General features: G+C 50.5%; 2 protein-coding genes and 1 non-coding gene across 3 annotated transcripts; all 3 read right to left on the reverse strand.

The window, feature by feature from the left end:
* Positions 1 to 4,759: 4,759 nt before the first annotated feature.
* Positions 4,760 to 19,753, reverse strand: LOC126527843 (uncharacterized). The gene is made up of 4 exons (XM_072284554.1): positions 19,724 to 19,753; positions 18,799 to 19,149; positions 10,738 to 11,119; positions 4,760 to 5,385 (listed from the first exon to the last, which is right to left on the reverse strand). The coding sequence occupies exons 1-4, from the start codon at positions 19,751 to 19,753 to the stop codon at positions 5,006 to 5,008; spliced, it is 1,143 nt and encodes a 380-aa protein (XP_072140655.1). The 3' UTR covers positions 4,760 to 5,005.
* On the reverse strand, positions 6,809 to 6,880 carry TRNAE-CUC (transfer RNA glutamic acid (anticodon CUC)). The gene has a single exon. It is a non-coding gene; the product is annotated as a tRNA-Glu (tRNA).
* Positions 19,754 to 22,061: 2,308 nt separating the features above from the next.
* LOC126528317 (uncharacterized) lies at positions 22,062 to 38,159 on the reverse strand. Its single transcript, XM_055069264.1, has one exon. It carries the CDS (start codon positions 37,951 to 37,953, stop codon positions 22,567 to 22,569), a length of 15,387 nt encoding a protein of 5,128 aa, XP_054925239.1. The 5' UTR covers positions 37,954 to 38,159; the 3' UTR covers positions 22,062 to 22,566.
* Positions 38,160 to 53,127: the final 14,968 nt, after the last annotated feature.

The following is a 53,127-nucleotide window of genomic DNA, read 5'->3' on the forward strand; positions in this document are numbered from 1 at the left end:
TATTTGTGCTACGACCAGGTGCGGCCAAAGAGTGCCAGAACAGTGCTTTCACAAAGTGCAATGTAATGATGTTTTGATATATTATGAATATGAAATTTTCAATTGTGGTATGTAAAGAGGCTGTTAAGGGGTCTAAAATTCTTGGCAGCATATATTTAAAATATAGACATAGTGTAAGAAATTGCTAATTGTTAAAAGTGCATAAATAAGTTAGACCCTACTTAGATGATACACACTTAAAAGAGCCCTGACATGGTTGTTCGAATGTTCAGTTTATCATTTTGTAACAGAGTAGAAGGATAGATATGGTCACACGCAAAAAAAAGCTGGGCTTTCCGTGCACATTTTAACTTGAAATTTTAATTTTTCCTTGAAACCCCTCCCACTGATAGCGACCGTCATTTTAATGTGATAGCGTTACGGAGCCCTTGTCACAGAAAATCTGGCGTCTGCGTCCGGCGTTGGATGTCGTTTTGACACAAAGATTTTCGAACCACCCATACCCAGACCCTCCATGTGAGGCAAGGAATTTACTGAACTTATTCAATTTCTATAGCTGAAATATGTGGAAAAATTGTAAACTATGACTTGCACACAACCTACAGGCAGGATAGCTCTAGGATTGTAATTTGACTATACCAGAAAACATAATTATGTTATGCGGAAACTCAAACAAACCCCTTTTCTAGCGTTTAGACCATTCACATACCAGCCACGGCGTCCGCCATTTGCGCGCCGGTGCGCGGGTGACACCGGCGCGCACTGACAAACACTGACAGAGGCGGCGCCGATAGAATTACCAGTGTGTCAGTTGGAGTAAACTTGATTCACCTGATTTGTGAAGGTGTTCGATGCGTCACTGAACCACCCAAATCACCCAAATCAGGTGAACCCTCATATAGGTTTTGAGCTTCGGAAACAGACGATATCGGCACGTGAATTGCGCGGTAAAGTCGTGTCTGTAAAGCATCAAACGGTAGCACGGCGTAAAAATTGAAATTTCAAACAGAGACCCACGTGCCCATTCTCTGGTAGAAGTCCCGCTTCCAGAGAGTCAGTGTCACACACACAAACAAGAAGCACCGCCTGCGATTGTTTGTGGCATGTGACCTCGCTAACTCGTCCAATGCAGAACGCGCAATACCGCCACTGGGGGTGCGGTGTGTAGCAAAAAGAGAACAGCAAAAAATAAAGTGAAAGGCGGGGCCCGTGACAGCTGAGCCAAGTTCTGGTCTTGCGATAGTGAATAAATGGCCTGTTTCATCTCACGGGCGTTAAACGAAACGAGACTACGTCGTTCCTTAGGCCGCAGGGCTAAAAGAAAGCAGCGAAGTTCAGTTCGCTCGGCAACCCTCGCCGATCTGGTTGACTTCCATTGTTCACGCTGGGCGGCCTTTCGTTTGGAATGGTCTGTGGCACACTCCCAAAATCTGTCCCCTTCAATTCCTTCTTCAGGGTCGTGGCTGAACCATTCGGCTTGGAAAATCGCTGCCCTATGTATGGCAACGTCATCGTCGAACTGCTCACTCCGTATTTCGTCGTGTAATGTCGTGGATTTCTTGACCTGAATTTGGCGCTGAGCCTCTTACATGGCTGCTGCAGAAGATGGCAACGCGAACAGCCATTGGAGCTTGCCATTCAGAATCTTCAATCACAGACACACCTTTGGACCCTAGACCTAGCAGTTCATCTCCGCCGGGTGTTACGGAGGGAAAGCATGAAAGCCGCCCATCCATCCATCCATCCATCCATCCATCCATCCATCCATCCGTCCATCCGTCCGTCCGTCCATCCGTCCGTCCGTCCGTCCGTCCGTCCGTCCGTCCATGAGAAGGGACTCGAGTTTGGTTTGTTGGTTGTTCATTGCTTACAGGGGAACAGAATAGGAATAGGATAAAGTGAGGCTATGTGTGTGTCATTGGATAAATTCAATTTCGTTGGTGTTTAACAAAAAACAAGAAAAAAAAGGTAGGGGATTCGAAGAAGTTGACGCAGAAGGCAAACGGTGACAAGCGCTAGATATGCTCGTAATCTATGACGTATTTATTCGAAGCGCTGAACCCAACTGAAGAATATAGCGCGCAGGCTGCTCCCGCGCTCATCTAGCAGAGCTGGCACCTGGGTGCGCGTCATGGGCTGTGGCATTAATTTTCATATTCAGGCGACGCTACACGTGGCATCGACCGTCGAGCAGCGCCGAGAGCGAGCTGCCGTCGACTGCTTCCGGCGCGCCCAGCGAACGTCGCCTATCATAGGCGTGCTCTCCTCCGTAAATCACCTGTCGAGCAGAGCGAACAGCACCACCGCCACGAGTGCCACAGCCAGCACTCCGGCGAGGATGCTGCACGCGACGAGGCGCTTGTCCAGCGTGCGTATGTGCACCTGGACCGCCTTGTCGAGTTGGCTGCGCGCCGAGCCGGCCACGACCGGCGTCGCCCGCTTGGTGCTGACGACGGCGAGCCTGTACTCGGCGGCGGTGATCTCGTCGTCGTCGTCGGTGGCGATCGACCGCCGCGGCGACGGCGTCTTCCTGCCGGAGCCGAGCGGCCGCCCACGTCGAACGTTCCTCGCCTGCATGTGAGTGCATGTCGCGTCACCGTGAAGCGCCGCAGTCACGTGGAATAAACAGAACGCGTGGCGGTTCTGTTTATGCGCAGCCCGCGGCGAAATCCCGCGGAAGTGGTAGCTACATTGAAGGACTGCATACCGGGACCCGTCGGCAATTTTGGCTATAATAACGCGCAATTCGTAAAGCGTGTTCTAGGGAACATTCTACCACGGGAATTATTAAGAAACGGTTTAGTAATAGCCGAGATACGAGCGGACGAAATGTTGCGAGGCCATGGTGCAAGGAAGGAAGGACACCATCTCCGGCAGCGGAGGCCCCCTCCCACTGCCTCGACGAGCACCTGCTAACGACATTCGCCGCGCACTCTCTCATACATGAAGGACGTGACGTTTATGTCGCGATCGCGCTAGCTTTGTCTCTCCTTGCTAAGCAGCCAAAATCCAAAGGCTGTTTAACGCGCACGCCTCTGACGCGGAGGCGCCGCGCGTGTGACGTCACTTCTGCTGATGGGTATAGAGATTCCTAGAAAGAATGTGGTGCAGGCTTTGAAATTTCAGCTGTTTTTGTGGTGTATATCAGCATACTACACTTTGCAGATAGATGAATGGTCGCTGTTGGGATGAGCACCGCGCTTGTTTTCAGCACCCAAATCAGGTGAACCCTCATTAGGTTTTGAGCTTCGGAAACAGACGATATCGGCACGTGAATTGCGCGGTAAAGTCGTGTCGGTAAAGCATCAAACGGTAGCACGGCGTAAAAACTGACATTTTAAACAGAGACCCGCGTGCCCATTCTCTGGTCCCGCTTCCAGAGAGTCAATAGAGACATTTAGCGTATCCGCTATTCCGGCGAACCGGGGCGGTTTGGGCGGATTACCGGATGGTCGGGGGCGTAAGCGGCCGGAGCGGTGCAGCCGCCTGGTGTTGTTGAGCTCAATCAGACAAACACAAAGCTAAAATTGTAGTAACCTACTTTATTGTGCTTCGCTGCTGGTGCAAATTTTTGGCAGCGGCGTAATTGTGTTCACAGTTACGCCGCTGTCGAAAACTTACACCCCAGCTAAGAATAATATAGTAATTGGCTACTTGTTTAGGTGGTTGAGCTTTGCACCACCAGCTGGCGCCACCAATCTGGCCACTCACGTTTACGCCCACGACCATCCGGTAATCCGCCCAAACCGCCCCGGTTTGCCGGAATAGCGGACACGCTAAATGTCTCTAATGTCACACACACAAACGCCTCAACGTAAGAAGCACCACCTGCGACCGTTTGTGGCATGTGACCTCGCTAACTCGTCCAATGCAGGATGCGCAATACCGCCACTGGGAGTGCGGTGTGTAGCAAAAAGAGAACGGCAAAAAAATAAAGTGAAAGGCGGGGCCCGTTACGTAAGCCTGGTGCGGTCCCTCGGCTCTGGTCACCGATCAGTGGCTCTGGTATGAGATAAAGGGGGAAAAAAAAAACGGCGCTCATGGACTCTAGTCAGGGTAGTAGTGTCTCTGCATTGGCAGTGAAGCTCTCCTCATGGTAGCATCGCAAAGCGAAACTTCAATTTCTTCTATCGTCTGTAATTAGTTATAATAAACCAATTTGAAACATTCTTGCGGAAAAGTGCTCCCTAGACGGAGGTCCCAGCGTCTACGCCACGCCAAGGAATGACGGCAATAATTTCCATTTGTGTGCTTATTAATAAATACCGTAAGACGACGCGTGTACAGCTTTACACGTCAAGGTCACAACCAAAGCAAAAAAAAAGCACTGATGAAAGTGACGAGACAAATCACGAAGGAGTCGTGCCCCTCGGTGCTTTTCTTGACATAGCAAAATTTAGCGATATGGTCAAACTTGCCACATAATTGTCTGCTCCAGTTGGTTGGGTGGGCGATTACGCGCCTTCTGACTTGTTCTAAATGAAAGATTGGCGGAATTCGACACTGCACAGAATAGCACCCGGACAGTTTCGGTGTAAAGTCAAACTGCAACGAAATTTCACTTCAGTCAAGTTTGTTATAAATGAATTAATGTATATACCACTAAAGCAATGTTGGAAAAGCCGCAGGGCTGCCAATCGCATAGTTTTCTTGCTAGCAGCCTTGATGCAGACGACGCGTGCGCCTGGTGGTTGTCGCTATGACGTAAGTCGCGGCACGCCGCCTCCGAGAGTTCTCAGCGCGCCGCGGGCGTCCGCGCACTCTCGCTGATCTCAGAGGTCATGTTGTGGTGCTGCGCGCACTGACTTATGCGTCACTTCGGGCCAACCGTAACGGCGGTCGTCTTTTTTTTCGGTTTCGGTATCAAATACGGCTATTTTTGTCAGCTTTTCGTGACGCTCTCGCTCGTACTTCGCACGTCAAGTTTTCCACGGAGGCTCCTCTATCGTCTACACTGTCTTCTATAGGGTCTTTACGCGGTATAGGATTTCGCGGCAGTCGACCATTAACGTGGACGCTTCGAGTCACTCACTTGCAAGAACGAAGACATTCTCGTCACCTTCGGCGATCGCGAGCGCGACCGACTCGCCGCAGCCTCCTTGCCCTGGGGCAGGCCCGACGGGGTCGGACTACCCCACTCCCGCTTCTCCTCGGAAGGTCTTTCCGGTTCTAAGAGCTTCACGGCGGGCGGCGAGCGAGGTACGCCTTGGCCTGCCGACGTCTGATGATGATGATTGCCTCGCGGCGGCTTTTCGACGGGAGGCATGCGCGGGGGAGGCGGCGTCACCGGTGGCAAGTCACTCGGGGGCGGAGGACTGGGAGCCGCTTCTGGGCCGCAGTCCTCGCTGCAAGCCTTCACCGACGATTGGGTTGTCTGCGGAAGGCCTGGAATCCGGCGCGAGTCAGATGGGGTACCCTTACACCGAGCCGGATCAAGCACATGCGGTGCGCGTAGGTCTGGAAAGGCTACGCACTCACTTAACGCAGCTAGCAGGCTGATGTGCGTTGAAGCGTTATAGGGAGTATGCACTGAAACTCGGCCGCAATGTGGCGCTGCGGTTCCCCGAGCCCGGCGCCATGCTTGTGGTTGTGCCGTAGCAGCCGACGCATACTTGCAGCCGTGTTCCGTAAGTGTTGTGTGGTGTTCCCCAGCCTTTGGTTCCTCGTGTGTTGCATGTGGCGTTGTTAGCTTGCAATACTGCTGCGCTGGAAGCTTCCTCTACGGATACACGCTGTATAAACTTGGAAAAGTGGTCAGTGGTCAACTGCGCGGTCTACGGTTGTTCCAACCGGTCAAAAAAACAAACCCAATGATGAGAACTTTCAACTGCTGGGCTTCTGTGTCGTGCCTAGAGTCAAACTAGGACAGTGTCTTAGGACAGCGGAGCTATAGTCAAGGCGCAGAGTTCTGTGGCTGAGCAGAATTCGTCGCAAATCCTGGACGGATTGGCGACGCATTACCGAGTTTGCGGGGCGCATTTTATCACAGGTAAGCACGGCAGCGGCATTAAAGCTTAGTTTTTTTTTAGTGAAATTCTTTGCGTGCAGCGCTATAACGTGCCAGTGGACTATATTTTTCAGGACGACAAGCTTATTTGATGGATGAGGCAAATCCCGACTGGGCGCCGAGCCTCAATCTCGGCTACAAGTCCACGACGTACGCAGGAAGAAGCGCAAGCGGCAGGTCCGAATTATTTTTGTAGGTCGTCAAACAAGTGATTATGAACTAATCGAACAAATTTTTTACAGGTACATGCGACTCAAGCAACGGAGCGCGCGTTGGGTTTGTTTTTTGACCGGTTGGAACAACCGTAGACCGCGCAGTTGACCACTGCGGTTTTTCTTGACCACTGACCACTTTTCCAAGTTTATACAGTGCGTATCCGTAGAGGAAGCTTCCAGCGCAGCAGTATTGCAAACAAACAACGCCACATGCAACACACGAGGAACCAAAGGCTGGTAAAACCGCACAACACTTACGGAACACAGCTGCAAGTATGCGTCGGCTGCTACGGCACAACCACAAGTATAGTGCCTAGAATATACTGGCAGTACATTCTAGGCACTATACCACAAGCATGGCGCCGGGCACGCGGAACCGCAGCGCCACATTGCGGCCGAGTTTCAGTGCATACTCCCTATAGTGACAGGCACCGTCGATTCCAGGGGGAGGGGCCTCCTCCCAGGACTAACCTAACTAAACTACTAAAGACTAAACCTAACCTAACCTAACTTAACCTGGCACTCCGTCGATGCGTATACTATAGAAAAATAAAACGAAAGTCAGTGCAGAAAAAAAAAAAAATCTTTCCGACACCGGGAATCGAACCCGGGCCTCCTGGGTGAGAGCCAGGTATCCTAACCACTAGACCATGCCGGAGACAAGTAACACTGTTTCGTAGACCCCTCAAATAGAATAAAAGCGCCTTAGAATATAACGCGGCGCATGCGCAGCGAGCTTTGGGGGTTGAGATCAAGTGCAAAAAAAAAACAAAAAAAAATGCCGTTTTTGTCATGCTTCCAGTGAACGACTACATCCTCACTGCAGATCGAAAAACGCAGATAAACAATGTTCCACGGAGTTTTCAGCGTTACCACTTCAATATTAGACACTCTGACTTTCTATCCACTAAAAAAAAAAGAAGGAAAAACCTGGGTACCATCAAAATTGTTTGTTTGTCCCTTTAAAGGAAACATGCGTGCGTGTGCCAGCGAGTAACCTGGCCCAGTCCTCCTTGCCCTTTTTTTTCGACGTCGACCCCTTCCATTTGTTGCGGTGCTTCCTTTTCACGAAACTCCTGACCTTCATGGATGAGCTCTTCTTCCATAAAGCGCGAGTGACACCCAAGTTTCAAATGAGCAACCGGGATAGTTGTCTTCTCGTGGTGCAATAAGAGTCACCTCTTTGAAGATAGCTATTGCACACGAATGTTTGTGAGACGTCCCATTTTAACATTTTCTTTTTTTAACGCTGTAGCGTCAAGGGCCCCATGTCGCAGAAAGTCCGGTGTCGGCGTCCATGTGAACGAAAATTCCCGTATATATTTAGGTATATGTATATGCGGCGCCTTGCTATACGACATGCAGTATATACGGGTTATATTTCCACACCGTTATATCACTAAAGTTGCTCGTATCTTGTTTTACATTTTGGACAAGGTTATTCCTCCGAATATTGAGAATTACAGCGCACACGCACATGTCATGAAACGAAACACCGACAGCGCATGACTTTTATGTTAAACCTTCTCAGACTGAAACATTAAAAGCGCGAAACAATAAGAGAAACCTGAAAATAGCATTTTTTTTTTCTGGCGCGGCCGTGCACTACCTCCGAGATCGGCGCACGCAAGAGGCCGCGTTTCTACCAGTGCACTACCTCCGAGATCGGCGCACGCAAGAGGCCGCGTTTCTACCAGAAAGCTCGCCTTCGTGCATAGCGTTCGCCATCAGCGTTTAACGGCAAACACTACGGTTACATAAGCTGCAGTTGTCGGGAGGCATGAGAAGCAGTCGGGGATCTTTGAATGCTACCGCGTTCCGCTCTTGAAAGCGAAGCTTAAGCGTCCTGAAATTTTTTTTTTGTTGTTTAGAGTAACCTACCCGCCCCTGTCTGTAATCATTTATATTAAACCTAAGGTTGGGTTCGACAAAACGTAATCTTCCGGAAATTAGCGCCCGGAGATGCGTGGGCGAGACCGGCGTTGGCGTAGATGTGTGCTTTTTGACACTCTGCTAATTCCTTTTCAGACGACCTCTTTTTCAATTTCAACTTACTCTGTTTTCCTTTACGTGAAAGCAAGGGACACTCGCTAAGAGCTGCTATAGCAGCTCGACGATGTCAATGCCCTCTAGACAACCATGCTGAACTAAAATAGAATGGCGAAGAAGAAGATGTACAAAAATAACAGTGATTACAGTAACTCACGAATGCGGTGCGAACCGTCTCCATGGCGCCCTCGACAAGACGATTTCGGCTGTTCATGCGTGGGATGCGTGGCCGAGACGGGATAATTGTTGCTAATCAACTGTGTCAACTCATCATTGTGCCGGTAGTATCTGCGAAGGAACTATTCCTTAAAGTACGGGGCGAATTGATCCGTAGTGCAGGCACATCACGCGTCTTTGGTTGAACATTTTTTTACTTAAAGGAAAGTACATATATAGAAAGGAACAAGCGCACGTGAACACTTATCAAGCCGACATCAGTGTGCAAACTCTCCGCGAGTGTATTTTCCAAATGAGCACAAAGTTGTGGGGCGAAAATGTTAAAAGAGACCGAGAACGGCAGTAGCTGTTCGGAGGAGTTGTAGCAGGGGCGGAATCTTATAACGGTTCGGAAAATGAACCGTTCACTTGGCCGCTTACGTCACTAAATGGGCCACTCCCAAGCCGGAGGTGGAAGAAGAGTGGGGCGCGACCAATAGACGAGAGGATAACGAGAGGATACCGCCTCGGAATTGTACGTCGTCATATGACGAGCTAATGGAGTAACTGCGAAATGTTTCTGCTCGCTAATTAAATATAAAATATAAATTGAATATTATACGGCAAGTTCTAAAGTATAAATATGTGGTGCCGGGTGTTTACGCAATTCTTGAAGTAATTTATTAATGTGATTCGTTTTCATTCTCAGCAGCCATGTGGTATCGCAAGCGTTAATGAGTTTGCAGAGCGCAGCGCTATGTCGTCTGCTACGAGGAGCTTGCACGATGCACGCACCAGGAAAGCACTGCCAGCACTTATTAAGCAGTGAGCGCGACAAAACCATGAACTGGTTCTCATGGCCACCTTTACTAGTCGACTATATGCATTTTCCTTCTTTTTTTCGCCCTTCGTCATCGGCTCGGACATGACTCGATCGCCGCCGCGCCGTCTCTATCGCTGCGATCTGCCTCACGGCGCGTCGCGTGATAGAAGCAATGGAACTTGAAATCGAATATTACGATAAACGGGCCCTGCATTGCCTGCGCGAAGTAAAATCGAAAAGCGTATTGCTGACGGTTCGCGCTTTGCTGTGAAATTGAGGAAGAAAGTGTGGCCCTCCCGAACTAGAGCATAAAATCAGCCAATTAAGAGATCTGCACAAAATCTCCCCGTCCTGACTGTATAGTTTTATCAGCGTAACGAAGGTAGCGCTGATCCAGCCTAGGTTGAACCCTTCTTATTGCTGAATGGCTATCTGCGAGCTTATCACGCTGGCGATAGCGCTGAGAATTTGATCTCACCATACAAATATCTCCTTAGCATTGGCTTTGAACCGGAGGTCACTGGAAAGCTTACCCAGGCCTTCTACTGGCCAACACTGTAATTGTGAGAGCAGCTTCGTGAACAGGGTCAGCAGCAGAGATCTAGGGCATTCCTATGCATGCTTCACTTCCGACCGACCTCTGGGAGCTGCAGGCCAGTGGCAATGAACCGCAGTGCGCAATTCCTTCCTCTGCGTGGAATGACCACTGGTATGCTTGCACCCGAGTCTCCTACAGTTCATAGCGTAGCCTGCAAAAAGGCCTATTTATAAAGCCGGTCGGGGTAGTGCAAATAATTATCCGTCGTTTCTTTGTACACGTATCGCACTTCCAGCCGTGGTCGACACCGAAAGAGCAACGCCAAGCAGACGACGAAGGCAAGAGATAGCCTCCGAAGCAACCAACGGGCGCGCGCGCGACGCCCGCGTGTCTCAGGGGTAGCACCACCGGCGCGCGCTGCCAGGGTCGCAAGCCAACAAGCCAAGCCACAGCAACGGAACCCAAGGCAGACTACCCCTTCACCTGTTTCGCTCTTAGCCAATGACGGGTTCGCTTTGAAAACGATTGACAGATGCGTGACGTGATCATTTGCAGTGCCGCCCCGCTGTCTCTGACGGCCTCTGACGCAAGCAAAATTTTGACCAATCAGGTGAGGCCAAGTAAACGGTTTCCCTTCCGAACTGTTGTAAGATTCGGCCCCAGGATGCCACCTCTGCTGAGAGCTGTCAACGTTTCTACCTGACTGTGTAATGCGGTACGTGATGTAGGTAATGAAGTAACTGTTCTTTTGTCCTCGCACAATTGCACAGCACTTTCAATCAATCAATCAATCAATCAATCAATCAATCAATCAATCAATCAATCAATCAATCAATCAATCAATCAATCAATCAATCAGTCAGTCAATCAATCAATCAATCAATCAATCTGTTGTACGCCATGCGAGCTGCGAATATTGCATCGGCTGGGCCGCTGCCCGACAACACACCTGCAGGAGACGACCCGAAGCCGACGCGCGTGGCACTGACGTGCCTGTCTGTATCCGAGTCGGTCCTGGACGGCTGGTAGATGCGCTTCAGGGCGCCGCGGACGATGGACGTCTCGAGGTGGCCCAGGGTGGCCCGCGGGGTCTCGCGGACGTGCACCGAGAGGTCCTCGCTGCGCGGTCGCTGGACGGCCACGTCCTCGACGCCGCTGCCTCGCGAGGCCAGCTGCTCCGACTGGGTCTTGTGGGTCGCCCGGATCGAGGGAAGCTCCACCGACGGGACGCTGCCTGCGTCGCGCCGCTGCCTGTACCGGGACCGCGTGGTGCCGAACACGTCGTCGTCTTCGCCTTCGCCCAGCCAGGAGGCTGCCGAGCTGTCCAGTACCTTGTGGGGAGAGAAGAAAGGACGCAGAGTTGATTTTTGTGTGGTTTCATCTGTGAAGGGTATTCGTTTGATTTTCGTTCTGCCGTGGAGCAAAATTTGAAAAGGTGGAATAGAAAGAGGAAAATCACTCGTCTCGTTCCCATTTCACATCGTCCAACTCTTTATCTCCCATCCAACTCTCGTCCAAATTTGAATAATTATGCACTTCTGGCCGCAATTTTTCCTACACGCATGTCAGCCCAAGCGCAAATGTAAGTGCAAGTGGCGTCGGCATACCTCTCGCGGATTTTCAAATGAAATTAGAGGGATGGTTTGAAGTACGGGTGATACGACTATCGATGTGTAGCATTCACTGATAGGACACTGCCTCCTGTATTGCAACGGGCTGTTCTCGTGGCCCCCGATGTGAGACTAAATTTACTCGCTTTGACATGTACGACATGCGGCTCATTTGTGTTGCGAAGCGATGCACGTGGAATTGGAGGTGCTTACTGTAGCCATTGTTTCGGGACGTCGGTGTATTTGCATGGTGCCAGCGTAACTTTTATTTTCCCGCAATGATTTTTGCACGTTGGAGCAACATGGTGCTGCGAATGCCGGTAAATTGCGCGATGACAGTCGGGAGCTATGACGCTTTGAACTTTCCTATTTACTGTCATGCTGATTTTCATGTGACATGCTTGTAAAGAAATGGACCTCTTCTTACGTTTTTATTTCTCCGGCGTACTGATGCACTTGTCATTTGTGATCTCCTGGGGTTTTGGTTGGGTTTGGCGGTCTGGGAAGCAAACTGCGCCCGAAGTAAGTGCCCGACGTCTACACTCAAATAAATTTATACCCTTTGAGTCGCATCTTGCCACACAAGGAGAATCGTCATCTGTCTTGTCCGCATTTATTTTAACGCTGCGAGCTCGGTACTTCCAAGACACGAACGGCATGCGCGTTATCAGCATGACAGACAAAGTAGCGAGCGCAGCGTTTTCAAGGAGGGAAACGCAGCAAGACAGATGACGATTATCGTTCTGTTGCAAATATACACCTCAGAGGGTGTGAATTTGTTTAAAAGCACACTCTTAAACAAATGTACACCTTTTGGGTCGTACCTTGCTACACAACGATAATCGTCACCTGTCTTGCTTGCGTTTCCTTTCTTGAAAACGCTGCGCTCGCTACTTTCCTGTCGAGAATGCTCTGTCGTGCTGATAACGCGCATGCCGTTCGTGTCTTGGAAGTACCGAGCTCGCAGCGTTAAAGAAAGGAACTGTGGACAAGAGAGATGACGCTTATTGTTGTGTGGCAAGATACGACCCAAAGAGTGTAATTTTGTTTTAGAGTGTTAGAGTGTGCTCGAAAAAAAATTACACCCTTTGATGCTTATCTTGTCCTCAAACAACCATCGTCATCTGTCTTGCACGCGTTTCCTTTCTTGAAAACGCTGCACTCACTACTTTCCTGTCGAGAATGTTCTGTCATGCTCAGAACGGGCATGCCGTTCGTGACTTGCAAGTACACTCTTAAGGAAAATCACACCCTTTTGCCGCACAACGATAATCGTTATCTGTCTTGTCCGCATTTCCTTTCCTTAACGCGGCGAGCCGGGTACTTCCCAGTAACAAACGGCATGTACAGTACGTTATCAGCATGACATAGCATTCCCGACAGGAAAGTAGCGGGCGCGGCGTTTTCAAGAAAGAAAACGCAAGCAAGGCAGATGACGATTATTGTTGTGTGGCAGATATACACCCCAAAGGGTGTAACTTTGCCTAAGGGTGCACCGTGCTCGCCGCGTTAGAGAAAGGAAATGCGGAAATGACAGATGACAATTATTGTTGTGTGGCAGAAGGGTGTAACTTTGCTTAAGAGTGTAGTGCAGTAATCTTGAAAAACATTAACCGATCGCATAGGTAACGCATACTAAAGAATGCTGGCCTAATCTCATTCAAGGCGCTCTTGAATTAAAAAAAGAAATCCTCTAATACTTCTCGGAAATTATCGTCGTCTCAAAAGAACGCGTTTCGCACACATATTCAGAGTAGACGAGTTCTGTCCGAATTTTTCATACGCGTTTCATCGTACATTCCAGTGCAGCCGCTCGTGTTCGTCTATACATTCGAGAATGTACACACTGTTCACGTCGCGCGCGCAATCTGATTGGTCAAGATTATTTCGCTATAGAATCGGCGACGATATTAAAAAAAAGTTCCGATACATAGCGTGTTGCGCCGAGCGATAGCTTTTTGCGACAGTTGTTAGCCGGAGAAAAACAGTGGCCGAAAAATATGCTAAAGCAATGTACGCGTGCCAGCATTGTTCGTCAGACTCATTCTGTAAGGGTCGCATGTGACACTGTATTGTTTACTAGCGAAACCGAGGGGGCTTGTTCTTTAGTGGCAACCGTAAGAAGTCAGCGTACTATGAGAATAAGGAGAAATGAATGGTAACATAAATAAAGAGAATGAAATTTCGGAGTAGATTTTATATTCTACATAAACGAAAGATTATGAAGATCGAATGCACACTTGAAACCCATTTCAAGCGACAATTTCGTTAAACGGTAATCGAATGCTATAAGTATGCCCGCTTCATCCCTGCGTCATTGGCGTAAAAGAAACTGGGTGCTACGAAATGTGACACGCGTGACTATCATCCAAAAGAGCTACAGTCAGCGTCGGCAACGAAAAAAACGAAATCAAATATACGTACGATTGTGACCTAACGCCTAGAGCATCGGGACGCTCTATTGGGAGACCGAGGTTTGATGTCACCATGAAAAATATAAATCAATTGTTTAAAGTATGATCTACATTCGACAACACAGCTGCACTTAGCCACGGTCCGGAAAGTCCGGAAGGGTTTGCGACGAAAGTTTTCTTTGCTTAAAAGAAAAGCGAGACGAAAGAGTGGGCAACCGCGTGCCCCTGGGGAGCCGAACCCGAAACCTCCGATTGACGTGTGCGATGCTCCACCACCCATGACCTACAAATGGCGATGGCTGGACGCGCTCGTAGAGTTGGTCTGGTGCGATTACGCCGCCATGAAACGTTTTTATGTTTTGCTCCTCCGTGTCCTTTCTGAATTCCCGGTGGCGCCAATTTTACGCTGTCCGAGCGCGGTGTTTCCGAGGTGCGTTGTATCGTGATTCAACGAGTTCAGTGAAAAGCTTTGACGCGAATTGCGTAAGGAACGCCAGACATAGTGTCGGCTTCAGCGGTCTTCGTGCTAATGCTGTGACCGATCGGGCCGGCACCTGAGTAGCACCATGAGGTTACCCAGGTTACGCAAAGGCTATACCTACAGGGGACGAGTTTCCCCATAAGCAAGACTTCAGCTCACTTGTGTAAAGTAGGTGATTTTCTCGTACGTCCCGTATTATCGCTCCTCATGATGACACAGTTAATGCGATTGCTCGATTGATAAGTTAAGGCATGTGGCTAGGTTTGCGCGCATGCATCTTTCCTGCGATTCTGAAAAAGAGAAAGGGCCGGATAGAAAGTTGTTCGAAACGAATTACTTCTTTCCGATTGTAACCTGCAAACGGCAAAACTAAGTGTATGAAACGAAATAGACAGAGAATCTGAACATGAGCGAAAATATTTCCCACCTGCCTGCCGTTCAACAACAACAACAAAAAAAAACATACTTAAGGCAGGATCAGCTTTTGAAGCTTGAGCAAATTCTTATTTACATTCTACGGTTGTTACAGCAAGTCACGGTGTGTTGGCATGTTCTTCAGTCACTGAAGTATTGAGCCAATTGTGCACGAACAAGTAGATCGCGCATTATGATCGTTATGCGCAATGTTATCGGGAGCGCAAAGTGCTAATGAGGATGTTTATTTTTGGTTTGTTGTTGTTGCTACAATCGGTGCGGTTCCTATGTGACGCTGTATAACAATTCTTTTATAGTTTTCAGCCAATAAAATTCGTCTATTGTAAGAAATCCGGGCATAAATAAAAGTTACTTTTGTTTCAACGCGATCTCAGTAGCACTGTAGACCATCACTCTGCACTGCCGTAGGTGCCTGATAAACAACGAAATAATCCGAAAGAACATGGTACGTGGCCGGGTGCGCGTAGCCGACACCACCTAGATAGCACAAGGCCTTTTCACTCCGACCTTTAATAATTTTAATTATGGGGTTTTACGTGCCAAAACCACTTTATAAGGCACGCCGTAGGGGACGACTCCGGAAATTTCGACCACCTGGGGTTCTTTTAACGTGCACCTAAATTTATGTACACGGGTGTTTTCGCATTTCGCCCCCATCTAAATGCGGCCGCCGTGGCCGGGATTCGATCCCGCGACCTCGTGCTCAGCAGCCCAACACCATAGCCACTGAGCAACCACGGCGGGTACTCCGACCTTTGACGTCATGCCAGTGGACCGACTGCCATAGGATCTAATGGGGATGCTCCCGAGTAGGCAACAGTGATTTTGACGTCACTGCTTTCGCGACGCAAGCCTTGGCAATGAAGATTCTGAGCCAGTAGCATGACGTAGGGAATACGCCTTCTGCTATCTAGGTGGTGTTGGCGCAGCTGGCGTGGAAGAAATATTATTGAGGGTTAAAGCTAATGCCAAGGTCACGAACACGAAGAGTATTAATTAACTCTTGCAGCGACACCTAGCGCGACGGCTGTATGCATAAATTGCAGTGACTTGCCACTAAACATGAGTCCGCAGTTGATAAGGCTTAGATAAAAAAAAAGTCGGTATCGATTAAAGCACACATGGAGTGTAGTTTGAAATTTCTAATGCCGAGTCCACGGGCGGCTCCTGTCTAGCTATAGTATGTTTAAAAAAAAAGGCGCCCTAACTACAAGCGTACAAGAAAAACACACACGAAAAAAGAACTGCTCGAATGACAAAAATGTCGTCACTTCTTTTAAAACAGATATGACGTCACTGCCATTTTTTTTCCGCACAAAAGGGGCTAAGCCCCATAAACCGCTGACGAACCGCCATTTTCTGAACGCATGGACTTCTATGAAATCTTCGCTACCACGTATGCATTTACTTTGGATATATTTGTGGATATAATATACAAAAGTTATCTGAAAGTACTCGTGAAGTGGTAGAGAAACCCTGTACGCAGACCAAGTATTCACATTTTTGTTTAACGAAAGAATAGGCGCCTACGCAAATAAAACATGAACCTGAACACACAGTGTCGGGTGACAAGCATTTCTAAAGCACACTGATCATATAATGGCCTGAGGAATTATATTTAACGGATATTCTTTCATTTATTTTACTTTCTTAGATTGAACGAATCAGCGTTATCCGCTGAATTTTCGTCCACTTCTCCAGAATGGGCATGCATTGCACTACGTACGATTCCTAGATAAAACGTGAAGGTAAAATGTAGGTTCGCAGATATCTATGAAGCACAGGGCAATAGAATAGTGATTTATATTACATGAATTTATCTAATTACATGAATTTAATATTTTTACTCACTTTCATTGATTTACCCATCCGGTATGTGGGTCTTATGCCCGCTCTCGGCCAATAGTCTAGAATGGGTATGTCCCACTGTGACACAAGAGCTTGCTTGGGTCAAGCTACTTTTTGCGCCCTAAATGTTGCTTGATGCGTGCCGTGCATTTATGTGCATACACCTCTCATCGCCAAATTGTACGCACCTCCGTTAGCCGTAAAGCTTTACTTAAGCTTCGCTCACCTAGATTCCAACACGTGCATCGGATCTGCGTGAGTTTTATTTTTCTGTAGAACTGGGACCCTATAACGTAAGACTATTCCAATGTGTTTTTATTCCAATCTACTGACGTCAAATTTACATGACCGCCGACGCAGGCATCGGGCGATGACCCGCAGCGTTGCCTGAACAGCCCAATCAAACGCTCTCTTCGTTTATAGGAGGTCACTTTTGTTTGCTTTGGAAATGAATAACATTGCATACATTGAGCGGTTTTTCTTATCTAATTCCCTGACAAGAGGCGAGGAGCACGCTCAGGTGGAAAGGGGTTTCGACGGGGCCAAGCCAGCGCATTGAAAATAGACAGCCAAATGAAGAGGGAGGTTCCGGCGTCTGCGATTGGCCCGCTTTCTCTTACTTAGCTTGCGGTGGCTGGTCAAAAATCGCAGCGGCGTGCAACGGGCCGTTAAAAATGCCGTTAAATCAGGTCCCCAGCAAAGAAGAGCTGGCAGAGCGAGGTCGTATACGTGCTGAAAGGGCTCGATAACGTTATAGGGTTACGCAAAAAGTTTTGTTATGCAAGTCGAGAGACCCACGCTCTCCGGCAGCTGCGAGTAGCCAGTGCCTGAGTGATCGGCGGCAACTGTCTCCTATTCCTTTCGCAATGAGGCAGTCTCCGGTTTATTCAGAAAAGAAAATCCAGTTTTTTCGGCATATTATTGCATCTTTAACGCGTACACGTCATCACTTTGACGCAATGAGTTATCGAGTGACAGACGGGTGAAGTGGGTGCAGCCTGAAACCTTTTGACCAATAGCAGAGGGTTCATGGCGAAAAGGCGTCGAATCATAAAATAATTATTTTTGTTTTGTTCGGTCGAATCATGCACAATAAGTGTATAGACGTCATATCAGATGGGGAGCTATCGCGGTTTTCGTGACCTCGCATGACACACAGGAGAAGTGGGGATGGTCCAAACCACTTTTTTACCAGTCCGGAGGGCTGACTGCACAATTGGAATAGAAACGTTTGGAATAGCTTTACGTTTAGCGCCGCTGCTGAACATTGGACCTGGTATTGTCCCCGTTTTTAGCACTGAAGGAAATTTTCTTTGACTAAGTCTTGCTTCTACAAACGTAACTTCATCCTACAAGTACGATAAAGCTTTGAACTTAACTTATCTCACAATAGTTTGTTCTCGTTTTTTAATTACCGCGATGGTCCCAATAAATGCTGTAGTATGTAAAAATAAGTACATAAAATAAATTGTTATGGCAGCATTAAAAATTTCACGCTTACATTGTTTTGCTTTTTCGAAGGTTACAGTTTTTCAGTGGATGTGTAAACGATCGTCACTGATGTCGATTTGTCGCTCGGCTCAAGCAACGCTTACTGCACGTATTAAAAAAATTCTTGAACGTTGTCGCGAATTCTGTAGCGAGAGCGTCTGGCGCAACAAAATTGCGCGCGCGACGCGAATGCTGTCGTACATTCTCGGATGCGAGACAGCACGAGCAAGTAACCTGGAATGTACCGGGATACACGCTTGAGCAGCGGAGGCACTTGACCCCCGTTACTGCCGCAACATCAGGGGGGCGATCTTGTACGCGTTCCAAAATAGAACGGAGGCGGTTCGTTCTTTACGTTACGAAATAGGCGGTATGTTCCGTTCCGTTCGTCCGATAGCAGACGACACGGAATGATTGACAGCAGATATCACGTCACAATTGACGTCATGGCGTTCGGCACGGTTCAAATTGACGAATCGTATTTGGTTCGGTGGAACGAACCGCCTCCGTTCTATTTTGGAAAGCGTACAAGATCGCACCTCAAATTTCCACTCCCGAGCTACTGTACTTACTGGCCGCTATCGTCGCGATTCGAGCAGCATACTTATTCTCCTCCTGGGCTCAAATTCCTTCCATTAACGAGTCAGATTCGGGACTCGTACTCCGATCGGTTGCCGTCACTACGGCAACCTGACAACCAGAAATATTTTTTTTTTTGTTTTCTGCGGTACCTTGTGGTAGCTAATCTGGAAGTCCTCCTCGCTGAACGTGGTAGTCGAAGACGACCTCCGTGCCACGGCGGTCAGGTCCGCTTCGCTCAGCGGCGCCCCCAAGACTGTCCGCCTCCTCCGGGAGAAGGAGTACGTCGTCGGCGAGATCTGCGTCACCGAGTCGCCCAGGTAGTACGGCTCGATGACCACGCCCGCGGGGCTGATGCGGCCGGCGGGCCCAGGCGCCCTGAAGGCGGAGTCCAGCGGTTCTTCGGAGTCCGTGTCTTGGCGCGGGCGACGGTCCTGGCCTATCGCAGCCGAAGCCTTGCCCTCGGGGGCGAACGCAGCCTGGTGCGAGCGTCCTCCCTGGTCCTAGGAAACGTTTGGGCGTCAAAACGGGACCGTAAGCTTCTCTTGCCTGAACTCGGCGGGAGCGGGTCGAGCCGGAAGTCGAGCTGGCCCGGCCCGACTCGACCGCGTTTGCGTGCATCTTGTCCAGCGGGGTTTGGTGGGTGAACGTGCCTGTTGCACGACGGTTGACAGAATTCGCCTCGACGCTTACTCGACCCGACCTGCTAGCGTTTAGGCGAGTCTCCTACTACCGGATGTCGACCCGACGCGCCGACTTGACCTTGCTTCATCGGGTTCATGTAAACGTAGCTTATGTGTGTGGTGCAAGCAAGTTCGACACACTAGACAGAACGCCTGGAGCCGTTGCGCGATTAGATGCTCTCAATGCTTAGAAAGTTGGTAGGGATTCAAGTTACTTGAAATGCAGGCGAAAACGAAAAAACAAAAAACTAGGATAGAACAAGAACAAGAAAGAGATCACAAACGTGCTTCTCGTTGTTTCCGTATCCGCTTTCTGCCCTTTTGTGTAAATTCTCATGATGCCAGCAACAGCAGCGCGGAGTAAAAGAAAAAAAAATATCTGAATTGCACTTACTTGGTACATGCCGAACACGTTATACTTCATCTTCGCTTTCTGTTTTGGTTGCTTCCAAAAAGTTTATCAGCACGATAACTGATCTATGCGTCTTGGGAGATGTTCGGAGCTTTATCTTTTTTTTTCTTTTTTTTTGCTTGTTTGTTGCACCAGCAACAACCCTGTGTGGTTTGCCCACATTTTAGGGACACCAGGGCCGGAAGTGTTCAATCAATATTTTGAGTCATCAAGCTCGGCGTAGCAGTAATGGCTCGTTGGGCTTTGCGGGTAATAATCGTTATGCTTAGCTTATTTACTGTATTCCACCGTAGAAAGCTGCAACTTGTTCTCCCAGCGTTAACCTAGCCGGTGCACCACGCGAAAGCGGCCCCACTGGCTAAACGGAGTTGGTGCCCAGTGCGGTGCGATGTCATATGATGTCATATGATGTCATATGTCATATATAGCTGCACTCGGTTTCATGCACAGAGGGCGGCGCTAAGAAGGGTGGACAGACTTCTCTCATACTCGCATTGGGAATAAAAAAAAATATAGTGCTTCGCAAATAAAATAAATGTATGTGTCATGTAATTCGATACAGTTCTAGGTCTCGTACTTTTATGTCCAACAATGCGACGTAATTATTGCGCAAAGTCTCAGATGTGAACCTATTTTCCACCGAACATGCGGAAAGACACGTTTCTGCGACCAACGGCGAACACGCACCGCTAGCACTCGCGACCAAACATACAATGCGTCACTTACAGGAAGCACAAAGATGCGTAAATATGGGTTTTGGCCGTAGCTTTACGTCCTAGGTTGGTGAGGCCTCTGAAGCGGTCGTTTTTTTTTTTCTTCGTGAGGTCCAGCTTTTTCTGTAAAAACTGAAATAAGCAATTTGTCTGACTGATCGATCGATGGATCGATTGATTGGATTGATTGACAAGTTGTAGTTGTAAGACATGAAATGCAGTAGATGTTTTGTGGAAAGCGACGCAGATCGAAAATGACTGCACTGGGAAACGCGCGAAGTCGGACTTCTATGACCGCACATCCCGAGCAGCGCCACCTTCAAAAGCCTTGCCTGCAATGTATTACACGATGTATACTTACTGCAAAAAAAACAAAAATACTAGAAGAAAGCGGGAGCCGGACAAATAGTATTTTCGCCTGAAAACTTTCACAGTCTGGACCCATTTTTTTTCAACGTGAGGGTTAGAAGGGTGATGGTTTGGGCTAGTTGGCTTTCCATTTTAGACTGTGTGGTGCAGCGCGAAGCGGGACAGGGCACACAGGACAAAAAAACAAAACAAACTAGCACAATCGTTTAACACAGTCTAAAAAGTGTGGGTTAGATTCGGCAGAGTGCACGTAGTGCTTGAGACCACGTAAGGTCGAGGACACTCGCCTCATGCTCGGTCCCACAGGCCGGCGGTCGCGCGAGTCCCAGCGGCAGGGCCCGATCGCGCAGGTCCACCAGCTGCGGGCCATGCTTTGGTTCGGCCGAGGAGCCGTCCTCGTCGGCGGCGGTGCCGTGGAGGCGGTGCCTGTAGTGGGCGAACTCGTACTCGTGAATCGTGGGCGTGGTGCAGAACTCCTTTTCGAGCATGGCTCGCGTCGTCGGACCGCAGCTGCAATCGGTCGGTTCGCACCGTCACTGCACAGGGAAGGCTCGCAGATGTGACGACGTCGAGCCCTGAAGAGAAAACGGAAAAGCTGACGAACGCGCTGCGGAGCTCGTGAGCGCGACCTTGGTGGGCACAGATGGTCGGTGGCGATGACGATGATGAGCATGCCTTTTTCACTGGCAATGGGGTCCGCAATAATTCTGTTCTTAACAGGTCGTTCTTGCCATTAGGTGACTGCTGAGTATGAGTAAAAAAGAAAGCAAGGAAGGCCTAAGAGAAGCGCAAAGCTATCTCCGCACACTCGCAAAGCGGCAGTCTTTTCCTTCTTTCGCCTAGTTGTCTGAAAGATGGTGGCGTTTCCAAACAGTGGCACTTACCTACAAAAGGGTATTCGCTTAGAAATAATAATAATAATAATAATAATAATAATAATAATAATAATAATAATAATAATAATAATAATAATAATAATATAATAATAATGATAATGCTCGCACAGCCGAGGAAGAACTTTTAGTTGCTTTAGACCGATTTTGATGTTCAGTTCTTCGTACGTTCCTTTTCATTAATTTTGTTCCAAAATATCAGGTCGCTTTTAGTAATGCGGTACTTTGCCAGATTCCATTCGAATCTTGGCCAATCACCCGTAGTGATTCGCCATCGAAACAAGTGCAACCAGCGACTTTTCGAGACGCGTTTTTATAATCACCAGATGAGGTTCATCAGAAACAACAGCCTCGTGGAAAGCTTTTAGAGGGAACAAGGAGTGTAGAAGCTTTAACGAATTCGTCAAGTAACGTGCATTTTTGGAGACTAGCACACACACACACGGAGAACGCTGATGTAACGAGACTTGAGAGTGACAGTTTATTACGTCGAAACTTTATTGCTGTCGGCGTGATGGCTGTTCACCGATGCACGGCTGTAATGATTAGAGGCCGGGTCTTCTGCAGCTTGGATTCTGCGCCAGCCTTGGAGCATCCGCGTTTCGCCGTGGCTATAGATGCTGGCGAATTTCCTTTGCGTCTTCTGGGTGGAGCTGGAGCACGCTGCTGGACAGGCGTGATAACGAAGTTGAGGGAGCTTCGTTTCCGAGGCGTTTCATGGGTGCTCGTCCAACACCTGCCACACTCTTCAGTAAGTGGCGTTTCGCCGAAGCTTGGCGCTTCGTCTCACGGCATGTCGCCGTCGAGGGGAAACTCGCTGTACGTCCCAGAATCTTACGGCGGCGTTTCTTCAGCTATAATACATAAAGTACCGCTTGTTTCCTATGAGACCGAGGCAGTAGAGCAGGACGAAGACTATCATGAGGAACGCCAGCAAACACACGATGAAGCGAAAGCCGCACAACCTCTTGCGTTCCTCCGCCGACATCTCGTCGCCCGGAGGCATGAGCGGTGGCACGGGAGGCACGGGCTTTCTGGGCAGCGGCCGGAACATGGTTCCCTTGCCGGGGCTTTGGCGTCCGGTGTAGGGCTCCGACCCGTGGAGCGCGACTCGGTTTAGCCGTTCGGTCATCTCCCGGAGAGCTTGCTGCTCGGGCGAGAGAACGTGGTGGCCCGGAATGTGCCCCGCCATTCCCTGCTGGGCCAGCGCTCCTTGGAGCACCTGGGCGGCCATGGCTTGCTCTGGGCTTGGCGGTGACTGTCGACCCGGGGCTCCGGGGGAGTCAGGGCGCGGGAAATGGAAGTTGTATTGGATGTTGATGACGGGAACGTTGAAGGAAGTCGGTCGCGGCACGTGAATTTCATCGTCCAGCGCGGGCACCAGCGTCTCCGGCACTCGGAACTCCTCCGACCGGTCTCGGCTCGAGTGCCGCCGAAGCCTGCCGGCGTCCTCCGTGCTCCAGCTGGTCGAAATCGTGCTAGGGGGCCCCACGATGGCGTTGGGAAAATCGGGTTCCTGCGGCGGCCCGGCGGCGAGCACGTCGACGAGCGCGGTGCGTGATGCGCTCGGCAACACCTCGAGCTCGCCGGCGAGCTTCTGCCGGATCTCGCGCGCGACGGTAGAAGCGATCGGGACTTCGGAGGTGGCGCTTATCATTGAACCTGTCACCGAAGGCTCTCGAAGCGCAGACATCTCGCGCTGCTGCTGCGCGTTCACGGCTGCAGACGCGGCGGCCACCATGACGGCGGCCACGGCCAGCTCCCGGATCTCTTCCTCTTCTTTCTCCGCGAGCGGCCGCTGCAATGCCGGTTCGATCACAGTCGCGCTTTCGCCGCTATCCGCGTGCACTTTTGACAGTTCGGCGTCAGGCACAGCGAACGGGTACTCTGCCGTCAAGCGTCTTAAGGCCACGGTGCCCGTGCTCGGCACAGTCGTAGCTGAGGACGCCTTCAGTGACTTCTGGAACTCGGCGTACGTCTTGGTCTCCGACGGCGGAAGGACGGTACCTGATACTTGGGCCTGGTCCATTTCGCGTTCGGAGATGAGCGGTCGAGCCAGGCTCTCGAGTGAGACGAATTCCGCTTCCTGTTGCTCGAGTTGGGGTGGAACCGCTTCGGCGACGATTCCTTGCACGCGAGCTTCTTCTCTCGATGCCCTGAGTGCTTCGGCTATGGCCAGTTCAGACTCGCTAACTCCGGGAGCCTCGGCTCGCATGTCGTCGATTGCACCAGAAATTGCGGCCACTAGGTCACCGACGGGCTGGGTTGGTACAGTTCCGGGGGTTGCACTGACGGATTTGACAACTTCAATCGGCAGCGCGGGCGCGGCTGTAACTGACGCTGCTTCTTCTTCCTCCTCGACTTTCTTTGCCTCGCGTTCAGCCGCTTCAGCCGCTTCTCGAACCTTTTCTTCTACTACCTTTACTGCCGACTGCAGCGCTGCTTCTGCTATATCGAGCGAGGCTGCTCTGGTTGTGGGTTTAGTAGAAGGGAAATAGGTCAATTGTTCTTCCTTTACAAATGCTTCTTGAGGCTGTTCAGTCAGTTCCGGTTTTGCAGCAGAGGGCTCTGTGTGCGGTGCGGCTAGTTCCATAAGGGCTAGTGAATCTTTTGCCCCCGCAATAGCTAAAGACGTTGGCTCCACTTGAGAAAGCTGTGACGCGAGTCCAGCATGAGGCTCCAAAGCCGGGACAGTGGTGATCCCTTGCGGAAGCCTTTCGGGTGGCTCTTCGGCCCTTGCCGACACCGATTTTTCTCGTAATTCCTGCTCTTCCGCGAGAACCACCGGCTCCCGTCGGTGCAATTCCACGAGAGACATGGTTTCCACAGAAGGGAGATCTACACTGGTGCCTGGAGCTTCCTCGATCTTGGGAATCGCCAGTTGTGCGTCTCCTGCACGAGTAATTTCTGTGAGCGCCTGCACCACCGGTATTCCAGGCACTGAAACGGGCAGAATTTCGGGAGCTGCTTCAACAGTTTGTGCTCGCGTTTCACCTGGCGTTGGGGCTTTTGGAGGTTGTGGAATAGTTTCAGGAAGTGGTTCCAGGACAGTCATAGTCTGTTCGAGTAGAGAGGCGGTTTCTTTCGTAATTTCTTGAGGTACTGCTGCGGTGGTAGCCTTTGAATACGGTGTGTGCTGCTCTTGAGGGGTATAAATTTGTACTTCTGCCTGGTCCTGAACTGCATAAGGCTCAACTGTTGCGCAGGGCGCTCTAAGAACGTCTGGAGTAGCCGCAGTCGGCACTTCACCTAGGACCAGCACTTCGCCCTCGGAAATTTTGTGGGCTCTCTCCGTAGAAGGCTGAGCTTGCGTTGGTTTTCCTGGTGGTACTTCAGCAGTAGCGCCAGCATGGTCTTCTTTAACTAAATAAGTAGCGCCTACTTGTGAAAATGTCGAAGCTGCTTCTACGGGCTTCTCCAATAGCGACACTGGTTCTTGCACCACTCCCCAAAGGTGTTCTTCATCGAGGACGTCTCGCGCGCACAGCATATCGGCTTCAATTGGAAGTATTTCTGTAGGCGCTGTAGGAGCAAATGTCGCAGGCGCAGCGTCATCAGGCGGCGATCTTGGCAGGACTTGAAGTAAAGGCACGACTTCGTGCTTTTCAGGCAAGACATCTGACGGCGCTGGAGACTGCTGAGAAATAATTTCCAACGGGGTCTCTTTTGGGTGCGCTTCTAAACTAGGCATAAGTTCTGAGTAAGGATATTTTTGAGGAACAACCGCAACAGCTGTTTCGGAAAGCTGCCGCGTCAAAGATTCTCGTCGCATAGCATCTACAGAAGTAACAACCGGCAGTGTGCCTTCTTCGGCATACTGTCGCACAAACGGTGCCGTCTCAGCATAAGTCTCTTCGGCAAGCCTTTGTTCAATAGCTAACCGCGAGTCCGTAGCAACTTCGGACGGCAGTGACTCTTCGACAAGTGTAGCAGCGTGAGGTGCTTCGACAGGTTGTTGAGGTTTTAGAATGTCCAACGCTAGCGGTTTCATCTTAGTCAGTTCTGTAGCAACTTCTACAGGAACTTCTGCTCCCGCTGCTGCGACAATGCTTAAGACCGGGATTTCTTGCAACTGTCCAACCATTTCTTGTCGGGCTACAATTGGAGCTGGCTCCAGTGGACACGCCGCTACGTAAGGTGTTGTCTCGGCGTACGAGGACGGGGCAGTGGGCGCAATTACGCCTTCGGAAGGGGGTTCTAAATTTTCCACTCCTAGGTGTTCGATCGCTGGAGGCTTTTCAGGAACGTTCGCCTGTAGTGGTTCCTCCAAGATCGTTTCAGAAATGAGTACCTCATTGGTTTCACCAGATGTTTTGGGTACTGCTGGTTCGTGTTTTCTCTCAGTTTCACCAGTGGCCGTCATTACAGACGCCGGGACTAGAGGAGGCGCTTTTGCAACGATGTCTTCCTGAAGCAAGCCCGCCACTTCTGGTCGCCCTACAATGGCAGCTGGCTCCACTGCCGGTTCGTGTTTGCTCTCACCTTCACTAGTGGCCGTCCTCATAAGTATAGGGACCTTTACCAGAGGAGGCGCTTTCGCGACGTCTTTCTGAAGCAAACCGACTACTTCCGGTCGCTTTATAATTAGCGCTGGCTCCACTGCTTGTTCAGGTTCCTTGTCAGCTTCAGCAGTAGCTGTTGTTAGGTACATCGGAGCCTCAGCTTCTGCAAGCGCTTTCGCGGCGATGTCTTCCTTTAGCAAACCGGCCACTTCCGGTAGCTCTACAATTAGAGCTGGCTCGACTGCTGGCGTAGGTTCCTTGTCAGCTTCAGCAGTAGCTGTTGATGGATACAGCGGGACCTTAACTTCAGCAGATGCTCTTGCGGCGATGTCTTCCTGTAGCAAAGCGGCCACTTCCGGTCGCTCTACAATTAGCGCTTGCTCCACTGATGGCGCAGGTTCCTTCTCAGCTTCAGCAGTAGCTGTCGTTAGATAAACTGGAGCCTCAACTTCAGGAGGCACTTTCGCGGCGATGTCTTCCTGTGGTAAACCGGTCACTTCCGGTCGTTCTACAATTAGCGCTGGCTCGACTGCTGGCGCATGTTCTTTCTCAGCTTCAGCAGTAGCTGTCGTTAGATAAACTGGAGCCTCAACTTGAGGAGGCACTTTCGCGGCGATGTCTTCCTGTAGCAAACCGGCCACTTCTGGTCGTTCTACAATTAGCGCTGGCTCGACTGCTGGCGCAGGTTCCTTCTCAGCTTCAGCAGTAGCTGTCGTTAGAGAAATTGGAGCCTCAACTTCAGGAGGCACTTTCGCGGCGATGTCTTCCTGTAGCACACCGGCCACTTCCGGTCGTTCTACAACTAGCGCTGGCTCGACTGCTGGCGCAGGTTCCTTCTCAGCTTCAGCAGTAGCTGTCGTTAGATAAACTGGAGCCTCAACTTCAAAAGGCACTTTCGCGGCGATGTATTCCTGCAGCAAACCGGCCACTTCCGGTCGTTCTACAATTAGCGCTGGCTCGACTGCTGGCGCATGTTCTTTCTCAGCTTCAGCAGTAGCTGTCGTTAGATAAACTGGAGCCTCAACTTCAGGAGGCACTTTCGCGGCGATGTCTTCCTGTGGCAAACCGGTCACTTCCGGTCGTTCTACAATTAGCGCTGGCTCGACTGCTTGCGCAGGTTCCTTCTCAGCTTCAGCAGTAGCGGTCCTTAGATAAATTGGAGCCTCAACTTGAGGAGGCACTTTCGCGGCGATGTCTTCCTGTAGCACACCGGCCACTTCTGGTCGTTCTACAATTAGCGCTGGCTCGACTGCTGGCGCAGGTTCCTTCTCAGCTTCAGCAGTAGCTGTCGTTAGATAAACTGGAGCCTCAACTTCAAAAGGCACTTTCGCGGCGATGTATTCCTGTAGCAAACCGGCCACTTCCGGTCGTTCTACAATTAGCGCTGGCTCGACTGCTGGCGCATGTTCTTTCTCAGCTTCAGCAGTAGCTGTCGTTAGATAAACTGGAGCCTCAACTTCAGGAGGCACTTTCGCGGCGATGTCTTCCTGTGGCAAACGGGTCACTTCCGGTCGTTCTACAATTAGCGCTGGCTCGACTGCTTGCGCAGGTTCCTTCTCAGCTTCAGCAGTAGCGGTCCTTAGATAAACTGGAGCCTCAACTTCAGGAGGCACTTTCGCGGCGATGTCTTCCTGTGGCAAACCGGTCACTTCCAGTCGTTCTTCAATTAGCGCTGGCTCCACCGCTGGCGTAGGTTCCTTCTCAGCTTCAGCAGTAGCTGTCGTTAGATAAATTGGAGCCTCAACTTCAGGAGGCACTTTCGCGGCGATGTCTTCCTGTAGCAAACCGGCCACTTCTGGTCGTTCTACAATTAGCGCTGGCTCGACTGCTGGCGCATGTTCTTTCTCAGCTTCAGCAGTAGCTGTCGTTAGATAAACTGGAGCCTCAACTTCAGGAGGCACTTTCGCGGCGATGTCTTCCTGTGGCAAACGGGTCACTTCCGGTCGTTCTACAATTAGCGCTGGCTCCACCGCTGGCGCAGGTTCCTTCTCAGCTTCAGCAGTAGCTGTCGTTAGATAAATTGGAGCCTCAACTTCAGGAGGCACTTTCGCGGCGATGTCTTCCTGTAGCACACCGGCCACTTCTGGTCGTTCTACAATTAGCGCTGGCTCGACTGCTTGCGCAGGTTCCTTCTCAGCTTCAGCAGTAGCGGTCCTTAGATAAACTGGAGCCTCAACTTCAGGAGGCACTTTCGCGGCGATGTCTTCCTGTGGCAAACCGGTCACTTCCAGTCGTTCTTCAATTAGCGCTGACTCCACCGCTGGCGCAGGTTCCTTCTCAGCTTCAGCAGTAGCTGTCGTTAGATAAATTGGAGCCTCAACTTCAGGAGGCACTTTCGCGGCGATGTCTTCCTGTAGCACACCGGCCACTTCCGGTCGTTCTACAATTAGCGCTGGCTCGACTGCTGGCGCAGGTTCCTTCTCAGCTTCAGCAGTAGCTGTCGTTAGATAAACTGGAGCCTCAACTTCAGGAGGCACTTTCGCGGCGATGTCTTCCTGTTGTAAACCGGTCACTTCCGGTCGTTCTACAATTAGCGCTGGCTCGACTGCTGGCGCAGGTTCCTTCTCAGCAAGGATGATTTCTGCAGGGAGCACTTCCACGATTTCACCAGTACTTTCGAGTACTGCTGGTTTGGTTTCCTTCTCATCTTGACCAGCGGCCGTCGTTATAATAGACTGCGGGATCTCAACCTGAGGTAGTTTTTTCAGAACGATATGTTCCTGCAGCAAACCAGCCACTTCTGGTCGCACTACAATTGGAGCCGGTTCCACCGGATAAGCCGCCATGTATGGTGTAGTTTCGACGTACGAGGAAGGCGTGGAGGTTAGAATGGCGTCATCGGAATGTGACTCTGAGACTTTCTTTGCAACGTGTTCGATTGTTGACGGCTTTTCTGCAAGGTTTGTCGGAAGTGGTTTTTCAACGACCGCATTAGCAATAGATAATTCCCCGATTTGATCAAGCGCTTTGAGTGCTGTTGCTTCCGGCTCTTTTTCTTGGAAGCTTTGAAGATCTGGGGCACTGGCTTGACGTAACGCTGGAAGCGGTCCTATGTTGGTTGATTCTGTGAAATCTGTAAGAGATTTGGTAATTTCTTCTGGTACTATAGATAGATCCGTGATGGCACCTGCGATCATGGTTTTGTCAAGTTCCTCTTCCGAATGCGGGGTGTGAAATCTGGGCTCCAGCACTGCTTCGCCCTTTCTTTCGGCCGGCGATTCTGGCTTTGACGAAGCGACGTTTAACTGTGCCATTATAGTTGCTGGCGACTCTCTCAGCATCGATGCGATGGAAGTCGAGCGCTTTTCTCGCACTTCCTCATGATATTCGTGCTCTTCGTCCACGTCCTCGACGTCAACAAGAACTGCTGTACCTTCAGAGCTGAAGTCTCCCGCTGACCTTACTTCTATGCTGGGTACTTCGAAGGCTTGTAAGGTTTGCTGCCTCTGTGCTCGTTCGGTCTGTGACATTGTTCTTGATTCTGTGACTGCAGTTGCGTCCTGGCTTGGCTTCATTCTTAGTTGATCTTCCGTCGAAATCTGGAGCATTTCGGTGATCTGTTGCTTGGGTAGTTGCGCAGGTTCCTTTTCCGGTGTTTTAGCGGTCGTCGATTGCTGGAACTTTTCGAGCTTGGTTTCATGGGTAACCGATTGGACTGTTCCTGTACTTGCGGGCGCGACATCAGACAGAGCGTCGGGGATTTCAATCACTTGCTCTTCACTAACTGGAACGACAGATTCCAACCATTTGTCAGTCGCCACTACTAATGCATCAGGCATTTCGACTTCTACGAGAGCTTGCGCCGCTTTTTCCGCAACTTGGTGTGTCGTTATTTCTTCCTTGACAGCCGTAACGCCGGCGGTCGCTAGCTTCACTTCCTTTGTGCCGGCTTCCGGAGTGAGGTGCTCGATAGCGAGCCTTGCCCCAGTATGCTCGAGATATTTACGCTTGGTCCCCTCAACGACTGCAGTTTCGGCTGGTGCATGTGACAATGGTGTGCCTTCTGTCGCTTGTTTTGTCGCTTGTGTTGCAGTATCCGGTTCTAGAAGCCGTGCAGCTTCGGGAATCATGGGCGTCACGGCGACTCCTTTAGGTGCTTCACATAGTTCGGCGCCCTCTTCTTCCTGTGGGACTTTTGTCGGAAGGACAGCTGCAGGAGGCGGTGTTGTATGCACATAGTCTTCAGCAGTGACTTCTTCCTTAACTTGAGCAGCTCCTGCCAGTGCTCTCCCGGGCTCCAAGGGAGGTCTCGCTATCATCGCCTCGACTGGCCAGTGCTCGCTTTTAATGGGCGTTAGGTCGACGCCCTGTGTAGCATGAACGTCTAGCGCAGTTTCGATTCTCGGTACGAGAGTGCCGGTAGTAACCGCGGCCGGTGCCCCAGGTACGCGCTGCATGGATGGGGCAGCCTCAGAAGTAACCTCGGCTTTTGGTTCTTCGACAGGTCCTGTGACGGCTGGTCGAGCAGTTGGCTCTGTAAGCGCTTCTCCGATCGCCACTTCCGTCTCTTTCGGCGCAGAGAATCCCACCTGCTCTTCGGCTGCCACCGTAGGGACTTCTTTTACAGGAGGTTCTGTTTGAGACAGGCTTGCTCTAACTCCACCTGGGGCTTCGATGGAAAGCATTAATGCAGTTTGCTGTTTCTTCGCTTCTACGTCTGCGTCATATATACTCGGCGCTTCACTTATCTGTTTCTGTGCCGTTCGAGGAACCGAGTCTTGAGATGACTTCTCAACGACTTCGGGAAGTGCTAGCTTGTCTGGTTGGTGTATTTTGAATTCTACGCTTTCCGCAATCATTGGTCGCAGCTCCTTCCGTTCTCCTTTTGTTGCCTGGACTGGGGCGTGATAGTCAACCTGCGGCCTGTCTTTTGTAGGCTCTAAACCCCTTGGCCTAACTTCAACTATAGCGGTTGTTTCATCCAACGCTGCAAGTTTTTGAGGCTCCGTTAACGCCGGGTGAACATATAACGGAGCTTCGGCAAGAGGCTTCGCTTGCGCAGATACTTGAACCTGTGGTTGGTCACTTTCAGGTAATGCTTCTAGCGCCGGTATTTCCTCTTTAACTGCTATCTCTGGTTGTGGAGGGCACGTTGGCTCGACGTGCTCAGTGAGAGTGAACTGATGGCCATCACTTTCCGGTACGGTGGCTTCGTTTATCTCGGTCTGACCAGCAGCTTCCTCGTGGCCTATTTCGTCCTTTACTTTCTGCTGAGGTAATACACCCGGTGCAGTCAGCTCAGTATCTAGGTTTGGTTTTTCTTCAACTACAGCTGTCCGTGAAAGAGTGTGTTCTATCTGAGGTAGCTCGGGGTCAGATTGTAGCTGCTCCAGTTCCGTCGTACCAAAAGCGACCTTCTTTGATGCTGCAGTCAATGGACGAGTTGCTTCTTGGTCAGAGCGCTGACTCGCCACGGTGATCATATAATCTTTTTCGAAAGTCTTTGTCGTTAGTACATCTTCTTCAGGCTCAAATGTTGCCTCGTCTTTCGCCTTAACAAGCTGGGCTAACAGAGGCATTCGAGAAGGTGCAGGGGTCGTGGATACGTGTGTGTCTATCTGTACAGGAAGATATTCAAGTGCTAATGGTTGCTCGCCACTTTCCAAAGCTGTCGAAGACTCCACAGTACTTGGCCTGGCTTTGGGGACCTTTTCTACGTGGCGTGCAGCAGAAAACTCTTCAAAACCGGCGTCACTCGTCGTTTCCTCGAGCTGCTGGTCTTCCTTCTCTAAGTCTTCTTTCATCGTAGGAAACTCCGTCTGCTCGTCGATTGGAATACCTATTTCGAAAGATGACCCCTCTTTTTGCTCCTGTACCGCCGCTTGAACTGATGCCGCCACCATTTCCTCGGGAGCGTTCGTGGATGGCGCCGCTTCTTCCGGTTTAAATTCTGATTCGGACGTGGGCCCTTCGCTGCGTGGCTCTTCTCTTTGTTTGGGCTGAAACCGCTCTGGTCCTGGTGGTGCTGTATGGGCTGATGATGCATCACCCTGTGTACCAGGTCCGGGAGGCTGCTTGTCCGAGGGCGGATGAGCCGGCACAGAGATAGACTCGGTACTGTCAACTGTCACGATCCTCTCCAGTACCTGTTCCTCGCTAGCCACGTATTGATAGGACAGACTATCCGGGAAGTCTTCTTTTACAGGTTCTGTGCACTCCAACGAACTGGAGATGCTTCTCACCGGCTGCCCATCCTTTATAATGACCGAGTATTTTGCAGTCTTCTTTTCGTGCAGACGCTCGATTCGGCGGTCGGTACCACCTGCCCTGGTGAGCTCCTGCTCCCAGGCCGCACGGCCTCTGGCAGCCTCTTCCGCGGCAGCTACGCTCGACCTAGTTGACCACGGTGCCGAAATGTGATGCGTTCGCTCTGTCGTAGCAACAGGAGGTAATTTCGTAGGTTCTGTGATGACAGGCATCCCCGCAAGAACTCTGAGGGGTTCATCATGTTTAGGAGTGAGCACAGTCACGTAAACGTCTTGTTCTGGGCGCTCGGCGTCAGACTCTGGCGGTTTCGATATGGGCGCAAACTTGGGCTTTTCTTCTTGTAACTCTCCGACTTCAGCGACTTCGCTAGGAATCCTTGGTATTTCTTCAGCGACAGGACGTGCAACACCTTCGGACAACTCGACTGGCTCAGGCTTCATGGCGACGACTGATGCAGGTTTCCATTCTTCTACAGCTCTTTCTACAGGCACGACCTCCTCAGCAGTTGGCAAAAGCTCATCTGCCAAAACCGGCTGCTCTGCTCGAACCATCGCAGATTCTGGCCTGATGACGAGCGGCTGTGCAAGTTCGACCAAGGACGACGCATCCTCCGGCACGGGTGCAAACGGTTGTGATTCCTTCACTTCCGGCTTCAGAGGCACAGGCTTGAGACGTGCTTCTTCTGGCGCAAGCATTTCTGCGTGTTTCTTCGCCTCCAGCACAACAGTGGGCACCTTCTCGTCATACAGAGCCAGTGCCAACTTCTCTTTCCTCACGCTCTTCTCGAGCTCTTCTTCTTCTTGTGAAGACTGTGTTCCCACACTTGATGGCTGCTCTTCGTGATCAGCTTCGTAATCGCGAACAGTTACTGTGATTTCCTCTCCTTCCTGCATCGCGGCCCCCTCTGAGCGCTTCAGGCCCGTAACATCGCTCACTTGTCGCGACCGCTTGCGAGAAGTCGGCATTGAAACGTGCGAAAATAAGCCACCCGCGAAGGGCTTCTCCTCAGCAGACGTAGAGAGAGCAATCAAAGACCCTTCCGCCGATTCTCCCATTTTGAAGGCCGGCAAAACACGCCCTTCAGCCTCCCCGCGATCAACAACTGCGAGCCGCGTTTCTTTTTTTTCAGTGATTTCGGTGCCAGTCGGGGGTCTTAACTCCATCAAAGCCCACTCCTGAACGTCAGAAGACACCTTGCGCAGGTCAAGTGCAGGCCTTTTCTCCACAGGTACGGGGGGTCCAAGCGCTTTAGCGTCGACCACGGAAGACGCAGGCGGGAACGATTCAATGTAAGGTGTCGTCTCCGCGTAGGAAGTTGTAGGCGGAGCTTCTTGTGGGTACGACTGGAGGATTGGCGTGGTTTCGATGTATGTTGGTTCTTTTTTTGCGGCTTCTGCTGCTTCTCTGGCTGAAGATCTCCTGCGGTACCCTGGCACAACCGCAGCTGTCGGAGGCATGATTGAAGAACGGCGTCTCGCTTTCAATGTGGTGAGTGAAGGAGGTGGTGGTTCGGCCTTAGTAATCTCTTTTTCCGCCCCGACTTCGTAGTGGACCACTTTACCTTCTGAGAGTTTTCGCTTCAATTCCTGATCTGCTTTAAAAAGAGCTTCAGGAGCAAACGATTCTATGTACGGCGTAGTCTCTTCGTAAGAAGGAATGGGTGGGGCTTCTTGTGGGAAGGACTCGAGAGCTGGCGAGGTTTCGATGTAAGATGGTTCTTTTTTAGCGGCTTCTGCTGCTTCTCTAGCCGAAGATCTTCTGCGGTACCCTGGCACAAGCGCAGCTGTTGGAGGCGTGATTGAGGAATGGCGCCTTGCTTTCAATGTGGCGAGTGAAGGAGGCCGTGGTTCGACCTTTGTAATCTCTTTTTCAGCCCCGACTTCGTGGTGGACCACTTCAGCTTCTGAACCTTTTCGCTTCAATTCCTGATCTGCTTTAAGAAGAGCTTCAGGAGCAAACGATTCTATGTACGGCGTAGTCTCTTCGTAAGAAGGAATGGGTGGGGCTTCTTGTGGGAAGGACTCGAGAGCTGGCGAGGTTTCGATGTAAGATGGTTCTTCTTTAGCGGCTTCTGCTGCTTCTCTAGCCGAAGATCTTCTGCGGTACCCTGGCACAAGCGCAGCTGTTGGAGGCGTGATTGAGGAATGGCGCCTTGCTTTCAATGTGGCGAGTGAAGGAGGCCGTGGTTCGACCTTTGTAATCTCTTTTCCAGCCCCGACTTCGTGGTGGACCACTTCAGCTTCTGAACCTTTTCGCTTCAATTCCTGATCTGCTTTAAGAAGAGCTTCAGGAGCAAAAGATTCTATGTAGGGCGTAGTCTCTTCGTAAGAAGGAATGGGTGGGGCTTCTTGTGGGAAGGACTCGAGAGCTGGCGAGGTTTCTATGTACGATGGCTCTTTTTGAGCGGCCTCTCTGGCCTCTACATCTGACGATTTTCTGTGATATTCTGGTACAATCCATTCTGTTAGAGGCAGGACTGAAGAACGGCGGCGAACTGGCATTGCGGTGTCTGCTTCCGTAAGAAGTGCCTGAGGAGCAAATGATTCGATGTAGGGTGTAGTTTCTTTGTAAGAAGGAATGGGTGGGGCTTCTTGTGGGAAGGACTCGAGAGCTGGCGTGGTTTCGATGTATGATGGTTCTTCTTTAGCGGCTTCTGCTGCTTCTCTAGCCGAAGATCTTCTGCGGTACCCTGGCACAAGCGCAGCTGTTGGAGGCGTGATTGAGGAATGGCGCCTTGCTTTCAATGTGGCGAGTGAAGGAGGCCGTGGTTCGACCTTTGGAATCTCTTTTTCAGCCCCGACTTCGTGGTGGACCACTTCAGCTTCTGAACCTTTTCGCTTCAATTCCTGATCTGCTTTAAAAAGAGCTTCAGGAGCAAACGATTCTATGTACGGCGTAGTCTCTTCGTAAGAAGGAATGGGTGGGGCTTCTTGTGGGAAGGACTCGAGAGCTGGCGAGGTTTCGATGTAAGATGGTTCTTCTTTAGCGGCTTCTGCTGCTTCTCTAGCCGAAGATCTTCTGCGGTACCCTGGCACAAGCGCAGCTGTTGGAGGCGTGATTGAGGAATGGCGCCTTGCTTTCAATGTGGCGACTGAAGGAGGCCGTGGTTCGACCTTTGGAATCTCTTTTTCAGCCCCGACTTCGTGGTGGACCACTTCAGCTTCTGAACCTTTTCGCTTCAATTCCTGATCTGCTTTAAAAAGAGCTTCAGGAGCAAACGATTCTATGTACGGCGTAGTCTCTTCGTAAGAAGGAATGGGTGGGGCTTCTTGTGGGAAGGACTCGAGAGCTGGCGAGGTTTCGATGTAAGATGGTTCTTCTTTAGCGGCTTCTGCTGCTTCTCTAGCCGAAGATCTTCTGCGGTACCCTGGCACAAGCGCAGCTGTTGGAGGCGTGATTGAGGAATGGCGCCTTGCTTTCAATGTGGCGAGTGAAGGAGGCCGTGGTTCGACCTTTGTAATCTCTTTTTCACCCCCGACTTCGTGGTGGACCACTTTAGCTTCTGAACGTTTTCGCTTCAATTCCTGATCTGCTTTAAGAAGAGCTTCAGGAGCAAAAGATTCTATGTAGGGCGTAGTCTCTTCGTAAGAAGGAATGGGTGGGGCTTCTTGTGGGAAGGACTCGAGAGCTGGCGAGGTTTCTATGTACGATGGCTCTTTTTGAGCGGCCTCTCCGGCCTGTATATCTGACGATTTTCTGCGATATCCTGGTACAATCCATTGTGTTAGAGGCAGGACTGAAGAATGGCGGCGAACTGGCATTGCAGTGTCTGCTTCCGTAAGAAGTGCCTGAGGAGCAAATGATTCGATGTAGGGTGTAGTTTCTTTGTAAGAAGGAATGGGTGGGGCTTCTTGTGGGAAGGACTCGAGAGCTGGCGAGGTTTCGATGTAAGATGGTTCTTTTTTAGCGGCTTCTGCTGCTTCTCTAGCCGAAGATTTTCTGCGGTACCCTGGCACAAGCGCAGCTGTTGGTGGCGTGATTGAGGAATGGCGTCTCGCTTTCAATGTGGTGAGTGAAGGAGGTGGTGGTTCGGCCTTAGTAATCTTTTCTTGAGCCCCGGCTTCGTGGTAGACCACATTAGCTTCTGAACGTTTTCGCTTCAATTCCTGATCTGCTTCAAGAAGAGCTTCAGGGGCAAACGATTCTATGTACGGCGTAGTCTCTTCGTAAGAAGGAATTGGTAGGGCTTCTTGTTGGAAGGACTCGAGAGCTGGCGAGGTTTCTATGTATGATGGCTCTTTTTGAGCGCCCTCTCCGGCCTCTATATCTGACGACTTTCTGCGATACCCTGGTGCAGTCGATTCTGTTAGAGGCAGGACTGAAGAACGGCGGCGAACTGGCAGGGCAGTGTCTGCCTGTGGTATTGCTTCTTTCTCTGACACTTTTTCCTCTACCCCGGCCTTACGGAGCAGCACGTTTTGCTCTGAAAGTCGTTGTGTTAACTCTTGAGCTTCCGTAAGAGGTGCCTGAGGAGCAAATGATTCGATGTAGGGTTCGCGAGGCTCAGGGACTGTAGGAGGCAATGGTTCTTCTCTCTTCGCTACTTCAGCTGTCTTTGCTTCGGTAGCTGCTGTTTCCATTTCCGCAATCGTTACTTCTATTTCTGGAGCTTGTCTCGGTGCGACATACGTTGGCAAAGGTTCAGCTAGTTGTCGGCTTTCGTATTCTTGAGCGGCATGTCGTTCTTTCGCGGCCGGAAGTTCTTCCCCCGCAGATTTGACCGATACCTCAGCTTCTATTAGGATCTCTGCAATTGTCGGCCCAACCACTGTAATGTGGTCTTCGGTCGCCCGCAAAGCCTGATCGTCCCTCGTTCGTACTTGTTGGTTCTCGCTCCCAAACGGCACAGGGCGTTCAACGATGCGCCACTCTGATGCCTGGCTTTCAGACACCTGCGTGCTGACGCGCCTCTTCGGAGGCTGCTTAGTGAGCACCGTGTCCGCTTCAGGCTTTTGCCCGGCGGGCCCTTCCCAGTCTCCGCGAGGCTCGACAGTCTCAGCGTGCGTCAGTGCCTTCGATGACAACTCCTCGACTTGCTTATGGAGTCCTGCTCTTTCGACGAGGGTGTCCTCGACTTCAGAACCAGCGGTTGTTTCTTCGGGAGTCTTGAAGGGCAGCGGTCTATGCGCCTCCTCCACGGATTTGATGACATCCTGCCGGGAGGTGCCGGGGGCAGCGAGTCTGACCATCTCTTCTTCGGCGCCTTCGCTCGGGAAAGGCAACTTGGCTAGCTCTGGTTCCTGCTTGGGCGCAGACGAATCGGAGAACGACGTATACACCGTGACCTCGTCGGCGCTAGCGAGCACGGGTTTTTTGTCGCGCTCTAAATCGGAAACTGCTTTTGCAATTTGGGGCTCACCTACACTTGATTCCATGGTCGTCGGAGCGACGGTCGCTTCTCCTTGGAGCCTCGTTACAACCAGAGCGTCCTCTGTCTTGCCCTCGCCCACGGTCTCGGCGCTGCGTACCGGATGCCTGAGCTCGGCGTCCAGCTTGGTGTCGGTGCCGATAGTGCTGGGAAAGTCCATGTAGGACAGCGTGTCTCCCACCTGCGTCTCCACTGGGGCTTCGCCCGCCTCCTCTCCCTGGGCGCCTTCTTCCTCGATGAAGCTGTGCTCGGAGCCGACCAGCTGCGAGAGTGTCCGCACCAGTTTAATTTCACCGGATATCCTTACCGTGCGTTCCTCGGGCACAACGCTGCGCTGCTTGAGCGACGCGATGAAGCTCGACTCGGACTGGCTGATCCGTGTGTTGTTGCGGTTGCTCGGCCGTTCCAGTGCAGGCATGGATCTGGACTTGCCCAGTGCCTCCCTGGTGCTCCTCGTCTGTGCGTCCTCAGGAGCTCCTGCGTTGTCTTCGGCATTTTCTTTCTGATCGAAGGTACCGCCCGATTTTCTGTCGTTGTCTGCCATGGTTGTCGGTGCTGCCTTTGGTTGCACTCGGTAGGAACGCCTTGGTTACCCGGCTGGAGGTAGTGACATTTCTCGTCAGAACTCACCAAAGTCGCGGAATTTTGAGCCGGGGTCGTTAAGGGACCCCAGCATGGGGTTAATTTTGGCGGCCACAGCCCACTGTTTAGGACAAGCCGGCTTAGCTGCTTCGGCTTTTTCTTCTTTAAGACATGTTCTGTTATGTCGCCCTTATGCGTTGCCGCAGCCGAGTGAAATGTGTCAGAGTGGAACATGTATAGAGAGGCGTTGAAAAGTGAGACCGCGTAAAGTAGCAGTAATGATATTTTTGTATCTCTTTTCACGGGAACTAGCAAGATGCGAAGACAAAGAAGACAGCACAGGAGATTGCCCACAACATGGTATTGCCACGGTTGATTCAAAAAGCGAAGTATAAAATTTGTTCGTATACCCTGTTTCTCGTTTCCTCTTAGCCTTCAGTCTTCGTGCCTGTCTTTCTAGCAGAATTTTAATGCCATTAGCATTCTCTGGGAAGTTTGTGGTATGTATGTATGTATGTATATATGTATGTATGTATGTATGTATGTATGTATGTATGTATGTATGTATGTATGTATGTATGTATGTATGTATGTATGATGTATGTATGTATGTATGTATGTATGTATGTATGTATGTATGTATGTATGTGTGTGTGTGTATGTATGTATGTATGTATGTATGTATTTATGTATGCATGCATGTATGTATGTATGTATGTATGTATGTATGTATGTATGTATGTATGTAGTCCAGAGTCAAATGGGTACAAGTAAGGGCTAATGTGTTGAGGGAACCGGTTTCAAAACCAATCGTTCGACCAACTTCCTGCATTAGATATGTTCCAGTGGCTACGTGCCGCTCTTCAATGACGTTCTTTCACGCCAGTTTGGGCCATTGATATGTGGCAGTGAGCACGCGCTGCTCGTTAATGAATTTCTTTGACGCCTATCGTGGAGTAGCAGACCAGAGGCACTTCACTCAGGCCGACCTCTCCCGGCAAGTAAGACACCTTGCTCGAGCCCCTGCCAATCATTTAGGCTCACTGCCAGAGGATCGACCACGTGCTTACTTTTGCGAAACAGTCCTGCCATATCGTGCATACCTTCCATCAGGTGATACAACTCCAGCGAAAGTTCCGTTTCCACCATGGTGCTTGGCTCAAGCAAAGGTTCGACTAATGGTACCAGGAATACGAACAAAAGCCCAACTTTCGTCTCCAGCACTCAAGCAGCTTTCACTGCTCTTGCTGTGCGAGACGTACAACAAGCTTCATCATCCATATACTGACGCTTCAACCATGGTGAATGGGTCTGCAGGATCGGCGATCTTTCCTGCATAACCTTCCACCATAAAGATTCGACTATCTCACCAGACTACATCGACTGCCGCGGAGCTTGCTGCTATTCGTTGTGCACTTCGTGTAATTTCTGAAGAACTACCCAAGAAATGGAGCTTGCTCACTGACTCCAAGGCTGCTCTTCATTGTTTGGTTTCTGCATTATGCCGAGGACACCACGAACAACTAGTTCTAGAAATCAGACTGCTGCTTCACCATCCCATCGAGCAAGGACACGACATCACGTTACAGTGGACTCCAAGCCACTGTGGCATAATGGGCAATGAACATGCCGACGCAGCAGCACGATCTGCACATGAGGAGGGCTTGCAAGACTCCATTCCATTCTCAAGAACAGACGCTGCAATGAAAATTCGTGTGCTTGCAAATGAAGCTATCAAAACTTTATGGAACACACCAAGCTTGAAGCATACACGCCTACACCGACTGGACCCATCCCTTCGACTTCGACACCCAGCTGGACTCTCTCGACTCGAAACAGCAGTACTTTGCCGACTGTGGCTTGGTGTGGCCTACACAAGATCTTTCGCCTTCCGAGTCGGTATGGACAACAGCGCAGCTTGCAGTAACTGCGGCAGCGAGGAGACTATCGAACACGTACTTTGCCACTGTCCTCAATACAGCGCCCCCCGGCTGTCACTAGCGACCGCGTTGGCACGCCTTGTCGACAGATCACTTTCAGAACAGTCAGTTTTGGAATGTCGGCATGAACTGTCGTCGCAGCGAAAGTCGGTCAAGGCTTTGTTGACCTTCTTACGCGACAGTGATCTGTTAGAAAGACTATAATGACCCCATTCCGTTCCTTTTCATATTTTTTTCTCACGCTTTTATTTTTGTCATGCTCTTCTTTCCGTCTTTACTTCCCCTTTCCCTTCTCCTAGTGCAGGGTAGCAAACCGGAGGTTTTAACTCTGGTTAACCTCCCTGCCTTTCTCTCATTTGCATCTCTCTATCTCTCTCCCCCGACCTCTCCACCTTTCTGCCACGAAATTTCTCTCTCTCTTTTGACGCCAACTTTGGTCACTGGGTATGTGCCGCGTTACTTAATAATCATTATATAAAACAAATCATCGACAATTGCGGACTGAAATGAGATAGATGGCGGACAGAAGTAAAGCCGCCAATCATCTCTAAAGGATGGGTGCCCTGCCAATTTTTTAACTCTAAGTCTGACCCTCCGTTTACTAAATACACTGGCACGTTCTACAGTGCTCGTGAAGGATTGTCTCGCTCTGAGCTAATCCCTCACGGTTTCTGGCGACTCGCAGATTTTGTGAACATTCAAATCATTTAGTGCCCCATACTTTAGCTTTCATTGGACCGGTTTAGGTGTATGGTCATTAAGGACAAGTTCTGAACGAAATTTCTGAAAGGCAGATTCGTTGGGGAAGTTACGTGTTCCTGAGCAATAAGGTTGTTCAAATCCTTCTCTCATCAGCTGACACCATGGAGGCTAGATTTTGGAGAAAATGACGCTGCATAAATTTTGTGCGCCGTCTCTAATAACTTCCCTAGATTTGCAGCATTTGTCGCATACATATGTCAAACGCGAGCATCTCAAGCGTAAATCACTAGGCTACGTCGCCGAATACAATTCATAAATATTTGCCCAAACTGAGCTGCTCTGGCGCCCTCACCGAGTTGTTGGTTTTGTTGGGAAGGTCAGACAATATACAATTTTTGAAGCGAAGGCGTCAAATGACCTATTGAAAGAAGAAGCCGGCGTCTGTCATCTGTAGCAGCGAAACGGCACCTAAACTCGCATTGTCAATGGCTGTGACGCCACGTCACGAACGCGCCTTTACGAACCAGAGCGGGCGAAAGAGCACACTAGCTGCCTCTGCAGAGCGCCAAGTGTTGCGGGAGGGGAGAGGGCATCGCGACGCCACGTCACCCTCGCTCTCGCTTTCGGGAGCCGGCGTGAGGTCTGTATCTCTCTGTCTCTCACCCCCGCTGGGCATAGCTGCTGCACGCGCCAGCCGACCTTGGTGGCAGCTGCTGCTACCTCAGTCTCTCGTCGCGCAGGGCGTCGTTGACATGCGGCGTGGGCAGCGCAGGCGGCTGCTGCTGGCTGGCTAGGGCAGCACGTACCGCTGGAGTAGATTACTCGCAGCGCAAAACTAGAAGGACCGCTCAGTGGCGTCCAATCGAACATTAGTACTTTCGCATTCACAACTCATAAGAAGTGGTTAAGTGCCCACAGATTTTTTTCATTGCTTGCCAAAGGGTTTCTATTTAAAAAACAACAACAATCATTGAAACACCGCTACGCCTTAGGTGTAAGTGTGGCAAATTTATTATCTTTGAGGGTCTCGACCCTTTGGCACAGGGACGGGAAGGCTTGCGCTCCCATTGATGATTTTGTTGTGCGGGACCTTAAAAGGCTCCTCACAAGGCCATATAGCAAATTTCGGTTATACGCTGGAAGTTGTTACGCGCCCCCTAAGGAGCGTTCTACGGCAAAATATTTTCGAATTATTTCATTAAAAGCAGAGATCGAAATATTTGAAGTACCGCGAGCGCGTTATTCCAGCAGGCTAGAGGTCCCGCCAACGTAGACATTCTCTCCACTTGCCCCGTCTAGCCTCCGCAAGCGAAAGTCCTTCCCTGCGTTCTCCCATTCCGGAGGCGGAGGATTGCTTGACCAATACGTCACGGGCCCCGCCTTCTTTTAAAGCGCAGCTCCTAGGCGCCCGTTCCTACGGCTACTATCGGCGTTGTCCTTCGTGACCGAGTGACCGAGTGAAAGAGCACAGCGAAGGATGAAAGTGAAAGCGGAGCGCAGCGGGACACAAAAGACGCGATAGTGAAGACAGCGAGAGGAGGAAAGCGGAGGAAGAGGGCATAGAGAAAGCATGAGAAGAAAAGCGTAGCGCTGCGCAAGACGGGCTTTGCGGCGATGATGGCTACGAGATGGCGCCAGAGTAGTGCGCATTGTTTGTATGGAAGCAGAGCCCTGCATGGAGCACAGGTCTGTCTGCGGCTGCTGCTGTGAATCGCGCCCACGCGTCATCCACACGCCGCCTCTCGCGATCTCGCGATCAGCTCGCGCCACACATCGCTCCGTTTGCAACGTGCTGCACGAGACAGATTGTCCCCGCCAGCCGATATATCACGAAATGAATGCACACATACAGTGGCGCCCAAATGTTGCATAGGGGAGTATATCGTAATCGTCGGTGAATTTCTTTCTGCTCTCTTACGTTTTTGCTGAGTGGAGAACTTCCGGTGATGGTCCCGCGCCCGAGCTGATGCGTTTGCCTCGCTTTGCGCTGCGGATTATTTTGCGCGCTCTGCGGAAAAAAACCTGATTAGCGGTATAAGTCAGTGCCACAATCACGAGCACTGAGGCGGGCGCGAGAGAATGAAAGAGCATGATCGCGGCGCTGGAACACGCTAGAAAATGACGTAGTCTCGTTCTCTGCGCGCGCGACCGCACGACGTGGGAACAAGTAGACGAAACGGAAGTACATCTACCTTAACCTTAATTCGTGTATTCAAGCATCAGAATAAGCAAATAACTGCTGTTGCCAGGAATAATTCTCGAATCACGTGTCACTGTGAGTGACGTCACAGCATGGCCATGTACTGCGTAGGCACACTTGTGCGATTGACGTCGTCTCTCCGGCCGGAAGCGCGGCGCCCACGAGTAGAAGGGCAGAAGGCGTTTGATTTGAAATGTAAGCTCTTTCCGCGACGCGTAGGAATCTAATACTTAGCGCACACGATCGTTAGCGTACATTGTATGCACCGCGCTTGTCACCTCAATATGGCAGACCTGGTGAGGGGTTTGGTTAGGTTTTTCTATTATCATGGCGCACACCCACTGCGAGAGGTGGGTCAACATTTGGATGTGTTACATCTCAACACGGCCAAGGGTATTATTAGACGTTTACCATGAGGAAGTCGCCCCCCCCCCCCCCCCCCCTCATTCATCAGCGCCTAACCAGAAGTCAACGCAGCTTTGGCGCAGACGGTTGACGGGTCAACAGAAGAGCCCTCCTCCTGCACCTGACAACATGAACTAATAAGCTTGTTCGGCTCAGAAAGGGTGCACGGCACCATAACCGAAAAGGTGCAGGTACCCGCCGTGGTTGCTCAGTGGCTATGGTGTTGGGCTGCTGAGCACGAGGTCGCGGGATCGAATCCCGGCCACGGCGGCCGCATATCGATGGGAAGGCGAAATCCGAAAACACCCGTCTACTTAGATTTAGGTGCACGTTAAAGAACCCCAGGTGGTCGAAATTTCCGGAGTCCTCCACTACGGCGTGCCTCATGATCAGAAAGTGGTTTTGGCACGTAAAACCCCATAATTTCAAGAAGGTGCAGGTGGAGCCATTTATGGTGCGCAGAGCTGCACCCGCTCAGTGCAATGTCGAAGGGTGCACTGCACCGCGGCAGTACCTTGCCTTGACCCCGTTTAGTCGAGCACGCGGGTGCAGGTTGCACCGCTGCATCTCGGGGAATCGAAGGCATAGGTGCAGAGAAACCTGGATGAATCGAATAAGCGCAGTGATGAAAAGGGCCAACGTCGAATGCTACCGTCGGGACGGCTTCGACCTTGGATTCCCAGATTGCTACGCGCGCCGCATATTTAGCAACATCGGAGGCGGAGTTCGGCAAAACAGGGCGACATTATGGGCGGGATACTGCGACGGATTCGACGATTGTGATTGTCCGCGATACAGTCATCAGCTTCCCTGGTCTAGTCGACTAGGAAAGACGACGGTATTCAAGGTGGATATCTTTCATGCGGTGACAGAGATGCTAACGCGTCCTTATGTGAACTCAGACGCTTAATATGACCCTGAGTGGGGTGGGCTTCCGTATATGGAGTCAGTGTAAATAAGGTAAAACCTTTTTTTCCTTCATTCCTACTACCGGACGTACTTGTCAATAGTTCGTGGATTTCTTGCCCAAATGCCACCTCGAGCCGCAACAAATGGTTGCGGCTCGAGCGCTAGTTCAAAAACAAAACAAACAAAAGCGCTAGCTCTCGGGGACGGGACGCGTCGGTTTCCACGGGAGACTGCGTTCGAAGCGCGTTCCTCACGCACTTCTATGCCGATCCCAGAAAACAGTCCCCGACTGGCAGCGCCGCGGCTGATGACAGCGTTTTTGATGCACGCGGCAGGCCGCACCTTTGTTTTTTATCCAGTGGCCGTGGAACTGCATCCGTGACGTCGCTTGCACGATATATATGAAAAAAAAAAAAGAAGCTGAGCTTCCGGCGAGAAGACGCTTAATTAATAAGCCAGAAAATACGTAAAAAAAGAAGAAACGGGTGGCGACACCGCGTTGTAGTTCCCGAATCAGCTCGCCATGACGTCACGGATTTTGATGCTGTCTGCTGGGGCCTAGTTAAGACTTTATTGGTAAAAAAATCGGCAAAACACGGTCTACATTGTATTCTAACAAGGCAAAGATTGAACATAGAAAGTTTCAAAAAAGTTCCACTGAACCACAACGGCCGACATGCGCAAAAAGGAAGGAAGGAAGGAAATCAACTTTATTCAGGTCCTGCAGGCCACGAGAGCTTTGGGTTCTCATGAAGTGGGCGTCTCCCACGACGGAACCGGGAGGTTGAGTTTCCTGGCGGCGTCGTACTTTGCAATCCGTGACGTCGTACTGACGCGCCGGCCCTGGTGTATCGGCGCGAAATTCAAAAAGAAAGCGTTCATCATTATTTATTTTTCTCCTAATAAATAACCTATTAGCGTGAAATCAGCGAAAGCAGAGTTTGTCAAAAATACGCTATCAATATTCAGTGTTTCACATTAAAGTCCCTTTAAGTATGGACCCTATCAGTAAAAGGTGTCCACGTGCATTTCAGACAACCGTACGTGATCGCCACTGCAAATTTCGCAAACAATCCATTTGGTGAGCTGCAACGTTATAACCAAATAAGCATGGCGGCATATATTACATTTAGGTGGATTAGGCAGCATTATAGGCAGCTGGTCACATCAGCAATCTTGCGTCGAATGAAAATACCCATGGATTGTGCTGAACTGGGCTAGTTGCTGCATGTAGAAGGGGATCAAACCGCGCAACAGACGAGAAGTGCGTCGTCTTTTGACCGATTTAATTCCCTTAAGGTTACCCATGCTTAGAGCGCTCTTAACGCAGGTGGACAAGCGTGTGCTTGGTGTTCCGGCTCTGCGGGCTTTTAGAGTAAATTTCTTAGAGCCGTGCGCTCATAGCGGCACTGGGACATTTTTGAAGACAAGGCCCCCCTTTATTGACTTCATACGGGTTCGGCGTATCTGTGAGCTGGCCATCTATGTATGTAATCTCTTAAAGGGCCCCTCACCAGGTCTCGCCATTTTGGGCTGGCAATCGCAGTGCATGCAAAGCGCGCTAACGATCGCACCGCCACGCGGCGCGTAAAGAGCTTAAATATCAAACCAAACGCCGTCTGCCAATCTCCTCGTGGGTGCCGCGCTCCCAGCCGGAGAGTCGACGTCAATCCCGCAAGTGCGCCTACGTACATGGTCGTGCTTTGACGTCACTCACTGACATATTGACATCGTGACACGTGACTTTGGGAACTGTTCAAGTTAACAGCAGCTATTTGTTTGATCTGTTGCTTCAATAGACGAGTAAAAGTTTGGAGAAATAATAAAAACTTGAAAACCGAATGTATGCTGTCATTGTTCCACTTCGCACCGTGGCAAGAGAGATGTACTTCCGTTTCGTCTGCTTGTTCCCACGTCGTGCGGGCGCGCGCGCTGAGAACGAAACTATGCAATTTTCCGCCGTGTTCCAGCGCTCGATCATACTCTCTGATGGGCCCGTGTCTACCTCAGTGTTCATGTGCAACTTACTCATCATACCGCGATACAATGACGCGGTGTACCGCGCTATGGAGCCATGAGCCGGGTCAGCCTCTCCGAACGCGCGCGTACTGAGAGATCCACTTCGCAGAAGGAGACATACAACAAAGCTGGTGTCATCGTGCACAGCTCGCAAAGATTGTGCACAGAGCGAAACGAAGCAAACGCAACAGCTCGCGGACTCGCGCGCGAGACCGTCACCGGAAGTGCGCCGTGCAGCAAAAACGCAATAGCAAAAAAAAGAAGGGGGGGAGGGGGGGGGGCGTGACGTGTACGTGACGCGACCCTCCGGCTCCGGCACGGGAGAACGTAGGGAAGGTAATTTTGCTTGCGGAGGCTAGAAAGGGCAAGTGGCGAGAGCGTCGAGTTTGGCTGTGAAGCTCGACTCTTGGAATCTTGTGTTCGGGACAAAAATTAGATTATGAAGTTTTACGTGCCAAAACAACTTTCTGATTATGAGGCACGCCGTAGTGGGGGACTCCGGAAATTTCGACCACCCGGGGTTCTTTAACGTGCATCTAAATTGTGTTCGGGAAACTTCAAATATTGATTTCGCTGCTCATAATGAACCTATTTGAAGAAGTTCTTGCGGTAGAACGCTCTCTAGAGGGTACGAAACAACTTACAGCGTATAACTAAAATTTGCCAAGTGGCCTGATGAGCGGCCCTTAAACAAAGGGTCAATTTTGCTTCCTCGGAATGTCGTAGCGAGTCGCAAAAGCTATCAAAATGTATGTCTCAAGTAGAGAAAAAGCGAGAATTAGTCGCAGAGCAGGTAAAGTCAAAGGGACACTAAAGTGAAAAATGATTTCTTCTGCATCAGTAAATTACCGTTTTACAACACCAAAAACACCACTCTTACAACGATAAGACGGTTGGCGACGCCTACTTAGGTTCCCGCACCTGGGGGCTGTGACGTCTTGGATTTTGATGGCATCTTCTAGGGCCTACTAATTATATATAGCGGTACAGATGGGCTACATTGTGTTCTAAAGGAACCAAATAATAAATATGGCCAGTTTCGGGAACCTTTACTCAGCCAACGCGGCCCAAATGCGAAAACATACTTTGGAATCCCTGACGTCACGTTGACGTACCGGCGCTGGGGTTTCGGCGCGAAATTCAAATACTGATACTAGGATCTTCATTTTCTCATCTAAGGAGATTGCCGCTAGGGGGCCAATGGAGGCGCATGTGCTTCGTTTGGGCTCCGTGTTCGAGCACCTGCTGCGAAGAAAAACACCAGGATACGCCAACGCCGACACACGGACAAGAAGCGTGAGTGTATAAGGCACCTTTCAAGACCTCTTTTATGCAAATCGGAGCTCGGGCGACCGAGCTCCGACTGTCTCAAGCCAGCGTCGCTCCGGCGCCCTAACTTACCCGAACGCCAGGCCTAGCGCGGCGCGAACGCCTCGGCGACAGTCATGGAGTACGCCGTAGTTGGGACTAACGCCTCCACAGTCGAATTCGATACGACCGATTGGAAAACGATTGTTTCCTATCGTAATAAGAACCCCAAAGCTGGGTCATTAACAGCTCAGAAGCCAAATAAGCAAACCGAGAAGTCGCAGGCGCAACCCCTCCCTCCACTGCATCCCAAGAAACGGCTTCCCCGACTCCCGGAGGAGGACTATAAAATCATCTACAGACCAACGGGTGGCGTATATTTCACGCGCTACACCGAGAAGTCCATCAGGCACGCGATCGCAACAGCGAGTGGCATCACCGCGACCGAGGCTGATAAAGACCAATCTAGAACAAATTCTGCAAAAAATGTATTCACCATATCGACGCCGGTGCAGGCAAACGCACTACGCTACGTCACAGTCAAGCAAATCAAGATAGAAGGCAAAGACGTCATCATGACGTCGTACATCGCCCCTCCGGACAGGGCCCTGCAAGGCATCATCTATCGGGCTTACGATGGCGAAACTCAACAAGAAATGATGACAGAATTGCACAAAAGAAACCCTGAAATCGTACAAGCCCGAACCATGGGAAGAACATCAAAGTCCCTTCTGCTCCACTTCGACGCGGACGAACTACCAGGTAGCATCGTATATTTCGGAGTCCATTCCGAAAGTAGAGGCGTGCACGAACTGCAGAAGAGTCGGACACAGAAGAGACGTATGTCCGGAGCCACCGCAACAACGGTGCCCGTACTGCGGCAACCAGCACCTAAAGGAAGAAATCTGCGACCCAGTTTGCATTGTCTGTGGAGGAGGGCACCGCACAGGCGATAACAGTTGCAAGAAACGATTTCAACGACCCCAAACGAAAACATCGGAGCACCAGTCAAGATCCAAATCCCGGACCTGCGACGACGCAACATCCACCCAAAGGAAGGATCGCTCGAGCTCCTTCTCGTCCTTGGACAGCGGACGCAGCAGCAGCCGCAGCGGAAGCAGCAGCCGCAGCGGAGGTGGCAACAGCACCAGCAGCCGGACTCAGAGTCCCGGACCGAAACAGGTGAGCTGGGCGGGAGTGGCCTCTCACGGAAAGGGGACGGAGCTGCAGTCATTACAGTCTAAACTCGATCAGGCACTCCACCACATTCAAATGCTCACGGACCGAATCAAACACTTAGAACAAGAAAACAGTAAACTAAAAGCCCCCACAAATTCTAAGGACCCTCTTCCACAACCACTCCCAATGCCGGAGGTCACAGAAATGGAAACTACTGTGGCCGCATCAGTCGAAACACCAGTAAGCGTAGTAAGCAAGGAAGAAACACCTCGCAAAAAACGAGCAATAACTGACGTAAGAAATCCCTCGCTGGAAGTCCAAAAACTCAAACAAAAAGTGGAAGGGCACAGCCAGAAGCTCGATAACCTAACACAAAGAGTTGACAATCTAACACAAAGCCTCGAACAACACATACAGGATGTAAATCACAAGTTCGGAGTACTCGACACCGTTTTACAGGAAATTTTACGTCGGCTTCCCCCGTCAACTCAAGGGGCGCCAATCGATCAATCACAGCAAAATGGCCAATCCTAAAACCATAACAATTTGGCAGTGGAACTGTAGGTCTATGCGCAATAAAAAAGCACATCTGCAGTTACACATTCAATCGCAATCCGAAAAACCTGACGTAATTGCGATCCAGGAACCCAGAATGTCTCGACTAAAACTGCCAGGGTATCGGGTAGTTCTGCCATGTCACATCGCAGAACAGCCATTAACCACTACGATGGTACATAGAAACATTACCGTGGTTAACCACGAGATTGAAAACGTAGAGCTCGATTGTATATTACTAGAAATTCTACCTAGCAAAAGAAACTCCTCTTCGCTGTTCATACTTAACGCATACAGCCACCCCAGGGCACAGGCTGGACCAGCGAAAGCCGCTATACTCAAAGCCCTACAAATCGCAGGTCAAAACCCAATCCTAATTGTGGGCGACTTCAACGCTCAACACGTGCAATGGGGACACGCAACAATATCCAGGAAAGGCACGGCCCTAATGGATTTTATCCAGCAAAGAGGGCTGACCCAATACACGGACCCCATGCAACCTACAAGGATAGGCAACAGCGTGAACAGGGACACGTGCCCGGACCTCACGATAGGCAAAAATCTCCCAGACTTAAGCTGGAGCAACACCAGACAAAATCTGGGAAGTGACCATTATATCATAACGTCTAAAATCGTCACTGGCAATCTCAAACCCCAACCTAGAAAAAACAGAATCACCGACTGGGACAAATTTAGGACGATCCGCGACCACAATCAGGAACCGATCGCAGACCTAGAACAGTGGACACAAACCCTCCTATCAGATGTGGGAAAGGCCTCTAAAGACGTAGTACATGACCTAGGCGTAAATACGATTGACAGCCGCCTCACACACATGTGGGAGGCAAGGCAAAGCCTAGAAAAAAGATGGCTTAAGCAAAAATACAACAAAAAGCTTAGAAACAGGATAGTCACACTCACGGAAGCAATTCAACACCACTCCGCAGAACTCGCAAGACAGCAGTGGAACCATATCTGCGAAAATGTAAATGGCAATCTTGGCACGAGAGACACGTGGAATCTTCTGCGGCATCTCCTTGATCCGGAATCGAACAAAGCTACGACTCAAAAGGAAATCACCAAAATCTTAAACATAGACCCAGGCACAGATCAAGATATAATAAACACGCTACAGCAGAAATACTTCTGCACAACTCGAGAGACGAAGTCCCTACCAGATTAAAAAGGGCAACCTAACCCCATCCTGGACGCTGACATAACAATGGCGGAAATAAGAGCAGCCCTCCTTAAGATACGCACGACATCCGCTCCGGGAGAGGACTGCGTTAACAATAAGACACTCAGAAACCTAGACGACGCTTCCATCACAGCCCTCACGGACTTTGCGAACGGGTGTTGGAGGGAAGGAAAACTCCCAGCGTCTTGGAAACATGCCATCGTTAAATTCATCCCAAAACCGGGCAAAAAGCTCGCGCTCGAAAACCTCAGACCTATTTCGCTTACTTCTTGCATAGGAAAACTGATAGAGCACGTCATACTAGCCAGACTGCAGTCCCACATGCACAAAGAAAATTTATATCCAAACACTATGGTCGGCTTTAGACCACATTTATCAACACAGGATACAATGCTCAGACTAGCAAACGAGGTCCTTTCTCAGGAGCAAGAAAGGAGCACAAGGGCAATCCTAGCTCTAGATTTAACCAAAGCATTTGATAACGTCAAACACAAAGCAATCCTAGATTCTCTTTCACCGTTGAATGTAGGCGAAAGAACGTTTAACTACATCAAGGACTTTCTCTCTGATAGAACGGCTAAAATTCAAATTGGCACAATCAAATCCGACACCTTCACTTTAGGAGACAGAGGAACGCCGCAAGGATCGGTCCTCTCCCCCTTCTTATTCAATATAACCCTCATCAATATGGCACACGAACTCGCCAACATCCCTGACCTAGAACACTCCTTGTACGCGGACGATATCACCCTTTGGACAACCAAGGGGAGTATCGGCACTATACAAGATACGCTACAACAAGCGGCAGATGTAGTAGTAGAGGAGGCACAAGCCGCGGGACTTGCGTGTTCCCCCCAAAAATCTGAACTCCTCATCCTACACCCAAAGCGTCAAAGAAAAAAATAAAGCGCCTGAGATCAAAATATACGCGGAAGGGGCAGCCATCCCAGAAGTGGAAACCCTAAGAATCTTGGGAATGCTGATACAGTCAAACCAAAAAAACGACACACTAATTAAGAAGCTGAGAAACACCGTCAACCAAATCTCCTTCCTCATCAGACGCATCGCGAATAGGCGAGGAGGAGTTAAAGAAGCCGAGACCAGGAAACTAATTCAGGCTTTTGTTCTTAGCAGAGTCATCTATTCTACACCATACGTCACCCTCACAGTCAGAGAAAGGAACGACGTGGATTCTCTAATTCGACAATCCTACAAAATTGCGCTCAACCTCCCTCGTCATACCCCAAATGAAAACTACTACAGTTAGGAATTTATAACACCTTAGCGGAAATGATGGAAGCACACCTCACCGCACAATACGAAAGACTATCAGGCACTGAAACGGGACGTTTCATCCTAAAGAAGGCAGGCATACAATATGAAGGAATCCGTGCACACACCTTGCCGATTCCAAGACACGTGCACGAACACTTAATAGTCCATCCTCTGCCCAAAAACATGCATCCACACTACGATACAAACAGAAGAAAGGCTAGGGCACAAAAACTTCACGAAAGATTTTCAGTTCAGAAAGATACGGCGCATGTGGACGTGGCAGAACATGCGGACAGAGACGCCTTTTCCCTGGTAGTTGTCGATCATCGAGGTTCTCCCCTCGCATCGGCGACAATCGATAAAACAAAATTTCCAGAGGAGGCCGAAGAAGCTGCCATAGCTTTAGCTATTACCTCCACCACTGCCAAATACATCATCAGCGACTCTAAAACCGCAATTCGAAATTTTTGCAAAGGAAGGGCCCACTCAGCAGCCATCAAAATATTACAAAAATCTCCAATACCCGCCAGATCACATTGGTCTGGGTCCCCGCCCATTCAGGCCATCCTGGAAATGAGGCGGCGCACCAATTTGCCCGAGGATTCGTAGTTAACCGGGAGGTGCGTTACCCCGAGCTCAGGTCGGCCAAGGAGCGAATGACGACCTACAAAGAAATTACTGCCCACTTTAAGAAAGAAAGACAAATATTCCCAGAACCACATAGATCTCTAAGTAAAACACAGCAAGTCAGTTGGCGACAGCTCCAAACAGACACTTTCTTTAATCCGTACATATACTCCATATGGTTCCCAGAGCAGTTCAGCCCCGTCTGTTCTCTCTGTGGGCACCATAAGGCAGACACACCACACATCCTATACTCATGTAATCAAGACAAGCCGTCGAACAGTCTGCAGCTCTCTACCCAATCGCAGTGGGAGGCCGCGCTGCTCAGCTCGGACCCGGAGGTTCAACTCCGAGTCACGGAGCGGGCCGAAGAGGTCGCCGAACGACATCGTCGGTCGGCCACCTGGCGTCCGGCATAGAAGAGGAGCCCACCGCGGG

The sequence above is a fragment of the Dermacentor andersoni genome, chromosome 9, assembly GCF_023375885.2.
Source record: "Dermacentor andersoni chromosome 9, qqDerAnde1_hic_scaffold, whole genome shotgun sequence".
Lineage (NCBI taxonomy): Eukaryota > Metazoa > Arthropoda > Arachnida > Ixodida > Ixodidae > Dermacentor > Dermacentor andersoni.

Coding starts and splice junctions, on each gene's coding strand:
- LOC126528317 (XM_055069264.1), bottom strand. CDS start 37,953: ATGGACTTTCCCAGCACTATCGGCACCGACACCAAGCTGGACGCCGAG.
- LOC126527843 (XM_072284554.1), bottom strand. CDS start 19,753: ATGAAGTATAACGTGTTCGGCATGTACCAA. Junction 19,150..19,723: donor ACGTGTTCGGCATGTACCAA/GTAAGTGCAATT, acceptor AACGTTTCCTAG/GACCAGGGAGGACGCTCGCA. Junction 11,120..18,798: donor TCCAGATTAGCTACCACAAG/GTACCGCAGAAA, acceptor TCTCCCCACAAG/GTACTGGACAGCTCGGCAGC.